A 60,948-nucleotide genomic window follows, 5' to 3' on the forward strand; every position below is an offset into this window, starting at 1 on the left:
CCTTGACTAGCATGGGGCTGATCCGGCGGACGAGCATGACATCCTTCAAGAGTGGACAGTTCAGCAGGGCCAAGCTCTAGGTTAGCACGAGGCTGATCTGGAGGGCGAGTATGGCACGCGACATCAATCCAGATGGAATGAACATGGGTATTAGTCATTGAGATGCTAGCCGAGTATGGACATTCAGTTGGAGGAGACGCGTGCAGGGTGAACGACTGAGAGTTCTGCAAGATCATCCCATCCACGACACATGGTACCCGGGCTGGATGGATATCTTGCACAGTAGAGCTACTGCTGCTGACATTAGCCGGGCAAGGAGGCATAGCGGTTACTGTGGTGCTTGCTCTGGGGCAGTTACTCGCGTCGAAGGGCAATACCGAATCGGCCGATGGTGTAACGGTAACGGACATGCTATTGACACTTCCGGGAGTGTCAAACCTTTGATCAAGAGGCAGCACGGTACCTCCACGGTCAACGACACGGTTGCTACCAATGCAGCGATCCAGTAGCATATCAGGCGACATGTTAGGCAAAGTCAGGTTAGGCAAAAATGTCACATCAGACAAAGAGTGAGAACAATAGTTCCGACTAAGATCCAAATCAAGGGACTCTGTGACACTGTAGATCATGTTGGATTGGCAACAATCCCAAAGTAACAAAGACTGAAAATCATCAGCAGAAAGTGGAGAGCAACTCAATCCACTCGGAGTAGGAGAGGCAACATTGCCATGCCAACAATCAATGCAATGAAAAGAAGAAGTTCTTAAAGTTGAATTAAGAAGACGATTCCAAATATTGAGATATTTATATTAATAGCAACCTTACAACCCCCCAAACACTAATAGGTGATTCGACCCCCCATTTTCTTTTTTCAAAATAGTGAATTTGAACGATTTATCCCTACCCATTTTCCCTGAGTTCGCTCCTGCAATGCCTACCGAGACGGGTGTTCTTTGAGTGTGACGTCACCGGGGGGTATTCGGTCCCGGTTTAGTAAACAAGGCAGTGCCGTTTTGTGTACTATGCACGTACTCCTTCATATGGAATAACTGCAGTTGAAGTTGTATCTGCGAGCCATAGAACTTGCAAAGAGGAAATGATTAAAATATTTGTGGCCGTACTATTATTCCAAATATGTGAATTCCCTCAGAATGATACCATAGACCCTAAAGGAATAATTTCAAGGTGAATAATATGAAATTTGATCGAGATCTTCTCACCAGTCGATAACGTAGCAGACGTGTTATTATGACATATTTATCCGCGTGTGACGCGGCTCTTGCAAAAAAACACAGTTGGTTGCGGAATTGCTTTGTGCCGACCGGCCGCCCGCTCCGGCGCAGCTAGCTGTCGAGCTACCGTACCGTTCTTGTTGTCTTCGGCTTCAACCATAGAGATGTATACTAATTACTATATATCTTTCTGTCTTCAACTCACTTCCGAATTGCGTTTGTATGTGTGACGGTGACCCCTAGCGTAATTAAATATAGAAAACAACTCAGAAGGCCGAGAAAGAATACCGTACGTTTGGTTCAAGATTGTTCTGTGGAATGAGCTATGAGTGGAAATGATCCAGAGGATATAAAAGTGGAGTCAAAGACAAAAGAAAAGAAGAAAAAACGCCAGGGGATCGCTGCACGGCCATGAACTAAGTCGACATACCAGACCATAACAGTACACTCAATGCCTGGGTGTTGTGTGTACTAGTATTATGCGTTCAGCGCGCGCTGAGCTAGCCGCCGGAATTACTTTCCAGCTACTCACTTGATTGAACATCGTGATAAAATAAATGAGAAATAGTGAAAATATCATTCAATAACTCACTGTTTGCTATCTTACATCATGATTGAAGAGTTCATGGTGGTTATTCATACTGTTTTTTATACAGGGAAAGTAAAGATTTGTACATATCAGTCCTATTTGTTTGATTTGAGTTGCTTTGAAAAAAAATTGTAAAATATCTTTCTCTCTCTGCATAGCATTTCTGTATGACATTCAGGCACCTCTTATACTAAATTCCCCCCGGTGACGTCACACTCCGAGTGACTTTTCTGCACACTCGTCTCTCGGGCTCTGACAGGTGGCTAATTTCATAGACTTTCAAAGCAAAATATCGAGAAGGCAGAGGATTATTGTGACATGCTATGTGTTTGAACAACTTATATATACTATATATTGTATGTAGAACCTATATTTATGGAAACTCACCCCCTTCTTAATTCAACTTTAAATCACTCAAACGTAAAACTGGATGGGAACATGAACTGCTTTCATGAGTGTCTGAAACTCTACACTCTTGGAACAATGAAGGCTCACTGACCTTGATATCATGACCAGTAATTACTTCACTGATATTCAACACTATGTCATTTTTCTTTGTTTCATTTGCACCTGTTATGTGATCAATAGGCACATCATTTCCATTAGCTTTATTAACCACACCAACATAGGCTTCATATCCATTTTCCTCATTACATTGTTTTACATCACCTTGGTCACTTTCATAAACCAAACCATCACAAGCTGCATACTCAACCTCCTCATTCCATTCTTTCATGTCAGCACTGTTTGTTGCATTCACCTCATCATCACTAGTCACGTATCCATCATCTGCATTACATTGTTTCACATCAACTATGTTAGAGTCATGACCTCCACCATCACTACTCTTGTATCCATCTACATTGCATGGTTTCATTTCACCTTTGTCAATTTCAAGCACCTCACCATTACTAGTCTCATCTCTTCGATCTTCATTACAAGATTTACCATCATTACATTGAGATTCATTCAACTCGCTATCACTTGTCTCATATCCATCATCTCCTTTGTGTATGTTAGTGTTTACTGGTGTGACTCTGGTCCCTAATGTAACATGATTATCAATCTCATGACTATCATCCATTTCACTCTCATTCATCTCATGCTCCCGATCAATGAGAATGTGATTTGTAATTGAATGTATGCCAGCGAGATCAACATCACGAAAACATGGCGGAGCTGCTCGAGATGACAAACCATAGCAGAAAGCAGTACCGTCTCCAAACCTGATCAACTGCTTGGAGGGGCGAACTGAAATATCGTTCTGCTCCATGAATGGAGCCCCAGCAACAATACTGCGAGAACCACGCAAGTAGTCATCATGGACTACCACACCATCAAACCAAAGCTCACAATCATCATACAATAATGTGAACTGAGTCAAACCGACCACCAGGGTCTGATCAACTAGACTAACAATGGACACACCATCAACAAAATAATCATCAAAACCAAAATTGTCAACAAGAATCTCAACACCAATATCATCCGCTACAGATTCAGTGATTAAATTTAGCTGTGATCCGCTCTTTAATTCAACATTAATCCGCGAATTATCAATTGTGCGGGCACAAAAACAAGGCTTATTCAATATCTGCTTGCTAGCAGAAAACTGGCGCAACCCTGGTTGCGACGACCTGCTAGCCGAACGCCAGCTCGACGCATCGTGAACGGCTGCCGCGGCGGTCAACGCGGCCCTGGCCATGGTATATGTGGGACTACACAAATTTATATTCGGGAAGGGACCCAACCTCTCGTCTACCACCGATAGAACACGGCGTGCCTAGCCCCAATTTATAGGGTTAAATTAACTTGGGAAGGCTTATGTATACTCGATGGGTGGATACAATCCAGCTGCCACCACGCCATGGGTTAATAAGGCACAACTTAATATAAAAGAAGTAAATATACTAGACAACTTTGAGGTTACGTGTAACTGTCTTTAATAACCATGGCCAAGAGACCAACACAAGGTGGCGCGCTTACACTTTGCAATTGCAACATCGAATTATCATTATAATACGAAAACAACATACGGGCGGAGAGTAAGATTTATCATTCGTTTTTAATTATTTTTATGTGTGGAAGTTCACTTAATTATTTCAATCTATTTTAATTGATTAATTAATGTATTTATATTGATTAATTCATGTATTTATATTTATTCATCAATCATTGGTTTTCATTTTTTTTGGTGATATCCAATGCTCTTGTCCCAGCATTCGCACGTGTGTGGGGCTCGGATGACGGCTATTAGTATACTCGTTAACGAGGCCCCTTACACTTGTTATATCATGGAAAATAGCGTGGTCGTGGGTCTTGTTTCCCCGGTGAGTGATATCATGCGCGCGCTGTAGAGGCCCGGGGGGGGCTCCAATTTAATTTTAAAAAAACAAGGGGAATAATAAAGAAGTGAGTATAAAATTTCTGCATGACAATGGAGTAGGATCCATATGGGCGACTTGTTTTAGGCATGATGTTATCCTTCCAGTTTTCAGAGAAAAATCAACCTGACGCCGCCCTCGTGTTGTTAATATTTTGCTTTTAAAGATCTGCTCTCTGAATAACTTTTGATAAATTCGTGAAGGATTCATTCATTTGCTAATTTTTTGGAGTGTTTTCGATGTAACGTTAGGCCTATATATAGTTATTTTTGTTCCATTATCCATCGTAATTTGTATTTGCTAGTTATTTGATAACCTCGTTTTATTCAGCATTTCATTTGAATTATTTTTTGCGGGGAGGGAGGTGTCATTAATAATTAAATTATATAGTTCTTGTATAATTTTCCCCAATCTTTCACTGACGTAATGCTGCGAATGAATTAATTTATTCATTCATGTATCATAATCTATTTATAATCACCTGGATGTAAGAAGTCAATATACATTTTTTTTCAAATCGGCTTTCTTCTCTTATTCAATATTGAATCATTCATCTGGCTTCCTGCGTATTATCAATTTGTATTTTTTTCATTCCTTTCATAAATCCCCCCCCCCCCCCGCTTCCCCACTTTTCATCCATTTAAGTTCAGAAAAGAAAACGAATAGGCATATTCGTTCGGGGAAAATGTATTAATTTTCTTTTGGTCAATTTTATTATTGCTTGAGGGATATCTACGCTATAATTAACTTAATCTATATTTTACTGAGACTCATTCCCCTCCCGGCCCCCACAATTGGGGATAGGCCTATCATTATCTATATTATCTAAGTACGTTAAGTACGTTTTCTCTTTTACCTAAATATCAATTTATTAATCTTTTATTTTTTTAAAAGCTTACTAATACCGTTCATTGATATCCCAGTATTTCTTCAGCTAATTAACCTATCAACTTAAATTATTTTCTCATCCTGCATTCATTTTAATCAATCCACTTGGATATTGTTTGTAACTGTATTTGATGGCATGGTTTTTAAAAATGATAGATTTCGATTGTTTGCTGGTATACATGGTAGTTGGCCTGAAATAACGGCATTCCGCATCAACATATTATTAAAAAAAAACATTTATTGATCGATCGTCATTTCATTAATTCACCATCCAAATATTCCTTTTTTTTTTCTTCGCCTATATGGTATTCATTTATTTACTAATTCATACACCCTCACCCCCCGATTTTATTAAAAGATTTAATAATTTCGGAAAAGTGTCTCAATGTGTTTTTATAATTTATTTTCATGCACGAATTATTCTACTATTTCCTTATCTGTGATATTTTATTTCAGGAGTTTAATGTGTCCCCCAGATCCGAGATTTCGTAGCGGGGGGGGGGGGGGGGGGGGGAGCGCAAATTTTAGAAGACAGTTGGTGGCGCATAGGTCTGTCTGGTTGAATGCGTCAGAAAAAAATATACACACAGGTACGGGTCCAGTATTTTTAAAGGGGCGGGGGTACAGGCCGGTTGGACACATTGCCATTCATGAAATCCCTGTTCGCGGCCACTCAAAGAGTGGGGGGGGGGGCGTTGTGATATGGAAGTTTATGTACATTTTACTTTAATATTTACCAACAAGATAGGCCTACCATGACTATACGGCCGAACTAAACGAGAACGTTAACTGTGAAAAAAAATTAATTATAATCCATGTGTTAAAAGCTATGAATGGAGCACACTAAGCTCTTATTAATCCTAAACAACAAACGTTTATTTTATATTTTAATTTCTGAACTGAAAATCGAATGTAAAATAAGAAAGTTATAACATTTTGAAGTTTAGTTTAATTCAACATAATAGTTATATATGAACAACCAAGGCGGTATGCAAATGAGGAAACTGATGACGCCACCCACTCACTATTTCTTTAGTATTTTATTATATGAAATATATTTTCCAATTTTCTCCTCATTGTCAAGTGAAACAATGATTAATTCCTCCCTGAACATGTGGAATATATGGTTCAGTCACGTTGGCCCTTATTGTAAAATCTGTGAAAATTGAAATATTGTATAATTCAAACAATAAAAAAAAAGAAATATAGCGAGGGACATCATCAACTGTATCATTTGCAAGCAAATGAGTTGTGCATATCACTGTTTTGTGAAAAATAAGCGAAACTTTAAAATATCACAACTTTCTTATTTTACATCCGATTTGATGAAATTTCCAGCGTTATGCTAGTTTGATTTTTCTCTATTTATTCAAATCAACATTTTTCTGGGGTGAACTTGACCTTTAAATAAAATATAAATTCCTTTTATGTAACGAAAAATAAGGTTATAACACCTGCAACTACGACTAATTAAAAAAAGGTAAACGATTATTTTTAAATTTAGATTGTATATCTATACTTTCTTGAAATTGTTAAAGTCATTCATGCCTGAATGATCGAGGAATCTTCTGAGGATACCAGGTGAAAGAGTAGATATTCTGAGCTTTACAATGATTGCCGTCATCATTTTGTATATCCACAAGAACTTCCAGAATGAATAAAATTAAATGAAATGTACGAGCCTGTATCAACATAAGACCTAGGCCTAAGCACGCCTTTTAGATAACAAAAATATATATATATATAATAAATAAATATATAGATAATAAATAAATAAATGAACTTCCACACATAAAAAGAATTAAAAACGAATGATACCTCTGACTCTCTATATCACAAAAGGAAAAATATTAATACAAATAAATTAAATGATTAATGAATAAATATAAATATATTACTCAATCAATTAAAATAGATTGATAAATAAATAAATAAATGAACTTCCACACATAAAAAGAATTAAAAACGAATGATACCTCTGACTCTCTGTATACATCACAGAAGAAAAAAAACTGAAAACAAATAAATTAAATGATTAATGAATAAATATAAATACATTAATTAATCAATTAATTAAAATAGATTGATAAATAAATATGAATACATTAATCAATCAATTAATTAAAATAGATTGATAAATGAATAAATAGATGAACTTCCACACATAAAATTATTAAAAAACGAATAATACCTCTGACTCTTTACATCACAAAAGACAAAACACTGAAAACAAATAAATTAAATGATTAATGTATAAATATAAATACATTAATTAATCAATATAAATACATTAATTAATCAATTAAAATAGATTGAAATGAGTGAACTTCCACACACAGAAATAATTAAAAACGAATGATACCTCTTACTCTCTATATCACAAAAGAAAAAAACCCTGAAAACAAATAAATTAAATGATTAATTAATCAATTAAAATAGATTGAAATAAATGATACCTCTGACTTTCTATATCACAAAAACAAAACTGGAAACAAATAAATTAAATGATGAATAAAATACATTAATTAATCAATAGAAATAGATTCATAAATAAGTTAATAACTATATTAATATATAAGTAAATTGACAAATAAATTTCTGAAGAAGTAAATACATACACATTTGTATTACTCTCTCTCCCCCCCCCCCCTCCAGCGCCGCCCATGATAATTCTCACCGGCCGGGGAAACAAGCCCCACGACCACGTTATTTTCCATGATATAACAGTGCAAGGGGCCTCGATAACGAGTATACTAATAGCCGTCATCCGAGCCCCACACACGTGCGAATGCTGGGAAAAGCGCATTGGACGGGGCCAGTTTCCGACTATCTTAGGATTCAAGCTTAATAATATACTCGTGATATAGGCCCCGCTACTGTGTTGGAGTGCCTGAAGTGCCGTAGTGCGGGGCCTATATAACGATTATAGTATTATACTCGTGAAACAGGCCCCGCGAACGGACATTCTAAGCCATTCAACACAGCAGCGGGGCCTATATCACGAGTATATATAGTGAGCTGAAGTTAGCAACCTAGATATTGAGGTATGATCGATTACAAGTTTTTCTCGAGCGGGGCCTATATCACGATTTTGCCGCGGGTTTGTCGCGCCCTACCCTTAACGAGTGCATGTGCGGCCCGCGTCCAAAACTGAAACTGAAAAAACACCCCTTTAAACATGTTTTTTGGGTCATGCATGTGTACAGCATATTTAATCGGTCCTCCCGGGTGATTTACCTTTTTATGTCAGCTTGTCATTTTATCTGGTACAAATTTCTGTATTTATGTAATCTAGACTATATCTCCTTGTTTGAATCATAGATTTTTATCTTCGTCTTAAATGATTGAGAACTACAACTTCATGTAACTGTAGGGAATTACAGTAAACTTGAAACAGAAATCTTTGTCAAGTGGATCTAATTAAGAGGTTCGGTTTTTGGTTATAAAATAATACAGTAGCAGGATGGACTGAATTTGGAGGGCAAGGGTTGTAACAGAGAGTGTCACAAACTTTCATATATATGAAGAGGACAGGGGGCTATGATTGCGCACCATAATAGGACCTACAGTAAAGATAAAATTTTTCAATTAGTATTATGTTCGTAAGAGTAATTGTGCAAAAATTTCATAAAAATTTGAGCTAACGTGAATTACAAAAAAACAGGGACGTGTCACGTCCCTGCAAAAAAAAGGAAAGAAAAAAAGGGCCTGTCACTATTAGATTGGGAAAAATGATGCCCTATTTCTGCTGCTCTCTTTCATTTAACACACAATTCAGGGATTTTAATTTTAATTAAAAAAAGGCTGCACTTTTCATGTTCCATGAAAAGCCTGAAATTATTTTTAATAGTATTGCACCATTTAGAATTTTGATCTATAGTGGTATTCTAAAAGTTGTTTTAACTTTTCTTGTAATTTTTCTTGTGATCCAGCTCGATAACAGCTTGGTAATATTATCACAAATTGGTATCCTGAAAATGATCTATTAAGGACGTCTCCTAATTTATCTCTGTCATGCTCAATATTTTATCATCAACCAATCGTTAAGGTTTTTATTTGCTTAGGGCAATCGATAAAATCATCTTTTTTATAACTAAAATTAGCTCAGAATTGGTCTCCAGAATTTTTCCACTTGTAAAACAAGATTGATTTTTTGTGGAATCCAGCAAGAGATTATTATTTTTGATGGAGAAATATCACATGCTGGCAGCTTTATGTTACAATAGCCCCCTACCTCCTGTAAATTCTATTGTATTTTCCAAAGTAAACAGAATTTTCAGAATAACTTTATGTCAATATGTTATCTTGCGCACAGAAATTTACGCACCGTTTTTACACATATTTTAGCTCTGTCATCATGCATGCTCTGAAAGTTACAAGAAAAGAGAATACAGATTTTATCAATTTATTGTAACTCTGAATATACTGGAATATCTGTCTTAAAGACAATTTACTGAATATGGCCCCTGGGCTTTAAATGAAGTGGTATCTATCTGTATGGTTAACATTGCTATTCTTGTAATAGAGACTTTGAGTGTGATTGGCTGCTGAGCCATGTCAACTATTTGCCATAATTGCAAAGTTGCTATAGTTGTAACTCTTTATGAAATGGATCCCAGATGTCAAGTTTGTGGTCACTGTTTGCCTTCTTTGATTAAAATCACGCCTTGTTCTTTTGTCTGTTTCATTATTACAGGGATGTCAAATTTTGGTGGATACTGTGCAGTGAGCAACAATTAGTCTTTTCTTCATCAAACCAACCAGTGTTGTATTTGTTTTACAATGTGGCGCGTAAAGCCACTCACTGTTGGTTCTCTACCTTCACTATTGTCTCAAGTGGGACTATGTCGTCACGCAAGTGCAGCAGCAGCAGCAGTAGGGAAAGGGAAGCAGCGAATAATGGCTATCAGACGAGAGGATTATGGATCACAATGGGAAAGAAGAGCACCTCTCAATCCATTACATGTCAAATCATTGGTTGATCAAGGTGTCAAAGTACTTGTGCAACCTTCCAACAGACGTGCATACCCATTACAGGTATTAAGAATATATCCAGGGGTGCTTTCACCATATGTCAAATGTGATATCAACTCATGCTTCAATCTCCAATTGCTGCTTATGCAATGCTGTTTATCCATATTGGAAGTGTGCTACATGTATCACATATTCATCAATGAGTTCATGCCGGGGGGGGGGGGGGGGGGAGGGGGAGAGGGTGTCCACTTCCATTGCAAATTGGAGAGCATCCATGAGAATCATCCTGAAAAAAAGCACCCCAGGCAATGGCAGGCTGGTAGGACACGCTAAACATGGATTTTGTGCAGATGTCCTAGATTTACACCTCCTAAACAATGTGGAGCGTTGTGGCCCAGTGGATTAGTCTTCGGACTTTGAAACAGAGGGTCGTGGGTTCGAATCCCAGCCATGGCGTAATTTCCTTCGGCAAGAAATTTATCCACATTGTGCTGCACTCGACCCAGGTGAGGTGAATGGGTACCCGGTAGGATTTATTCCTTGAACGCTTTAGCGCCTATAATTATGGCCGCTTAGCTACAGCCGGGGTAATAATAATATACCAAGTATAAGTCAGCGCCTTGAGCACATAATCAATGTGGATTTGGCGCTTTATAAATGCTCTTTATTATTATTATTATTTCAGCAGTCTGCAAATTACAATGCTCTTTATATTTGTCTTTTAGGCTATCATGATTTAGGTGGTGTGTTTTTTGTCTCACCTGCATAGCAGAGTGAGACTATAGGCGCCGCTTTTCCGACGGCGGCGTCGGCGTCAACACCAAATCTTAACCGAAGGTTAAGTTTTTGAAATGACAGCATAACTTAGAAAGTATATGGACCTAGTTCATGAAACTTGGCCATAAGGTTAATCAAGTATTACTGAACATCCTGCCTGAGTTTCAGGTCACATGACCAAGGTCAAAGGTCATTTAGGGTCAATGAACTTAGACCATGTTGGGGGAATCGGCATCAAAATCTTAACCTAAGGTTAAGTTTTGAAATGTCATAACTTAGAAAATATATGGACCTAGTTCATGAAACTTGGACATAAGGTTGATCAAGTATTACTGAATATCCTGCCTGAGTTTCAGGTCACATGACCAAGGTCAAAGGTCAAAGTAATCGAGTGTCACTGAACATTCTGTTGCAAATTTCAGGTCACATGAGCAAGATCAAAGGTCAATGAACTTTGGCCAAATTGGGGGTATCTGTTGAATTACCATCATAACTTTGACAGTTTATGGATCTGATTCATGAAACTTGGACATAAGAGTAATCAAGTATCACTGAACATACTTTGCAAGTTTCAGGTCACATGATTAAGGTCAAAGGTCATTTAGGGTCAATGAACTGTGGCCAAATTGGGGGTATTTGTTGAATTACCATCATAACTTTGAAATTGTATTGGTCTAGTTCATAAAACTTGGATATACATGTAAGAGTAATCGAGTGTCACTGAACATTCTGTTGCAAATTTCAGGTCACATGAGCAAGATCAAAGGTCAGTGAACTGTGGCCATGTTGGGGGTATCTGTTGAATTACCATCATAACTTTGAAAGTTTATGGATCTGATTCATGAAACTTGGACATAAGAGTAATCAAGTATCACTGAACATCCTGTGTGAGTTTCAGGTCACATGATCAAGGTCAAAGGTCATGTAAGGTCAATGAACTTTGGCCAAGTTGGGGGTATTTGTTGAATTACCATTGTAACTTTGAAAGTTTATTGGTCTAGTTCATAAAACTTGGGACATAAGAGTAATCAAGTATCTTTGAAGATCCCGTCGAAGTTTCAGGTCACATGACCAATGTCAAAGGTCATTTAAGTTCATTGAACTTTGGCCATTTTAGAGGTAATCATTAGATTGCTGTCATAACTTTCAAAGTTTATAGATATAGTGTATAAAATGTGGACATAGGGGTAATCAAGTATCACTGACAAGTTTTAGGTCACATGATCAAGGTCAAATGTCAATGAATATAGTATTGTGTCATTATATGAATGTTTTTTTTGTGAATAATTATTTTATAGTAGTTTTCAAAGTCAGCACCGCTACTATATTGAATCGCGTGATGCAGGTGAGACCGCCAGAGGCATTCCACTTGTTTTTCTTATTTTTTTGCGTTTTTTACATTTGTTAGCATTCCATACTTACCCGTGAAAAACAACCCCTTTTCCACATTTTTTCATACAGTGCTGTTCACTCGTCAATGACAGTGACCCACATACCCCCCCCCCCCCCTGCGTTAAATATTTGCATTTTGGCTTCGAACACAACTTTAAATTTTTAACACACTTAATTTTTCAGGGAACAGTCTGGCTAAATATAAATTTGAGTATAATTGTTATTTGTTGTGTTTGATCAGGATTATGAGAGAAGTGGTGCAATCATCCAAGAAGATATAAATGAAGCATCTCTTATCATGGGTGTTAAGCAGGTTCCAATCCCTCGTCTAATTCCAAGCAAGACTTATTGCTTCTTCTCACATACCATCAAAGCACAGACAGAAAACATGCCTATGTTAGATCAGCTGCTTGAAAAGGTATGCATCCATTTCATTTCTTCATATTTTTCATAACCATTTTACAGTTTTTGTATCTGGTGAAATAAGGAGATTAAAGAGAGTCCAAGTTTATATGTAATTGCCAAAATTATTTTTGTAAATTAAATTCTGATCAAATCAGTTCTCAGAATTCCATATAGCAGTTTTAGCAATATACCTGTAAGTACTCTATATTTTATTTAGGTAAATAATGAGATAAGTATTTCTGTAAACAATGTGGTTGTAGAATTTGGTAGCTTTTTTAAAAGGGTCCATGAACGTGATTGTGTTTTGCCCATAACATGACAATAAACTAACATGAAAGAAGACTACATGTTGTCTGTTGAGCCTCTGAAACTAATTAGCAGGGTAAATTTATGAATTACTTTGTAATGGAGCACATTACCAATCAATTTGAATTTGTTGCTATGTCAGTAGAGTGGTCATGAAAGACGGCTCTTGATTGGCTTCTACTATATTGATAAAGAAATTGAACGTGATGCAAAGGGCCATCTTACATGACTTCGCAGATAGTCAGTGTAGACTCTGTATTTTGTAGAATTTATAACCTTGAAACAAAATCATCTTGGAAATAATGATAATGAAAGCAAGAGGCCTGGAAAAGTTGCTTTTGATTCATTTTTTATTGAAATGGTAGGTTAGAATGCCAAACTTCAGGATATAGGATCTGCTTTCTCTGTATCTAATTGATAACCAATTATTGCAACATTATTGATGAATTATTTTTTTATTTTTACTGTTCACTAAGACAACAATGCAATCATAGTCAAATGGTGGCATTAAAACAGTGGTGCATAGTAACATAATTAGGACATTAGGAAGATACTGTTTTCATGAAACTCAGTTAAGAGGAAAAAGGGTAACAATATGACACATTATCTAGATTTAAATGAAAATAAACAATGAACAGTGCTTGCTAAGGAAGGCCACAAGATGAAGTTTTGATCCAAATGAAAGATTTTTTTTCATTGAGTGTCAATTTGGAGTTCTTTATCCACAAAGATAAATTGTCCTCATTAATTCCATATAGACAATGTTTCTGAATAGGATTTCTTCTTCTGTCAATATTTCCTTAAAATGCTGATTTCATAATGTACCCCTTCATCCACTATGACGAGTTGATTGTATAGCAGTACAACTTAAACCATTCAAATATATTTTTATCATCCTTGCCACATTATGGGATATTGAAAATAAGTTCAGAATTTTTAGGCAACTTAGCAAAATATTATTTTATACCAAGTTCACATGAAATGTTCTTTCAAATATTTTTTTTTTTGAAGAATATACGGCTTTTGGATTATGAAAAGATTGTAGATGAAAACGGCAAACGAATGGTGGCTTTTGGAAAGTTTGCTGGTATTGCAGGGATGATCAACATTCTACATGGAATAGGACTCAGACTTCTAGCTTTAGGCCACCACACACCATTCATCGTAAGTAAATTCATATTCATTGTAAATATGATGGGAACTCAGAAAATAAGTAATAAAAAGCAAATTTAAGTAGTATGATTGTACGATAATCTGAATAATTGAAAAAAAAAGACTTTGATGAAATCGTATTCTTGAATTACCTTCCTTCATTCTGACATCAGTTTTTGGTCAAACACCAGTGTGATTATTGGAACTACACAAGAGTTAAAAGGATAGGATACGTGATTAGATTTTTTGGGGGGAAGCAATTTGATAATGTACCTGAGATGAAATTCTGCAGTAAATAGTTTTCATTTCATAGAGACTATTTTTTCTTTTTACATTGGGGCAATTGTTTTTTTGGGGGAGTTATTTCATTCATTAGAAGGGATACCTTTTTTACCCAACAAGTTAATATGCAGTACATGCAAATATTCTGCTTTTGTAGAATATTAATTTTCTAAAGGTAGATTTAGGTAAATTTTAGGAATGATTTGGGCTGTGTTGAGGGAGATATCACCAATTGCACTTGTATATTTCCTGTCCTGTTTGTAATGTACCATTGTAACTGAAGTTTTAGTAAAAGGCCACCACACATCTTTCAGTTATTCTAATGCCTGAATTTGGAATAAAATGTTATACGGTACATTAGTTGTGAAGATCAAAACCTGGAACATACTACTCTCCAAAGTTATTATTCGTAATATGAACTCTAAGTAAAAGTCTGTTCCTTTTACCCCATCATTGATATGAAAGTAAAATTGCGTCCTACTGGTAATGACATCATAGCAATCATATGATAACCCAATGTGGTCATTACTTCAAATGAAAGGCTTGTCAAGTATCTAACTTTGATATTAGTATTTTTGATAGTTTTCCTCGTATCAGATCATCCTAATTGTTTATATGATTAGGAAATATGCAAAATGCCATTTAATCTAATATCAGATTATATAAGAGTCATCTGGTATTCTGAGGCATTTAGAATGACAGAGTTTTAAGATGTTTTGATGATATTGTTCTCCAGCATATAGCAGCTGCACATAATTACAGGAATAGTAGCATGGCAAGACAAGCAATCAGAGATGCAGGATATGAGATCTCATTAGGTTTGATGCCAAAGTCAGTTGGTCCTCTTACATTTGTCTTCATGGGATCAGGAAATGTATCACAAGTAAGTTTTTATTGCACTCTATGGTCACCACCAAGTTACTATATCAGTTATTCCCTTTTTTCAAAAGATTACATTTAATCTTACATTTTGCAGTTGTGGTATATTAAAGAGTTCCATTATTGTCTCACCTGCATAGCACAGTGAGACTTCAGCTGCCGCTTTTCTGACATCAGCAGAGTGAACATCGAAATCTTAACCAAGGATAAGTTTTGAAATGTCATCGTAACTTGGAAAGTGTATGGACCTAGTTCATGAAACTTGGACAAGGGTACTAATGAAGTATCATTGATCGTCTTGCATGAGTTTCGGGTCACATGAACAAGGTCAAAGGTAATTTATGGTCAATGAACTTTGACCATGTTTTGGGTATCAATATTGAAATCTTAATCAAGGTTAAAGTTGATATAAGAAGGAAATAAATATCTATAAATTTGGTGTCTACGCAAGCCTACATCCTTCATAACCTTTTCATTGACATACTAAATCACAAGATCTTCTGGCTTCTTGAAATCCTCAATTGAAATGCCCCAAACTAGCCTCTTCCATGAGCGTGAAAACTCCACATGGTACAGTGTAAATGGACCAGTTCATGTGATGCCACATCATGGCATTAGAATATTGATGTCCCCGAATGTACACAGAAAACAACGCAAGAAATATGGAGAAACTTTGTAATGAGTTTTTAAAAAGGTTGAAAGTTATATAACCTGAAACCCTATGTACAATTGTTCATATCGTGTATATAAACTCCTCAAAAAAAGTTTGGAAATCTGACTCTGATTGATAATCCCTCCTCAGTTTTAGGGAATATTAATAAGTGATTGATACCAATGAATACATGTAGATCATTTAATTCTCTTTCCACTTGTAATCAACTTCACACTATAAAATGATTAATACTTAAATCATGTAATAAAAAATGAGCAAAAATTTAAAGAGAAGGGATTTAATAGTATGGTTATTATTTTGCCATTTCATCAAAGATATAGATTTATAAGTTATTAATACTAAAAATCATTCTTTTGCTTTTGAATAAGAGAATCTAGACTAAGCCCAACTAATGACTTGTGTTTATTATGTATTTCTTTTTATACGCCCGTCCTAGACGGGGACGTATTATGGTATCACGCTCGGTGTCCGTCCGTCTGTCTGTCCGTTAAATTTTTCTTGTAAACGCAATAACTTTATTTTGATGTAACCTAGGCTCATATAATTTGGTGTGTATGATACTAGCATAGATCCCAGCAAGCCTATTGATTTGAGGTCCAAAGGTCAAGGTCACAGTGACATATTTTCATCTTACCCTTCTGAAGTCCTTGTAAACACAATAACTTTAGTTTAACTTAACTTAGGCTCATACAATTTGGTGTGTATGATACTAGCATGGATCCCAGGAAGTCAATCAATTTTTAGGTCATAAGGTCAAAGGTCAAGGTCACAGTGACATATTTTCATCCGACCCTTCTGCAGTCCTTGTAAACATGATAACTTCAATTTAACTTAACCTAGGCTCATATAATTTGGTCTGTAGGATACTAGCATAGATTCCAGGAAGCCTAATGATTTTGAGGTCAAAGGTCAAGGTCCCACTGACATGTTTTCATCTTACCCTTCTGAAGTCATTGTAAACGCGATAAGTTTAGTTTAACATAACCAAGGCTCATATAATTTGGTGTGTATGATACTAGCATGGATCCCAGGAAGCCCATTGATTTTGAGGCCAGAAGGTCAAAGGTGAAGTCACCACCTTCCACTTTTCTTGCTTGACCAATAACTCCATTTTCTGCGTTATGTGCTCGCCTTAGCGATACTCTTGTTGACTGATACACTTGATTTCTTTCATTATAATTTGGTAGGGAGCAAAGGAGATGATTGATGAGCTACCTGTTGAATATGTTGAGCCACAGGACTTGAAAGAAGTTGCACAACATGGAGGTAAAGGATTAATAATCATTTTACATTATTCATTTTTTTACAGGGATTTCTGAGTGAATATGGTATACTATAAAGCAATTTTTTCTCTACCAAACTAACATTTAAAAAAATATACACATACCAGGTATTTAAAACATTAATGTTCTAGATCAAATGTTGTTAATTTGAGAGATATGCAATATTGATGTGTCTATCTAACAACCATGACTGATATTGCATTTTTGTAGTGCATGACATCTGGTGATAAAGCACTTTATTTTGAAAAAAAAAAAACAATATGGTCAGGAGGATTGAAAAACTTGGCTGTCATAAGTGAGTATTGATTGAGATATTCTTATTTATGACTTATGGCTACAATAAAGATCTGGATTCAGACAGGATTTCAGATGATAGATTATATGGTCGTTAAAAATGAAAAATTAAATTATCAAAGTAAGATACTATTTGTATTGATTTTGGTAATAGCAATATGTGTTACATACTCTACTTAATGACATTGCATGACAGGAATTCTTGGCTATGCAGAAGGACAAGGAACATAAATGCATATGTGAGGTAACAAAATAATGCACTTTATTGATGATGTTGTGATACTGCCAATACCCTAAACAGATACAAGGAAGATCTATGCGACTGTAGTGAACAGAAAACATCATTTAGTGAGGAAGGATGGAGGAGAGTTTGAAGCAGCTGAATATGATGCATATCCAGATAGATATAAATCAGTCTTCAATGAAGAGGTGAGCCTAATATGCCACTTTATTAGCTCTTATGGTGAAGAAATATGGGTTTGGCTAAAGCCCAGTGTACACTATGCGATGTAATTGCACTAAGATCTGATTGCAACAAAATTGCAGACTGTGAGCCAACCTACAATGCTGTGCAGCTTCGATCTGACCTGTTGCAGAAAAATCGCAGACCAAGCGTCAGACATTTGACGTGTCAAATTTTCCTTGCAATTTTTCTCTGATTTTGATAATTTTAGCCAATTAGAATTGTCCTAAACGATGATGTCATGACCAATTTCCTGCGCCACTAAAAACGCATAGACAAGGACTAATGGCCAAAATCACAGTTGTTGTTCAGGCCTGGCTTCACCGAGTCTGACCCGGTCGCATGATTAGGTTGGTGCGCTGGATCTCCATGCGACTCAACATTGTAAATTGGAAAATGACGTCTTATTTGACTAAATTTTAAATTCATTTGACATTTAAATCTAAAAGTCTGAAGTTAGGCCATTTCCAGAATGTATGCCCAATGGTTCAAACCAATGATTAGAATAAAACAGTCCCAGAAAAGTGCCAACCATACAGCATTATCTTGTTACTTTTGACATTATATGGACATAATTAACATGGAGAATATGTATGTAAGTCATTTGCTAGTCTACTACTTTTAAGATAGATATTGTGATTTTTATCTTACTTCATCATATACTAGGTTGCACTTGGCTTGTCATATTTGTCTTGCATTTCTTACACAGCATTCATTATACTTTAGTTTACAACCAATCAGCTTTATTGATATATTTGTTATGGAAATATAATATGTAAAATATGATATTCCTTTTGTAGATTGGTCCATGGGCATCATGTATCATTAATGGTATCTTCTGGGATGTAAAGCATCCTCGTTTCTTGACCAACATGGACACCCAGACCCTCTTAGGTCCAGTGGCTGTTCCACCAACCTCCAATGAGCCAGGTTGTCCTACTCTCCCTCATCGTCTTCTGGCTATCTGTGACATCACAGCAGATCCAGGTGGTTCTATTGAGTTTATGACAGAGTGTACTACCATTGAGTCACCATTTTGCCTGTATGATGCTGATCATCGCCACCAACACTTCAAATCTTTACGGTTCTCTGGTGATGGAGTCTTGGTGTGTTCTATCGATAACATGCCAGCTCAGTTGCCTCGTGAAGCAACAGACTTCTTTGGTGGTCTCTTGTTTCCTCTTGTTCCTGAACTGGTAAGATATTGTGACATTCATTTTAAATGCTTTATTAAAATCGCCACTCCAGGGCCCCATAACCAAGGCTCGTCATTTGCAGTGGCTTGGTGGCCGGAGGTGGCCACCAAAAATTTACGTAGGGCAACCATTATTGCAAAATGTTAAGATTTGGTGGCCCAAATCGGGCTACCAATTATTTTTAAAGTAGTGCATTTTTTCTCCCAATTTTGCACAAATTTTATCAAATTTCTGCTGCTCAAATTGCAAGCCAGCCAGCTATAATGTGCCTTTTTCTTTGATTTACACACATACACACACACAGAACATACAGTCAAGACAGTACCATAATCAAGCCATGTGCAGCCACTGCCTACGGCCTACATATATAGCCCACAGCAGCCACCACATACGCAGTACAAACTCTGTGATGTAAAGTGTGGATAAATCTTCCAATAAGCAGGCATGATATTTTCCCAACTAAAGTCGGAAATCGTCACTTGGTCTAATTTTCATTTGGTCTAATTCACACTTGGTCTAATGTCCATTTATTCTAACAAAACATCATTCATTATTTATTTGATCTAGAATTAACAAATATGGTATGTAGTGGATAAATACCATGCATCAGTTAATACATGTCGCCAACTAGTATCTGGAAGCTAGGGTAGAGCCGGGGTAGGGCTGGTGGGCGCTAAAACCTGCACCGTGAAAGACTATCGATGACGAGATAGTCGCTCATCAAATGAATTATTCTAATCAAATATAATTCTTATAATTAAGCCTACATATCGATTATATAGATGAGGATGAAAATTATATCATACTCATAATCATTACATCACCGCATGCACGGACGATACTTGAACTTGATGGAAAATAAGCAATAGTTATGCAGTTTGGGGGATTCCAAAAGTTACAAAGCCATTAGATCATGTAATTTTGTTATGAATATTTTGTTAAGTTATTCCAATAGTTAGTTTGGAGACAAATAACAGACCACTTACATATAGTTTGATTACACTATACAGGTTTATTGGGTTAGCTGCGACAACATCACGGCGACCATCTTGGTAGCAGCGATATAGACGTTTTAATAACATAGTATAGTCTACGTTTGCAGACCTTTATCAGTTATCACCACAGTAGTCATTCATTTTATACATCTCCTCGTTCTGTTTTTGTTCTACCTCTTCGCCTCCTCCTTAAAATGGATGGGCATGGTTCCCAGCCCATCAAGGAAATCAGGGATTTTTTAAACGTTTTTTCCAGTCATGGTAAAATCAGGGAATTTTGATCGGCCCAAAAGTCGAACGCATGACAGTCAGACTCTGTTATATTTTGTTGTATATTACAGGCCTGTGAATTCTCTGATTTTTGTCGGAATTCCGACTTTTTCAAAATCTCCCAAAAATGAATTTCTGATTTTTAAGATGACGCAAATTTCTGATCAACTCAACGCGAGTTTCTCGCGGTTTACCCGCCGAATTGGGCTATTTTGAAACCTCTGCCGCGGCCGAGCGATAGCCCTCCCGCATGCATGCACAGAGCCTTCTAGAGATTTTCGCAGCGTGCACTGCACATGCAGCTACTGCAAGCACGGGCGGCCGCGCAGCTGCACTGTTTACATACGTAGCCAAAGACAATTAGCCACTGCGCTGAACAACGTGCATGCAGGTGTGCACAATTAATTGTCACGACAACATGTACACTTGCGAGGGATTTTTAATGAACGTGATCGTCCTCATTGCGACGAGATTGACAACGCTTCCGACGGAGTTTTACCCTTTTTAACGAACGTGATCGTCCTCTTTTCATTAAAACTTTATGGACATGACAATTATCGATCAAGATGTCAATACAGCAAGATTGACGACACTCACGAGGGATTTTCAACGAATGTGATCATCTTTTTTCTTCAAGTTTTCAAGATGTCAATACAGCACAAATGTATCTTAGTGACGCGTGGATCGGAATATGACACGGACGCTGATAAACGCAATCCAAAGGTTACTTGTGTTTCATATATATATATTTATATATTATCTGTGTATTCTTTTACATTGTACATTGTGAACATGCATGAATAAATAAAAAAATAAATAAGAATCCATGGAATTGGTCGTGGACAGAATATGTCCATAATGCATTATTTGTCAGAAGGAACTGAATTATGCTAAACATGGACGTCTGGCACTTGTGGCTCATGTCGATAATCGTTCTCATCAGGAAGTCGTAAAGCTGAGGAAGTCAAACTATTTTCTTCCAGGTAAGCTAAAACATACTCCAACTCTGAGCAGACATTTTTTGTAAAAAAGTTAAGCTTATTGTTATCTAAATTATCGTTTTATGAGTAGATGGCCAGCACCTGATTGGGGCATGCTGCCCGATTTTTCTTTTCTTGAATTGTTTAATTTAAATTGAAATTGTCAATTTATGATTGTGTGTGTGTAGATCTAACAATAGTTTAGTCTGTACAGATTTAGTTGTGGTTGTGTCGGCCCTAGGCCTAGGCCACCTAGCCTGTTTTATGCAGTTAGTGTGTATGAAATCTGTGTGTAATCCCAGGCCAAGAGTTAATGAATTTATACACACAAATTTCATTACAGGCAAGCGTGAAGTCTTAGCCTTTGTCTTTGAACGGATACATTAAAATACATGTTTTGCATGTCATTTTTAATGTCATTCGTGAATTCTGGCCTGCGCCGAGAGGGGGGCCATGCTGCCCAAATTTCATTTGGTATGTGTGTGTGTGTGTGTGTGACTGGGTACTGATTTTATTTCAAATTTTATTTCAGGCCAGAAACCACCAGTCATCCGAAGATTCAAGTTACGGCATTCATCCAATGTTTAAAAAGACCGCGGAAAAACCCGAAGAAAGCATCCCTGAACCAACAGTGTCTCTATCTGACAGAGTGGCAACCGCTGAGGCTACAGTTCTAGGTTTTGTTGCTAAGAAATCAATGGATTTTTCAGATGTTCCTGATATGATTGCGCTCAGTAAAACCCTTGCCAAGGATCCGCAAGCTTTAGATGCTCTCTCGATGGACCGCACCACGGCCTCGTATAAAATGACTCACGGGCTTGGAACAACATTCGAAGAGCAGTGTGTCGATGAGTACATTCTTTTCCCTGAACATTGACGAGGCTACGTCTAAAACAAACATGCGTTTGGTATCAGTGCTTGTGTCATACTTCTCAAAAAGGGAGAATAAAGTGGTAGTGAAGCATTTATCATCATTTACTGTTATCAAAGTCGACAGTGCAACGCTCTACCAAGAGCTAGTGAAATTATTTGATCGTCTGAATCTTCCCTGGAAGAATCTCATTTCGATACTAATGGACAGTTGTAATGTTATGCGTGGATCTAAGGGAGGACTACAAAAATTAATTAGAAAACACAAGGCCCTTTATTTAGTTGACATCGACGGGATTCTTGTCATCATGCACAAAATGCAGCTAAAAAATTCTGTGAGCCATGTGAGAGCCATGTTGAATCTTTGTTGAATTCTATATTCAATGATTTCAAATGGTCTGCAGATAAGAAAGAAGCTGTGTTCTTGATATGTGATGCCCTTGGTATCAAAGCCACAACCCCAGAGAGATATGTTAACCATAGATGGTTATCTGTGTACGATGTGCATGTTGGATGCCTACACAATATTCTACTATTCTTTCCTTTCTGATGCTGATCGGGTCACATATCTAGCACCAGTTCTTCAGATATACAAGGAGCGTAATGTTCCAAAGTCAGCGCAGGAAGCCATCAAGAAAATTCAGGATAACTTCAAGAAGAGGAAGATGACTAAAGAAGGCCATGAAAGAACCAACAGAATCCTGAACAAAGTGTTCTATGCAGGTCCAAAAACAAAGGTCATTCTTCACATCTTCATTTCTGTTCTCCCACTCCTGAAAAAAATATGTCATGCTGTTTCAGAAGGAGACAACAATGGTCCACCTACTCAATGATCAACAATCAGAGTTGTTAAAAAACTTTCTTGTGTGTTTCATCAAACCAGAGAAACTGAAAGACACATCACAATGGAGACTACAGAAATCTAGAAATCTATTGATCTAGATGATGTGTCAAATCATTTGCCACATCCTGAAGTGCATCTTTGTGAAGTACATCCGTAAGAACTTGCCCAAGACCATGGCAGATGACTTGACAAAGAAGCTCATGGCTGGATATGTAAAATGCGGAGCTTGTCTACAAAGAAAAATGCCTTTTGAACAATGAACTGCTGAAGAGCATCTCAGCAGTTGATCCCAAATGTAGAGGCCACACTCTCACCTTAAAGTACTTGTCATGGCTCCCTGAATTGGTCAGTAATGTATTCGAAAGTGAAGAGGAAAAGCAAAGTATGACATGGAGATACGTCAATATCAGTTGAATGATAACCCTACAGATGATAACTTGGACATAGTGGACTTCTGGAATAGCCAAGCAGCTAAATTCCCATATCTATGCAGGATGGTATTTGCATTACTGTCATGCTTCCATGCCCCAATGGTAGAATCTTCATTCAGTATCATGCAAGAAACTGTCAACAGCCGCAAATCAAGTATTTTAATTGAGAACTTTTCGGCTATACAAACTGTAAAATATGAGCTTATGTCCAACAAGAGGTCAAAGGTCATTTAGGGTCAATGAACTTAGACCATGTTGGGGGAATCAACATCAAAATCTTAACCTAAGGTTAAGTTTTTGAAATGTCATCATAACTTAGAAAATATATGAACCTAGTTCATGAAACTTATACATAAGGTTAATCAAGTATCACTGAACATCCTGCATGAGTTTCACATCACATGACCAAGGTCAAAGGTCATTTAGGGTCAATGAACTTTGGCCGAATTGGGGGTATCTGTTGAATTACCATCATAACTTTGAAAGTTTATGGATCTGATTCATGAAACTTGGACATAATAGTAATCAAGTATTACTGAACATCCTGTGCAAGTTTCAGGTCACATGATCAAGGTCAAAGGTCATTTAGGGTCAATGAACTTTGGCCAAATTGGGGTATTTGTTGAATTACAGCCATAAATTTGAAAGTGTGTTGGTCTAGTTCATAAAACTTGGACATAATAGTAATCAAGTATCACTGAACATCCTGTGCGAGTTTCAGGTCACATGATCAAGGTCAAAGGTCATGTAAGGTCAAAGAACTTTGGCCACGTTGGGGGTATTTGTTGAATTGCCATCATATCTCTATAAGTGTATTGGTCTAGTTCATAAAACGTGGAAATAAGAGTAACCAAGTATCACTGAACATCTTGTGCGAGTTATAGTAGTTTTCAAAATCAGCACTGCTGCTATATTGAATCGCGTGATGCAGGTGAGACGGCCAGAGGCATTCCACTTGTTCTTTAAAACCTCTACTCACAGGCCTGATATTAAAACAGCATTCATTGAACGACATGTTATGGTCCTTTTTTTTAGTGTAGCCTCTTTTACTACCGTACAAGTAGGCGTATACTGGTACATATAATTAAAAACAATAATAGGCCTACACGTAAAATAAAAAAAATAATAATACACGTAATTCACTGCAACAATTTAGAGGCATGAGAATCTGGGAATGGGTTTAAATATTAATCAGGGAATTTTTAAACTTCTTCAGAGAAAAATTAGGGATTTTTGTTTTCTTGAAAAGCTGGGAACCCTGATTGGGTTAAGCCAGCCGTTAACTATATACAGTAGATCATATGCATAGAGGTGGATGGACATACCGAGGTTTTGTTACCTGACTGCTAAGAAAGCACGAATGCCTGTGAGCAAGCAACCAGAAGACCAACAACGGCTTAAGGTCCTCTCCGAGGGACCTGGTAAATAAACATCATATTTTTTCCACCTCAATGATCGTTAACAGCGTTATTTTACAGAAAAATAGCAAAATTTATTGTTTTTCCCCAAATAAAAACCTTCAAAAATCCCCAAAGTTTGTCTAATCTCCAAACGTGTTTTTTTTCCACCTCCACAGGCTTTGAAAATTCCCATATTTTTCCAAATTTGGGAATGGAAATGTAGTCACTCTAACTGTACTCCAATATCGAGGGGCGCACATGTGAAGATTCGAGGCCCGCACACGGAAAGTTACTTTAAAATTTCACCAGAAAATTGAAAACAAATCACCATGCAAACTTTACAAATTAGACCAAGTGGCATGTAGACGAAATGAATGTTAGACTATCTGGAAATTAGACCAAGTGGAAATTAGCCGAAGTGGAAATTAGACCAAGTGGAAATTAGCCGAAATGGAAATTAGACCAACTGCACATTAGACCAACTGAATAATGGACCAAGTGAGGATTAGACCAACTGCAATATAGACCAAATGAATGATGGACCAAGTGAGAATTAGACCAACTGGTATTAGACCAACTAGTATTAGACCAACCGACTATTAGACGAACTGGTATCAGACCAAATGCAATTAGACCAAGTGACAATAAAACACATTAGACGAAATGGCAATTAGACCAAATGAAAGTTAGACCAAGTGATGATTAGCCCAACTTGGCATTAGACCAGGTAGCTAGTATTAGACCAAGTCATCATTAGACCAATTGGCTATTAGACCAAGTGGTCATTAGACCAAGTGGTCATTAGACTAATTGGCTATTAGACCAAGTGGTCATTAGACCAAAAGAGAATTGGACTAAGTGGGTTTAGGCCGAATGTTGTTAGCCCATCTGATGATTAGACCAAGTGATATTAGACCATCCGTCAGTAAACCGAGGAGTACATGACATTCTCACATATGCGCTTGTGTTTTTTTTTTTACATGGTTTCTTTCTGTCTGAGCCAAAAAGTTGATGATGATTTCTTTCTATATTGCTTATAAATAAATTGGTAAACTACTTTTTAGATTACATGTACACACTGTAGGGAGGACATTTTCATTGATATGAAATGTGGATTTTCCTGATATTTTTGGTGGTTGTAATGAAGGATTTTTCCATCTTAAAGTAACATTTCACCTGAATGTTTCAAAATCACTGCACCAATCACATTTTTTACATACACCCTTTCCTGTTGAATTTGCCTGTTTCGAAAATATGTTGCTACTGACAAGAATTAATTTGATAAAATTAGATTGATATAAAAAAAGATGCACCCGACCCCATGCAAATTGCTACAATATTTTTTTCCCCCAATGAAATATGACAAGTGAATATTCTTTTTTTAATCTAGGGTGATTTGTGCATAATTTATTTACTCTGGCATTACTTGAAGTTGTTGATTCCTTTGTCATGAAACTCCATATCGCTAGTCACAGAAAATGCCAGGGTACTTTCAGAGTGGGAGAGGCAAATGGCCTGGTATCTATTTTTTTTTTAATGGACCTGGGCCCGTATTCCATAAACGAGATAAGCTTTTTGTTTAAAGTTTGGGCAATTTGTCTTAGCATTTTGCTTGTCTAAGAAATCTTCCCTAACTATATTCTATAACTTTTAGACATTTGTCTCAAGTCACACAATATGGCTAATCCAAAGTCTCAAATTCATGAGAAAATTGCGTCACGCAACTTTTGTTGCAAACGTAACAGCTACTCCGCGGTAAAAAGTCTATGCGTTTTATGTGTTAAAGCAGAAATCGCATCATAACAAATATCAAGATGGAGGCTGAGAAAAAAAAGGAAGGCCAATTTCACTGAAGGGGTGAAAATTATGCTAATAGCAGAGATAAGAGAAAGGAAGAGATCTTGAGACCCACGTTTAATTCATGTATCACGTTTGAGGATAAAGAAAAGGCATGGGCCGAAATTGCCTTGAAACTTAAACAATTATCTGTATCAATCAAATTGTATCTGTCCGTTGACGTACAATCACCAGCATCTGGTTGTCGTGTACGTTTGGGTTAAGGGGTCAAGCGCTAAACACGTAGTGTGCTTTTGAGACGAGGGTGTTTATGTCCAAACTTTCAAGTTTGAGTTTGAATACTCCTACGTCTTTAGAATTTCTGATATCCTCACCAAGAAGGTTCCATTCTGGGATGGTCTTGGGATACAGGGAGTGTCGGTAGCATTCTTCATTTGATCTTATAATGTTGTATTTGAGAGTTCCCTTTTGTCTGGTTCGATATCTACAACTGGTTGGGTTTTGAGATTGAAGGTGGGCTGATATGTTGGAGGGTACAAATCCATGTGTCTCTTTGTACAAGGTTGTCATTCTAGCCTTACTTCTGCGGACTTTCAGTGTGTCCCACTTTAGTTTTTGTAGCATCTTGGTGACACTAGATTCCCTGCTGTAATCCTTTAAAGTGAATCTAGCTGCTCTATGTTGAACCCATTCTAACTTGTCCTGGTCTGATTTGTGTTGTGGATCCCAAACTGCTGCGCAGTATTCCAACCTTGGTCGTATTAGAGATTTGTATGCAATGTCCTTTGTACGAGTGCTGCAAGAGTGCAGATTTCTCTTTAAGAGTTTCAACATCTTATTGGCTTTTGATGAGATTTGGTCAATATGAGTTGACCAACATAGGTCCCTTGATAACTCCACACTGAGATAGGGATAATGTTGCACTTCTTCTAATGTGACATTACCGAGCCTATAGTTGACTTGGATTGGTTTTCTCTTATGTGTGATTCTCATTTGAAAACATTTAGAGGCATTGAATGACATCTGCCAATCCTTTTCCCATGTAGTTTGTTTGTTTAGATCCCCTCGCAAGATTTCTGTGTCCCTAGTATCATGTATGTCTCGGTATACAATACAGTCATCTACAAAAAGCCGATCATTGGAGTACATCCCAGAAGGAAGATTGTTGATATATGCGAGGAACAGGAGGGGTCCGAGGACCGTCCCTTGCGGGACGCCTGATGTTACATCACACTTTTCTGAGGTTTCACCCTGTACGACTACTTGCTGGTGACGATTTGTTAAGAACGAATCAATCCACTGGAGGGTGTTATTGCGAACTCTGGTGCTATGAAGTTTTTATGAAGGCCTTACTAAAGTCCATGATGTTTAAGTCTACCTGACCTCTATTATCCAGAGCCTTGGCTAGGTCATCTGCAAGAGATGCTAACTGTGTCTCACATGATCGACCCTTGCGGAAATCATGTTGTACATCCGCAAGTACACCATGCTTGTCGTAGTGAGCCATGATATGATGATGAATAATGTGCTCCAGGATCTTACAAGGTATGGAAGTCAGGGATACTGGTCGATAGTTACTGGCCTCACTCCTGTCACCTTTCTTGTAGAGTGGGGTTACATTGGCTTCTCTCCAGACTGAAGGTACGCGTCCAGAGTCCAGGGATTTTTGATAGATTTTTGTTAGTACCGGAGCCAATGACGTTGCACACTCCTTTAAGATCTTTGCCGGAATGGCATCAGGTCCAGAAGCTTTGTTGGGTTGGATTTTTTTCAAGCGCTTTTCGACCCCCGTCTGTGTAACTATGATGTCAGGCAGGTCCGGAACATCAGAATCCTGAATATCTGGAAGATTTGCCAGGTTTTCTTGTGTGAACACTGAACTAAATTGCTTATTCAAAGCATGTGCTTTATCTTTAGGTAATGTGACCTTGACATTATCTACTGACAATGTAGGAACCCCAAGTACTTCCCTCTTGATTGACTTTATGTAGTTCCAGAAGGGCTTTTGTGTTATTGGTTTGAAGTGAGCCACCAATAATGTCCTCCATGTAATTATTCCTAGCTCTTCTTATCTCTCTGTCCGTGCTCCTCTGTAGGAGTGTAAACTCTTTCCAATCCGCTGCGGAACCACTCTTCTTAGCTTTCTTGTAGAGCCTCTTTTTTTTGTTGAGGTTTTGCTTAATGGTATAACTGATCCATGGTAATTTCCATCTTGACGAAGTCATTTTAGAAGGAATGCAACTTGTCATCGCCTCTCCGATCACTTGGTTGAACTCCCAAACCAGTTCATCGATGTCTTTGTCCCGGATGTACTCTGGAGATAACTTAGCGTTGAAACTGTCTTAAAGTTAGGGCAAAATTCTTAGCCATGTTGTATTTATGGCATACAGACTCTGCAGTTTGAAGAAAAGTTGCTTGACCATTCATCCTATATCTGTCTTAGTCGCGCAAAAACTCTTAGCCAAATTCTAAGACAAAATTCTTAGCCAATTCTTTATGGAATACTCGTTTTGGCTAAGAATTTTGTCATAAGACAGAAAATAAGACAAAATGCTTAGATTTTTTACTAAGGCATGCTTATCTCGTTTATGAAATACAGGCCCTGGGCTCCGTAACACAAAGATAAGTGATCAATCGCTAAATGAACTGACCAATCAATATCAATGTTACACGCGCATTAGATTAAATATACTAACCAGGGACCAATCAGTGCGGTTCTTTCATATTTGCAATTCATCTCAAACATTTGTGATACGTGCCCTGGTGATTTTTATTTTTTAAATGCCAGAAAATAATGTAAAGTTTAACAATAGTGATGGCAGGCTCATTGCCAGAAATGTTGTGGTTTGCTAATGAGTATAAATGTATAGTATACAAATGATGCATGCACATGATTTCATTACGCGATCTATCCTCACACGAGTTGAGGCTCTGTTCAATCTATTGCACGAAGCTGTTAGACTGAGTGCAATGGATTGAACGCAGCCTCAACGAAATTGGTTAGGTCGCATAATGGACGAATGAAGACGTGCAACATTTGAGTTATACAAGGGGGGAAAAACAAAAGAAAATGGAATTCAGATGTATTTGCCTTGTCTGGCAACTCATTTTCTCTGACAACATGATTATTTTCCCAATGTATAAAAGCAGTTAATTGTTTTCATTCTTTTGTGACGCTCTTTGATTCATGAAACTGAGTGTGCACAGTCAGCCTTTTTTGTAATATCAATAATTTTTTATACTTTTTGGACCACCAAATTTTAATGTTGGGCCACCAAAAAATAAAATGTGGTTTTGGTGGCCCAAATGGGCCACCACCAAAAAAGTTAATGTGGAGCCTTGCCAAAATACAAAGGTTTGCAATTGGATTTCAAATATGAGAGGATAATTGTGATTGGCTCCTTAACAGTGTTTTGAGAAAATTATACATGCAGCAATGATCTTGATTGGACATTACCATTTAGCAGTTGTGGGAACCTTTGTGCTACGGAACCCAGTAGTTGTGTGAACAAGAAAACAGATCCTTTGAATTAAAAAAGACCATAGAAGACTATGAAAGGAATTGTATGTTACATCGCAAGTCATGTACTATCATCACATTGATCGTTCATATTATCATAAGATTACACATTAGTTGGGCTATTCTATTTCCTGTACAGTGTATATTAACAGATGGATGTTATTTTCAGTGAGTGATTACAGTGATTTTGAATATTTACTGTCAAGTATCATTAGTATATTCAAGATTTGTTGTCTTTTTCTATGTTTGTTTTTTGCTCTGGATCTGATGAGTCATATTTCAACAAATATTTCTCTTTTAAGTATCAAATTTGTTTTGTATTTTTTCAGTTGACATCAGATGCCACCAAACCTGTCAAAGAAGAAAACTTCTCCAGGGTTATAAATGATGTAAGTTTGATTTCTTCTGAATTATTTATTATTTATTAGCCATCAAACAGTGAAAGAAAATTTATTACAATCGGGGGGGGGGGGGGGTAGTAATCAACCACCCTTGATGTATTCTGCGACCATTCTGCCCTTTCAATATTTTTTCAACTACGCTGCTCCCTGAATTTTTGCTTTCAAGTCTTGCACATCTTTTGAGACAAAATTTTTGAAGCCTTGGTTTGCTTTGGGGAAATTAAGCAACATTATGTAAGTTCATGTCTGACCCAAAATTGCTCCAAAACATATTAAAAAAGTTATTAATTCCGAAAAAAATTGACCATACAGCCTTGTGGATTGTATTGCATGTTATTATTTCACTTTTTGCAGCGCTAGTGCGATCGGTGGCAAAAGTGTGAAATGCACCACTGTTGGAATGTGTATTCAAAACCGCTTAAAGGAGAAATATATTGATTATGAATATGGCCTTATTATATATCAGTGGAAAGGTCATGATGTGGGGATTATCATTTGGTCATTCAAAAATAACGAAAGTGATACATAAGGTGGAAATCGCCAATTAAAAAGCGCTAAAATGCCTCTCCGAAATACCCCTCCTATCGGTCTCTGAATTGACTTGAATTTTATGACGTGTATGAGTGTACGAGAGACCTGATTGGCTCTCCCACGTCAAGCTCCATTGCATGCAAAACCTGTTGCGAGGGTACGTTTTCTCCACACTGTCACTGAATACTTCGATCACAAAATGAAAGAAAACCCAGAAGTTTATCTAGATTTTGGATTTTCAAATTGATGATTTTGAAGATGAAGAGAATGATGATGAAGTTTCTAGCTCTAGTGACGTGGATGGAGGTAAATTAGGGGAATTACGCCTATGATGATGAGTCGGACAATTCAACTTGCATGCCGATTCGCTACCAACTCATGCAGCTGCTAGTGCTAGCTGCACGTACCACGGGCCAAAATAAATCCATGAAAATGAATTCCAGCCTGACCATCCAGACAGAGTCTTGTCCCTCGGTCAATAAAATTTACTCTAAAGAAGGAAAATAATGATATTACTGTACTTACAAACAAGTGAATATATCCGAATCTGAAGGCAAATCAACTCAACGAATAGCAGCAGACGATATGCAGCGACGATAAACTTCACGTGGATGGGATAAATTGTCACTCGTTCTGTTAGGTATAATTTCTAGCTCATTATTTTGACAAAATTACGAAACTTGGGGAATTATCTATATAAAAATATAGTAACACCTCGTACTATTTTTTAATTACGATAAAACCTTTTTTGAAGCAAAAAGTTGAGGTAAATTAAAATTAGATGTACATGTAAAAGATCATCCCCAACATGCATAGCTCGTATGTGATTGTAAACAAAACCATCCAAAATGCAGATTGATAGCTGTGCAACACGTGCATATCTACTCTCTCAGCCAAGGCGAGCAAGCAATGTGTGTTTGTGATGGTTTGTTTATAATCACATACGAGCTACGCATGTTGGGGATGATCTTTTACATCTAATTTTAATTTACCTCAACTTTTTGCTTCAAAAAAGGTTTTATCGTAATTTAAAAATAGTACGAGGTGTTACTATATTTTTATATAGATAATTCCCAGAGTTTCGTAATTTTGTCAAAATAATGAGGTAGAAATTATACCTAACAGAACGAGTGACAATTAATCCCAGCCACGTGAAGTTTATCGTAGCTGCATATCGTCTGCTGCTATTCGTTGAGTTGATTTGCCTTCAGATTTGGATATATTTACTTGTTTGTAAGTACAGTTATATCATTATTTTCCTTCTTTAGAGCCTTGACAGAGGGAAGAGACTCTGTATGGCTGGTCAGGCTGGAATTTTCATTGATTTATTTTGGCCCGCGGTAGGCCTACGTGCAGCTAGCACTAGCAGCTGCATGAGTTGGTAGCGAATCGGCATGCAAGCTGAATTGTCCGACTTATCATCATAGGCGTAATTCCCCTAATTTACCTCCATCCAGCTCGTCACTATAGAGCTATAGAAACTTCATCAATTTTCTCTTCATCTTCAAAATCATCAATTTGAAAATCCAAAATCTAGATAAACTTCTGGGTTTTCTTTCAGTTCGTGATCGAAGTATTCAGTGACAGTGTGGAGAAAACACACCCTCGCAACAGGTTTTGCATGCAAGTGGAGCTTGACGTGGGAGAGCCAATCACGTCTCTCGTACACTTATACACGTCATAAAAAACCCCAATTTCGCGGACGTAATTGTGCGTGTTTGAAGCATTCAGAGAAAGAACTTTAAACTATCAAGTAAGTGAGTTTCATCGGTCTCCATGATAAATGATGTACACCATCGTGTTCTTCTTATTTTCCCCTTTAATTTGATATATAATTCTTCATTTTTATGATTTTCAATATATTTCTACTTTAAGTGAGACGAATTGAACTTTTATATGTAGAAGTTAGAAAATGCGCTTTTTAGTTACGTACATTTTTGTATTTGCTTTGAATTGAAAATAACATTGATGATTTTCACTATTATCTTGATGATGATAATGATGATGAAGGTAGATGATTTCTGAACGGGACTTTTATAAAACTATGTTACTAGCAAGACTGAATAATCAATAGCCTACTAAATGATGATAAGGACACATTTTCTTGTCATCTGAAAACCATAAAGTCACTATTGTTATGATGTTTTCTATTATTATTATTTGAGATCTTATACTCTGTTAATACATTTGAGTATTTCTATTATAATATCTATTTTGTCAGGCTATCATATGCTCTAATGGCAGATTAACAGAAGGTTATCAATACATACAAGATCTAAGGGACAAGAGGGATCCGTACGTATACAACCACCTTACCTATGCTGATGTATTTCACTCCTTTTGAAATGTTATTCCTTAGATGTTTGATTTGTCATAAAACTCCTATCTGCAGCTTACAGTAAGATGATGTGAATACCAATTTCTACTAAGAAAATTAGAATATAAATTCAATATGAAAAATAAAGAAAATTCCTGGAGCCAGCAGGATTTGAACCTGTTTTCTACTGATAGCTGGTCAGCGGCTCTACCATCAGGCCATCAGTGGTCCATGGCACAGTAACGATGAAATAAAGTACATATCCTCAGTACCTCTGATTTAGTCTGACTTTCATTCATAGTCTGCCATGGACAATGGAATGTTAAAGGCTTGCTGGGGGAAGTTTACTGATGTTAATAGATTTCTGGATTGCACCCAGTAAATTAGATTTTTTTCCTAGCAACCTTAACATTCCATATAGCAATAACTCAAGTCCACTCAAAAAAAAAATTACTACACATGCATGATTTGGTAGAGGAGACCTGTATTTTATCAGTGAAGTTATACTTTGGACAGTAAAACAAAATAAAAGAACCTGTACAAGATTGACACCAATAAGTTTAGAAAATGGCAAAAGCCTTTATCCTCATCTTAGAAGAACCATGGACAATAGACTTCCCCAGCAAGTTTTTAACATTGTATGGACAAAAAATGTCAAACAGTTCATACAATTTGAGTCAGGATATACACCTAGAGGCTGTTCTCACTACGTTCCTAAAACTAGTTTACTGGGAACCGGTTCAGAAAGCCAGTTTGGAAGATCGTTTTGCTAGCGTTCTCACTTGATCACACGAAAGTGGTTTTCAAAATCACTTCACGTAAAGCGATCTTGTTGCTATGGAAACGCTCTCAGTGGGGTGACACGTTTCGCGCGAAATTCGAAACCGCAGCATAGGCATTCTACACCTGTCGTGTGGAGTAGCGCGCTCAAAATGTGCGAAGATCGCTTCCCGAAGAACGGTTGTGTCCTCACTTACGCTAAAACCAGTTTAACGAGGCAAAGCGATCTTGAAAACTACATCGCGAGGTGGTTTTCCAAACTGGTTTGGAAGATCGCTTCCAAGACCGCTTTGACCGTTCTCACTACGCGTTAAACTAGTTTCCACTAAACTAGTTTCCAGTAAACTAGTTTTAGGAACGTAGTGAGAACAGCCTCCTAGACATTCCACACAAAGTAATCATTTGCCCAAGCTATGACATCTTCAGTGCTAAAATTATAGATTATGCATCAATCTAAAGAACTCTTAATTTTGTTTAAAGAATCCTCTCTTACTAAGGCAGAAGTGTGTGTCAGTATGACTTTTTATGTCTAAAAACTATTTTTAGCAGAAATTCATGTTAAGGATGTTCCACAGTTAAAATGAAGTCCATGTCATTTTCACCAAATTATGCAGAGAGTTATTTTGGTATCTATGCATTACGAAAATGCAAAAAATAACATAGGTTCGTGTGCTTATTTTTTTTCTATGGGTCTTCAAAGTCGCAGTATTTGAATGATATGCAATCTTGCGCAATCAAGAGAATTATGCCTCTCTTAGACCTCAGGAATTCACCAAATGAGTTTAAATCATCTTTATTCAGTGGATACCGCATCAAACTTCATCAAATTTTCAAGATCTATAACAAAGTGTATACCAAAGTAAGAGAAAGTCTTGTAATTGGTAAAACTGTATATATTTGGAGTCAGCAGAGCCCTCATTTGGCAAGAACGGTGCAAAAACTCGGAAAAAAATAAATCTTCAAAGACGTGAATCTACTCAAAAATTAAAAAAGTATTTTGTAAGCTGCAATTTTTTCAAAATCCATGTCATTTTCATCAAATTTGGCTAAATTGTAGAGGAATGCATATCGAAGGTGTAGGGAAGTTAAAAATATGGGGTCCATGTGCTCGTTTTTTAACTATGAGTATCCAAAATGATGCGAGTTGGCATGAAAATCGCCCAAAATGCGCCCAAAACGTGCAAAAGTCTAATAATGCCGTCTAAAATGCGAATGGTTCCGTAGTTTTGCCCCCAAACATTCAAAATCCTTGTCATTTTCATCATACTCCCTAAATTGGTAGAAGAATATATTCTGAAGACATTAAAATCTTAAAAATATGGGGTCCATGTGCTCGTTTTTAAACTGTCGGTGTCCCAAGTGTTGCAAGTTGGCTTGAAAATATTGAAATCCACCTAAAATGCGCCGAAAACATGCAAAAGTCTAATAATACCGTCTAAAATGCGAATAGTTCCGTAGTTTTGCTCCCAAACATTCAAAATCCATGTCATTTTCATCATACTCTCTAGATTTACAGAGGAATATATTCTGATGACGTTAAAATATTAAAAACATGGGGTCCATGTGTTCGTTTATTAAGCTATCAGTGTCTAAACTTTTGCGAGTTGGCTTGAAACAGCCCAAAATGCGCCGAAAATGGGCAAAAGTCTGATAATACCGTCTAAAATGCGAGTGGTTCCGTAGTTCTGCTCCCAAACATTCAAAATCCATGTCATTTTCATCGTACTCTCTAGATTTGTAGAGGAATATATTCTGAAGAAGTTAAAATATTAAAAATATGGGGTCCATGTGCTCGTTTTTAAACTATCAGTGTCCAAAGTGTTACGAGTTGGCTTGAAACAGTCTATAATGCGCCTAAAATGGGCAAAAGTCTAATACCGTCCAAAATGTCTAAAATACGAATGGTTCCTTAGTCCTGCTCCCTAGCATTCAAAATCCATGTCATATTCTGAAGACGTTAAAATGATAAAAATATGGGGTCTATGTGCTCGTTTTTAAACTATCAGTGTCCAAAGTGTTGCGAGTTGACTTGAAACAGTCTATAATGCGCCTAAAACGGGCAAGTCTAATACCGTCCAGAATGTCTAAAATACGAATAGTCCTGCTCCCAAACATTCAAAATCCATGTCATTTTCATCATACTCTCTAGATTTGTAGAGGAATATATTCTGAAAAAGTTAAGACATTTAAACTATGAGGTCCATGTGCTCGTTTTCAAATTATCAGTGTCCAAAGTTTTGCGAGTCGGCTTGAAACAGCCCAAAATGCGCCGAAAACAGGCAAAAGTCTGTTAATACCGTCTAAAATGCGAGTGGTTCCGTAGTCTTGCTCCCAAACATGCCAAACTTTGCACATATATACTTTAGCACCTGAATATTCCAAATATGCAAAAATTAACATGGGTCTTTGATTTTTTGCTATGGAGCTTAAAAGTTAACCCAAAATGGATGATGTTCTTAAGAATTGCGCATCCAAAAGAATTTGGCATTTTTAGACCTCACGAGATAATAATAGTAATAATAATAATAGCTGGATTTATAAAGCGCTTTTTGCCAGAGGATACAAAGCGCTGCTATTATTACCCCGGCTTTAGCCCGAGCTACCATCACCGGCGCTCAGTGCATGCAAGGAATTACTCCTGCCGGGTACCCATTCACCTCACCTGGGTCGAGTGCAGCACAGTGTGGATAAATTTCTTGCTAAAGGAAAATACGCCATGGCTACGATTCGAACACCCGACCCTCTGTTTCAAAGGCAAGAGTCAGAACCACTAGACCATGACGCACCCACAACATTAAGATCACAACATTAATTTTAAATCCCTAAATCATACAGTCAAAATCCATGAAATTTCATCAAATTTTGCAATATGATTAATAATTGTATCCGTAAGATGGATAATCTATCTATATTGCTTTCAATTGTTTGCTCATTTAAGTCTAACAGCACTCTTAGTTCTTGAAAGATACACCTCAAAAATCCACATTTCAATAACAAACTTGAGAAGTAAAAGAAATGCTGCACTTTATTCAAAACCCATGTCATTTTCACCAAACTTGTAGAGGAAGGTATACCTAAGAGGTGCAAACATAAAAAAATATGGGTTCATGTGCTTGTTTTCAAACTATCAGCACTCTTATTACAGCAAATTTGCTTCTTAAAACACCCGAAAACACGCCAAAAGCAGTATCTATGTGAGGAAAAATTCCGAACCACTTTTCCATTTATTTATACTCGGGGTCATCTTCATCATACTTTGCAGCACTACAGAGAAACTATTTCGAAATTGTAGAGGAAAAAAAAAATGGTCCATGGAATAATTCCAGTTTATTAGCTTCTTTAAATAACACATCAGATCTGCAGTTAATGCGGATAAGGAGAAAAATCAGCTCACATTACCTACAGCTGATTAAATCACAAGTTCATCCTTTGTGACGTCAGCGCGCAGTGTGTAAAATATGGGCAGATCATGATGCGCACAAACATAACTGTGGAACGTCCTTAAATCTCATAGAATCATTGTTTGCCCACTTTCCTCACCAAAGATATAAATAATTGGTTTTTTGTGGCTATATCTTTTAATTTAAATTGAACTGAGTGATTTCCAACAAGTTAGTTTGCTATTAAAGAGTGTTTTTTTTTAATTAATTATTTGATTGATTGTTTGTTTGAATAATTGATTGAGTGGTTGATTGATTTTTTGCATATTTCAACACCAAATGTATTATGGTTTTGCTTTTCTTTTGCTGTATGATTGATGTACTAATAGGAAGATGCCAGTGGATATGGCTACAGCAGAGAAGAAGGTTCTTATATTAGGGTCTGGTATGATGGTACCTCCAGTAATTGATTATCTAACCAGAGATAAGAGTCTAGCTTGTACTGTAGGTAAGTTATACTTATCTCTAAATCCCTTTCACTATTTTCTTTTCAATTGTCTTCCTGCTTGATTTAGCACCATGGTGACAGTGACAATGATATAATGCAGGGCTGGACAAATAGGGGACTAAAAGGAGAACTTTGTCATTATTATTTCTCAATTTTATTTTTTTGCTTGTCAGATTCCCTGTAGGGAAAATTGTGACAGCTTTTGGAGTAACATTTTTTTAAAACAAAGTGAACTAAAAATTGCAGGCCTACTGGGGTGATATATAATTGAAGTCACTAACTCTATTGTTCTATATGATATTCTTTTAGCATCTGACAAAAAAGAAGTTGCTGAAGGTCTTGCCAGTCGGTATCCCAACACTGGAGCCATTTATCTCAATGTTGACATGCATCCAGATCTACTTAGCAAATGCATCAAAGAACATGACCTGGTTATAAGGTGAGATATCAAAGGTTGATTTTATAATTGAACAGTCAAGTCTGATATTGGTCTCATGTTTGGCGACAATGATTTGCTGCACTTTTCTAAGACATAGATTGTAAGTACAGGTCTATATTGTAAAAGTTATTTTAAATGTGTATCTTCATTTTTCCTTAAGACTTTCACTTTTCAATTATGACTTGTACTCTTTGTCTATAAGTAGTGTAATTGTATTTGGAATTCTTGTATGTATTAGAACAATGGAGCAAGAAAAAAACCTTGTTCCTATCCTTACACCAATCTTGCTTTCAGAAGTTCTTACATTGTATTTGTTGCCATGGTGTAACAGAAATGGCCTCTGTTTCTAAATCATCATATTAAGGAATATAAAAACCAATTCAATAATATATATTTTTGAGCTTATCAAGTAAAAGTATTCCAATCCAGCAAAAAACTAACTTTTAAAGATGTGATTGGTTATAGTAATGACTTCACATGCAAAGATCATTCCTTATCAGTGTTACTTTTAAAAAGTGAATTTCACATGTGTAATGAATATAATGCCTTTCTTTTGTTGTTACACATAGCATGTTACCTCTACATCTTCACACAAGGGTAGCTAAGAAGTGTATAGAGCATAAACGTCACTTGGCTACAACTAGCTACACATCACCAACACTCAGAGCATTACAACAGAGGTTAGTATGTCACAGCAAGCAATCAATTCAATTCAATTCATTTATTTTCCATTAAAAACTCAATCAAAATAAATACATACAAAATTCATAAATAAAAATCGGAAGGACCCCAAGAAAAGCATAGCTTGCGAGGATGGGGCCCTGTACAATAATTTACAAAACAAAACAGATCTCACGTTGTTAAAGTGTAAAGATAAAAAGAAAAGAAAAAAAGAAAACAAGCCTCATACACACACACAATCACACCAGCATACCAACACACACCCATATGCAGAACATTGAGAAGTTAACAAAGTCAAAGAGTAAGAAAGAAAGGAAGCGATAGCGGGAGAGAAAAAGTAAAGGAGAGATAGGGAAGATAGAGATCGAGAGGGAGAAAGAATGCCCTCTACTCAGTGCACATCAAACGTTTAAACAATAATTGTTTACATAAGCATTTGAATCTCGTTAAAGTTGAAGAATTTTTCACAACATAAGGTAACAAATTCCAATCATGAACACCCTGAAATCGTATTGTATGTTGGTTTATCATGGTTTATCATATCATTTCATGAGAAACTATTTCAATTGTAGGTTTATTGTCACCATCTAAATCTGGTAAACCTACCTTTGTGAAATCAAAGTGTAATGCTTCTGGCAGTCTCACCTGCATTATGCAATATAGTGAGACTGTTGCCTGTGATACTGAAATTATCATTATTATTTTTTCATTTATCCTTTCAATGCAAAATTCAATAAACCAAGGCCATCAGGGGGCAATGATGTGGATGCTCCACTTCAAGGAATAAAGAAATCAATGAATATAACAATTTATTTACATTTAAAATTATGAAAAAAATATCAATTGTTTCCAGGTTTCTGACTTGAAATGATCTTGACCATGATTCCATTTTCTAACATTTTATTCACATCTTGGCTGATACTTGATACTCCTTATTTACAATCTTGATGGAGTATGAAAACAAATTCAGAGTAATCATTCAAAATTAGGAATAAAATCACTTATTTTATTAAAAAAAAAACAATGTTCAGTTTCCTTAAATTATTTTTGAGCTTGACATGGAAGCATGTTTAACATTTTTTAAAGGGGAATCCAGCCTTGGCCATAAAATGTTGTGTTGGGAAGGAGAAAAATAAATTAAACAGAATGGTGAAAGTTTGAAAGAAATCGGACAAGCAATAAAAAAGTTATAGTTGCTTTAAAATTGATATCACTAATACTATGTAGATTTCAAATTGGCAACTGGGTAAGTAAATTATGACAAGGGGAAGGACAACTTTCTCATTGGCCATGTACTTTATTATCAGGGATTTGTGGTTTTCTCTTAAGTACCCATTCCCCCGGGGAAGTAATCTAAATATAACCCAGGTAGAATATTGTTTTTATGTCCTCATGAAAGAAATATATAATTTGAAATAAAACTTTTGGGAAAAATGACATTTTAGCCAAAATATGTATTGGAGTATATGGAAGAGTAGTCCTTGCCTTACATCACTATGACACCCCATATGCGGCCAATTTGAAGTCTCCATGGGTAAAGTGATTACCAATATTTACAACTTTAAAAAAATCATAACTTTATTGTTTGTCCAATATTGTTCAAACTTTCACCTATCAACTTGTCTGATTTTTATTTTCCTTATAAAAACAAGTTTTTATTTGGGTTGGATTCCCCTTTAAATATCATTTGTGATATCCAATAATCTTCTCACACAAGCATTTTTACAAATAATGAATGAATATTGATTTTTATTAAAGTAAATTGATCTGAAATGACATTGGCCTTGACCAAGTTACCTACTCTGTAATTGGGGATATCTGATAACATTATATCAAAGTCCATCAGAACAAAGACTTGTGATTTCAAAATTGTTTTGAAATAAAAAATCTTAACCCTATCTAGGCCGGGGTAATTTGGGAGTTCATATGGCAGGGGGGGGGGGCCTCCCAGGCCCCCCCTTGAGATCTCGACCGTCGACCGCGCGATCGTGCCGCAAATTGGCACGCGGGTTGCCTGGGACATAATCTACACAATTGCATAGTAATTTTTTTCATGCGAATTGCTATTAAGTAATTATGCTAATTTATGCGTAATTAGTATGCAAAATCATACTTTTTCCTCTAACTCCCTAAATAAAGCTCCAAATGTTCTAATTTGTGGTATAGAAACTCTTTGTGGTATTCTTAGCAAGTGTTCTTGAACAAAATTGCGATATCAAATCATTTTCTTATGTATTATATTGTTTTTTGCAATTTCTTATGTATTTGTTTTTCATTGTTTTTTCAATGAAATTTGTTGGGGACTCTTCTGAGATCATAAAAAGCATAAAATAAATACATTTAGACCAGCAAAACTAAAAATAATCATACATTTATGATTTTTGGTTGAAAACACAATTTGCATTGACTTTGTACACAAAGTCATGTTTTTGAGCAATTTTTTGTCTGACATGCACTTACATAATGTTGCATATTTTCGGAACCACATACCCGGGTGACGCAAAATTGGTCTCAAAAGTTGCGCAAGATTTGAAAGTAAAAAGTCAGCAAGCGGCGCGGTCAAAACATTTCGCGCGGCGAAAATATTGCGCGACTCGTTGAGGGTGGGGCCTCCGAGGCCCCTTCCCCGGCCTGGATAGGGTAAGTTGATACAAGTTTATTGACCAAAATGAACTTTGACCTTAGTTTACTGACCTGAAATTACATTCATCTATTTGCTGATTGATACTTGATAATTCATATGTGTTAGTTTATGGAATAGGCTTTTATACATTCAAAATTATCTTAAAAATTCAAAATCTGAATCTTGGTTACGTTTTTGATGTTGATAATACGGTCAAAGTTCATTTTTCCTTAATAACCCCTGACTGAGATCGAGTGACCTGAATCTTATTCCAGATGGTTAGTGATCCTAATTACCCCTTTGTCCAAGTTTCGTGAAAATGGTCCTTATACTCTGAGAATTATGACATTTCAAAAACCTAACCTAAAGATTTGATGTTGGCAATGTCAACACCTCCACCGTTGGAAAAGTAGTGCCTACATCTCGCTTCTGCTATGCAGTCAAAACACTTTTTGGGATGATGATATTATCTGGTTCTGTCCAGACTCTTTTTGAGAATGCTACTATCAGGCTACCATTTATGTTTAAATATGAGACTTTATTATTATTATTATTTTATTCGGCAATTAAAAAATACATAAATTATAGTACAATACAAATCACACAAACAATAGGACATATGTGACATAGTACAAAGGACCTGGAATAGAGATGAAGGGGCTGCCTGGGTTTGGAAAAGGTAAACTGAATTACCATGGCCCACAGGCCTTCCTTCCCACACCCCTTCACCTCAATCCAGGTCAGTTAAAGGGGAATCCAGCCCTGGCCATTAAATGTTGTGTTGGGAAGGAGAAAAATAAGTTAAAGAGAATGGTGAAAGTTTGAAAGTAATCGGACAAGCAATAAGAAAATTATAGCTGTTTTAAAATTGAGATCACTAATACTATGTAGATTTCAAATTGGCAATTGGGTAAGTAAATTATGACAAGGGGCAAGGACAACTTTCCCATAGGCCATGTACTTTATTATCAGGGATTTGTGGTTTTCTCCTAAGTACCCATTCCCCTGGGGCAGTAATCTAAATATAACCCAGGTAGTATATTGTTTTATGTCCTCATGAAAGAAAAATATAATTTAAAATAAAACTTTTGGGGAAAATGACATTTTAGCCATAATATGCACTGGAGTACATGGAAGAGTAGTCCTTGCCTTACATCACTATATGACATCTCATATGCGGCCAATTGAAGTCTCCATGGGTATTTTCTTGTTGTTTGTCCAATATTGTTCAAACTTCTACCTATCAACTTGTCTGATTTTTCTTCTCCTTTTAAAAACAAGTTTTTATTTGGGTTGGATTCCCCTTTAAGAATATAAAAAAGGAAACATATAAACTGAAACTGGCAACAATTAATTTGAGGGAAACAAGTGTACCATGGATCAATCAGCAATCATCATTTCAATTGATTCATTGCAATATAAATAATTAAAAAAAAGAAAAGATATAATAATGCAGTAATTTGACTTGACTATGTACATAAAAAATTATCTAAACAGTTTCGAAATTTATGAGTCAACAATGTTCAGAATATCATATTTATAAATGTACATTATTAAAATTCAGAGTGACGCCAACAGCAAGAACCGAATGTCATAGTCCACTTAATGATCAATAATTGTATAATACATGTAACTGCAACTGTTGCATTATATATAAATTTATCTTGTTAGCTTGTTTCAGTACAGGAATTTAGTCTAAAGAACAGTTAGAATTTCATGACGAAGAAGCGTGAGGAGCTTCATGATATTACCAGATATAATTTCATCTTTGATGTGAGAAGGAAAATTCTCCCAAATAATAGGAAATCTGTGCACTGCCGTTTGATGGAGACGTTCGGTTCTTGCTCTGAGGTGTTGAAATAGTATTGTATGTTCACTCTGCCTTGGTCTTATAACTAAGTTATCCTTAACTGCCTCACACAACAGGATACCATATAGGGTTTTTACAGCAAAAGAGATCATAAGATATTTCCTTCTCGATTCTAAAGTGGCCCATGAAAGGTTTTGCAAACGCTGAGAATAAGGCATTTCTTGACGCCTCTGTTTTAAGATCACTCGAGTTGCCCTCCTCTGAACTCGTTCTAGGGCGTCTACATGCTTTCTTGTGTATACATACCAAGCTGGAATTCCATATTCCAAGATGGGCAACACGAGAGATTTATACAAACACAGCAATGCTTGTTGAGACACACCCCTGCCTAACCTAGAAATCATACCAAGCATTCTGTTAGCCTTCTTGATGGTAATATCAACTTGATCATCCCATGTCAAATTTGAGTTAAGCGTTATTCCGAGATACTTGATAGAATTTACCTGATCAATTGGTTTGCCATTTATTGTGTAATTTGACTTTTCAATATTTTTCTTACGGGGTGCAATTCTTAGTACTTTTGTCTTTTTAGCATTCAGTTGCATTTTATTTGTGCTGCACCAGTTTACGACTTCGTTGATGTCAGCTTGGAGGATAGGAACATCAGTCTCACTGCGAATAATACGATACAACAGTGTGTCATCCGCAAACAACACACTTAAAGTCTAAAATTTTACTAAATGTGAAAGAGACTAAAGAGGAACAAGAATATTAATCAACACTTTTATAGAGGAAGAAATCAATATTAGGGATAAAGTGGCACATTCACTTGTATATTTGTTGCAGTGCCGTGGATGCAGGTATAACCATTTTGACAGAAGTTGGTTTGGATCCTGGAATTGATCACATGCTAGCTATGGAAAGCTTTGAGAACGTCAAGCAACAAGGGGGAAAGGTAATTACATTAGTCTCTATTATATTTGCCAAACACATTAATTGAAACAGTTTTAATGATTTGTTCAGCTAATTCATATCACTTATAATTTATTTAACTTAAGTACTATGAATTTTGTACATTCAAGAGAAAATATTCACATTCAGTTTTGAATTGACACATGTATCAATGAATTTTCTGTTTGATTCAGGTCATTTAGTTTACTGAAGACATTTCCTTTTATTTCATGAGTAATGTAGTCATATGTATCAAAATATATTTAGAATTAAATTATACCTCTTTTAGAATGTAATAGTAGAATTAATGATTATTAGTACTGTTGGTCCTAGTATCTTGAATCAGTTTGTGATAGAATTGATGATAACCATTGTGCTTTATTTGTCCTCTGCTGTTCTCTGCTAACTTAGGTTGGATCATCCATTCTTCCCCCCCCCCCTTCAGGTGTCCACTAAAGAGCTAGATTTCTAATCCACTGACATAAATACAAATGTTTTGTTTAGTTTTACTGTGAAACCTTTTTTTACAGGTGAAATTGTTTGAGTCATGGTGTGGTGGTCTACCAGCTCCAGAGTTTTCAGCTAATCCTCTCAAGTACAAGTTCAGGTAAGCTAAGTTACTTTTAATATTAGAAACAATCTTCCTGCTAATCTTTGCTTCATCTATCATAACCATTATTGCACTTAGAAGATAAGGAAGGAGAAAAAGATTTGAACAAAAAAAAGAGATAAATGATGATGCACAGCATTTGTATAGCGCCATATATCTGTCAAAGACATTCAAAGGCGCATTGGAGGAGCCAGCCAATCTGGGTCGCCTAGAAGGGCGCGCAAACAGAACTGTGACCCGCAGGTCTCTCCCGATAAAACTGATTGGGGAATGCAGGTGGACCACTACACCAGGGTTTCCCCCTACTCTTTGAATAGTTCAGTGGGTTCTTAACATGCAAAGGTGGTGATTCTCCTCTACACGGGGCCTCCATTTAACGTCCTATCGGAGGGATGGAGTGTTTTCCACTGTAACATAGCCTGCATCTATGAAACAGGGGAGAGACGTTTACACACAACGCACTGGCTTCAGTCGTCTGCCCTGGGTGGACTCGAACCCACGATCTTTGGTTCGACGGGCAGACGCTTTACCGACTGAGCCAACTTCGCTCAGAATATATGTATGAAAATGAATAATGTACAAAGTGAGGTCTTTTGCCTTGTTTGATAATAGGCGTAGTCAAAACGTTTAAACGCCATTCAAACAACTGTTAAAAACAAACGTTTACCTATTCTGACATCCGCTAAACTGTATAGATCTATGGCCTAGGGGGAAAAAAAACCTTCCCAAAAAGTTTCACATTTTATATCTTTATATTCACGTAATGGCTATCTGTTTTCCATATTTCCTTGAAATTGTCTTGATTTAGTTGGAAATTACAGAAAAAATGAAGAATATTCACTTCTTCCTTGACTTTGAAAAATTGTTTTTGTCTCGCCTGCATAGCAGAGCGAGACTATAGGCGCCACTTTTCCGACGGCGGCGGCAGCGTCGTCAACATTGAAATCTTAACCAAGGTTAAGTTTTTGAAATGTCATCATAACTTAAAAAGTATATTGATCTAGTTCATGAAACTTATACATAAGAGTAATCATGTATTATTGAACATCATGCCTGAGTTTCAGGTCATATTACCAAGGTCAAAGGTCATTTAGGATCAATGAACTTAGACCATGTTGGGGGGATCAATATCGAAATCTTAACCAAGGTTAAGTTTTTGAAATGTTGTCATAACTTCGAAAATATATGGACCTAGTTCATAAAACTTATACATAAGGGTAATATTGTGTCATTGAAGATCCTGCCTGAGTTTCAGATCACATGATTAAGGTTAAAGGTCACTTAGGGTCAATGAACATTGGCCATGTTGGGGTTATTTGAGGAATTGTCATCATAACTTTAAAACTTTATGGATCTAGTCCATGAAACTGGGACATAAGAGCAATCAAATATCCTTGAACATCCTGTATGAGTTTCAGGTCACATGACCAAGGTCAAAGGTCATTTAGAGTCAACAAACTTTGGAAATGTTGGGGGTATTTGTGGAATTGTCTTCATAACTTTAAAGTTAATGGATCTAGTTCATGAAACTTGGACATAAGAGCAGCAATGTATCCCTGAATACCCTGTGCGTGTTTCAGGAACATGGCCAAGGTCAAAGGTCATTTAAAGGTCAATGAACTGGCATCATAACAAAGTTTATCGATCTAGCATCTAACATCAACATAAGGGTAATCAAGTATGAATGGTTGTTTTGCACATGTCTTAGGTCACATGATCATGGTAAAAGGTCATTTTGATTCAATGGACATGATATTTTATCACATTAGTGTTTGCTATATCGAATTGCGTGCAAGACTGCCAGAGACGTTCCACTTGTTTTTGATGTTACACTTGGTAAGTAATTTAGTCCCACTTGTGGACTTCCATGGTGTTGATGGAGTGTAAAACTTTAAAAAATGATCAAAACTATCAAACGATATCAGTTACTGTTTCAACGCCATGAAAGTCTACACATGACGAAATACCTCCGTTTGAGAAGGCTATACCCCAGATCGTTTTCACCAATTCTCTTCTCCAACCACTATAATCCCGAACTGCCCCCAAGCAAGAAATTTAAGTATCAAAACACCTGTTTCTTGACCTCGGTCTGAAGATAACGCGACAGCCCAGCACAGCAGGGGGTCACACACGATGGATTGCAACGTGTCTAAGAGCCTGCTATGGAGTTCTGTGTATACACGCGGTGAATGCATCGTGTGCGCAGCGCTTTAAGGGCAGTCCCTGCATGCAAAGCATAACCTAATTTTTATTCGCTTATTTTCCTTATTTCGAGGTCGATTTTCTTCGTTCGAAATTGAAAAAGGACTAATATTGGATGTCTGAATACAATATGCCTTTGAAAACGTGATTAAATATCGAAGACAATAATTTAATTCCGAAGTTCCTTCTTCAGGCAGAGAAGTCTTACGTAATAGCACAGCTGTTGTTTATCATTTCGTCCTTGGCTTTACTGGCCAGTGGAGGTGAAATTGAGACAACTGGGATTACCTGGCCAAGATGGGTTTATCGGGGCTTGGAAATGTTCAAATGAGAAATGAGAGTTTCAAACGAAAAATGGGGTCTATTACCGCAGTTTGCGACCCCAACAGCGGTGAAACCCCAAACGGTGTATTTTCGTAATGATGTGGGACTACAATATTAACCGAGTGTAACATCATAAAACAATTTTTCAAAGTCAAGAAAGAGGTGAATATTCTTCATTTTCTTGATATTTTCCAAGTAAATCAAAACAATTTAAAGGAAATATCGAAAGTAGATGGCCATTTCATTAATTTTAAGATGCAAATATGAAATTTTAGCAACTTTCGGTGAAGGTTTTTTTTATTATTTTTTTTACCCCTGTTGGTTAACCGTAAATGGCCATTTATTAATTGCGTTTAATCGTTTCTAAAAAATAAATGTAATGACTCAGGCATATTTAATAAATACCCGGAGCTATCTTGCAACCAGTAAAGTTTGAATTTGATTTTACTCAATTACAACAATTATTAAGATGGGTGTATGTAATAATGACTAAGATTGATTATATACAGTAGGCCATTCCTTTCAATTTTTGTCTCACCTGCATAGCAGAGTGAGACTATAGGCGCCGCTTTTCCGGCGGCGGCGGCGTCAACACCAAATCTTAACCTGAGGTTAAGTTTTTGAAATGACAGCATAACTTAGAAAGTATATGGACCTAGTTCATGAAACTTGGCCATAAGGTTAATCAAGTATTACTGAACATCCTGCCTGAGTTTCATGTCACATGACCAAGGTCAAAGGTCATTTAGGGTCAATGAACTTAGACCATGTTGGGGGAATCAACATCAAAATCTTAACCTAAGGTTAAGTTTTTGAAATGTCATCATAACTTAGAAAATATATGGACCTAGTTCATGAAACTTATACATAAGGTTAATCAAGTATCACTGAATATCCTGCATGAGTTTCACATCACATGACCAAGGTCAAAGGTCATTTAGGGTCAATGAACTTTGGCCGAATTGGGGGTATCTGTTGAATTACCATCATAACTTTGAAAGTTTATGGATCTGATTCATGAAACTTGGACATAATAGTAATCAAGTATTACTGAACATCCTGTGCAAGTTTCAGGTCACATGATCAAGGTCAAAGGTCATTTAGGGTCAATGAACTTTGGCCAAATTGGGGTATTTGTTGAATTACAGCCATAAATTTGAAAGTGTGTTGGTCTAGTTCATAAAACTTGGACATAATAGTAATCAAGTATCACTGAACATCCTGTGCAAGTTTCAGGTCACATGATCAAGGTCAAAGGTCATGTAAGGTCAAAGAACTTTGGCCACGTTGGGGGTATTTGTTGAATTGCCATCATATCTCTATAAGTGTATTGGTCTAGTTCATAAAACGTGGAAATAAGAGTAACCAAGTATCACTGAACATCTTGTGCGAGTTATAGTAGTTTTCAAAATCAGCACTGCTGCTATATTGAATCGCGTGATGCAGGTGAGACGGCCAGAGGCATTCCACTTGTTTTATTAAAAAGTTACTCTTTATCTTTGTTTGTCAACAGCAATAAACGTCTGATTGATAATAACCACTTTTGCCTTCTATTTGAGTAGCCAGTTGTAGGAATGGTGAGAGTAGCGAATTGCTTTAATGTCCTTCCATTATGATCAAAGATTGACATCTTTATGGACAAAAAATCCTTATTGTTTTAACAATACGTCTTTAGAGAGCTGTGTAGTTTTTTACCTGCAAGATGTTTGCCCTTATCATCATCTTTAGTTGGAGTCCTGCGACTGCTCTGTTGGCGATGACCAGAGATGCCAAATACTTGAAGGATCAGCAAGAGATCTACCTTCCTCCTGGAATGCATATGGATGCTGCTAATGTCAACAGCTTTAACTTCTTACCAGGGTTCAACCTTGAAGGTTACTGCAATCGTGATGCAATGCAATATGTCTTCCTCTATGGAATCCCTACAGCAGATAATATCATCAGGGGCACCCTTAGATACAAGGTAGGAACTCAAGATACTCAGGGTTAGGCAATTATCATTCCAGCGCCAGCACTATAATTATTCTGAGAGGACTTGAGAGGAATATACAATGCTGGGAGCCAGGCTGGGCTTGAACTTGGAACCCGGCGAGTTGGGGGGATTTCCGCCGGGTTAAGAGCTAAAACAACAGAGATTGGAAGCTGTGATAAGTCTTGGAAAAATACCAAATAAACAGCAAGATACCGTAAGTATTTACCTCCATGCGTTAATTGAGCTCATATTTACTCCCAGATAATCTAACTTAATTGATCCTTACCATGAATTTCAGCCCCAATCATGACATCTTTGTTTGATTTCTTAGTCAAATTTTGCTAAACCTTCCGGTTCGGGTTCAATCCAGGTTTTCCTTCCACGCCCCAACAATATGAACATAGTTAGGTCCATGCAAATGTACATTGATAAGTTTTTAAATGCTTTAAAACTTGGCTAATTATATTAAGTGTAATCAGTAGGTACTGGAATTATATGAATGCATATAGAGTAATTGATATCGCCCATGCATTTTGAAGAAGAAAAAACACTTGAAAAAAGATGCACTATATTGTAATTACTTTGAGTGTGTAGAGCTTCCCAATTGATAGATGTGACTGAGGCATACTCTGTTTATTACTCTTGTTTGTTCAGGGCTTTTGTAAAATTGTTACTGGCTTGAGAATGCTTGGTATAGCAGATGAGAACCCACATCCTGCTCTAGATGAAGATGCCCCTGAAATCACATGGGTAAGTAGCCATCTATCCCTTGTCCATCTTCACATTTTCCATGAGTGCTGTGGAATAGTAAATAAATCTCTGGACCATGAGGTCAAGGATTCAAAACTCATTGCAGTACTTATGTCCTTTGGCAAGATGTCAATCTTCTACTTTTCCATGCTCCACCCAGATGTTTAATATGTCTATATTAGGATGCACAAGTCAATATACCTTGTCCAAAGACTTGCAAGGATTTTCACTTCCCAGGGTGTGGAGAATGTGTATATTTTATGTGTTCAAAATTCTGATTGAATCTGGTGACCAAAGCCGATATTCTGAAAGGTATATGATCTTACTGTCATACTAAATAGAAATAAGGTGCACCAATAAATGAACACTTACATGCTGGTCCTATGGCGATTGTTCCAGCTGGTCCATGGCAGCAATTTTATGCACTTCAATCAATCACAAAGGCACCTTCAAACTTTGTTAACACTTACAATGATGTTAGGAGGAAAATGAATTATTCGAGAATATCGGCCCATGTTGCTGATATATATGTTAAGCTTTATAAGTAAATTGTTGTTATCCTCAGGGATGAATTGAAATAAAACATTGTTTGAAAATGCAGTACCGGGTATATTAATTTAAAAATACATTACTTGTACATTACATTCGTAGATGATGATAATTTTGGATCTATGTTGAAATTATAAACACAACATTAAAATTAAGTTTTCCTTAAAGAACCCCAAATATAACAAATTATTCAAGTTTAAACCAAGCATGGATATATAGCTAGTGTTGTTAGGAAGCGCTTTTTCGAAACTTAGCGACATCTGTAGCTTAATGGCGGAATGAGCACAATATGAAAAAAAATTATGCTTTTTCAAAAACTTCAAATGTGTTATGTTTTTTTTTTAATTACAGAAATTCTCATTTTAAGGGTTAAGAAGCACAAATTAAAGACAATATTGGTAACACAGGTCTACATTTCAATTTTATTTTACCACAATTTTGTAACTGTTGTTATCCTCGGTGATGTGGATGCATTTCTGTCATTTTCACAAAACAAGTCAATACAGCACAGATTTTGCAATTTTTTAACAAGTGTTATTTTTTGTTCATCTTGTGCTTATTCAGCCATTAAGTCACAAAATACACTAATTTTTAAGAATTTGCTTTCTAACAGCCCTAGATATATCCCATACTTGGTTTAATTTGAATGATTTGTTACACTCAAACATTTGATGATGTTTTTTAAGGGGACTCAGTTTTGATGTGTTTATCTTGAGAGTACACTATGTGATTTGTTTGCAGAGAGAGCTGTTATGTGTAACCATGGGAGCTAGTATGAGCAAAGAGTTCACAGAGGAGGAAGCTAACAATATGGCATATGAAGCAGTAGGAAAGGATGAACAGAGACTGCAAGCAATCAGAGAGTATGTTCCATCTTAAAACAATTCATACAAAGTTTTCATTCTTTTTGTCTCGCCTGCATAGCAGAGCGAGACTATAGGCGTCGCTTTTCCGACGGCGGCGTCGTCAACATTGAAATCTTAACCAAGGTTAAGTTTTTGAAATGTCATCATAACTTAGAGAGTATATTGGCCTAGTTCATGAAACTTGAACATAAGGGTAATCAAGTATTACTGAACATCCTGCCTGAGTTTCAGGTCACATGACTGAGGTCAAAGGTCATTTAGGGTCAAGAGCAACCATGTATCCCTGAATATCATGTGTGAGTTTCAGGTCACATGACCAAGATCAAAGGTCACTTAGGGTCAACGAACTTTGGCCATATTAGGGGTATAGGAGGAATTGTCATAATTTTATGGATCTAGTTCATGAAACGTGGACATAAGAGCAATCAAGTATCCTTGAATATCCTGTGAGCACTAGTGTCAGGTCACATGACTAAGGTCAAAGGTTATCTAGGGTCAACAAACTTTGGTAATATTGGGGGTATTTGTCGGATTGTCATCTTAATTTTAAGTCTATGGATCTACATGTAGTTCATGAAACTTTGACATAAGAGCAGCAATGTATCCCTGAATACCCTGTGTGCGTTCCAGGAACATGGCCAAGATCAAAGGTCATTTAAAGGTCAATGAACTCTGGCCATGTTGGGAGTATGTGTTGAATTGGCATCATAACTTAGGAAGTTTATGGATCTAGCTCATGAAACATCGAGAGAAGGGTAATCAAGTATGAATGATTGTTTTGCACATGTCTTAGGTCACATGATCATGGTCAAATGTCATTTTGGGTCAATGGACATAGTATTTTATTATCATATTAGTGTTTTCTTCTGTGAATAATTATTCATTAGCTGTTTTCAATGGAAGCACTGCTGCTATATCGAATTGCGTAATGCAGGCGAGACTGCCAGAGGCGTTCCACTTTTTATATAATTGGGTCCATTTTGACACCTGATTTAGGTTTAGCAGTGCAGATGGTTATCCTTGATTACGTTGCTTATAAAAAAAAGAATATTAGTCTTCTAACAAGGGGAATTGTTTGTTTCTACTTAAATATTGAAAAAAATATTAGATTTTAGATAGTAAACAGCATGTCATAGCTGTATAGTTTTAGGAAGTTTATTTCATATTCTTGTGACATAGGTTTTTATATTTTATTTTACAGTGGTCTTCCAGTGTACATTGAATAATTTTATGAAGTGATATGATGTGAGATTTGGATAATGTGAAGGATAATATTTGATTGATTCGCTTCTCTAAAAACAAAATTACTCATTCAAATTAATGCCAATTTTAAAAATGTTTAGTTGTTTTGAAATATTCTTATGAGAAATTGTAATCTCAGAAGTAATAAGAGAAGTAGTGATGATCTGTTAGTACCATTGTTATATTTTTTTCAACAGTTTGGGACTTCTATCAGATACTGTTGTAACAAAACAAGGTTCTCCTCTGATGACCCTATCCCATCATTTGGCTCAGAAGCTTTCATACGGTAATTAAACACTCACTTATTCTTGATAAATAATCACATGAATGAGTGAAAACAAACACATTCAAGTGATTTCATCAAAGTTGTTTGCACTGTTAAGATGTCATACCTTGATTCTAGTTGACTGAAAAGTGCTGATCTTTGGGTGTACCGTTAATGAATGACCACCCCCATAACCTGGTATGCAATTTTATAATTTCTGACGAAGGTATGTTTCTTCTCTAAACTTTGAATTGGTTATTCTATTAAATCCGCAAATTACTTTGGATAATAATATGTTTTTCTTCTAGAGCATTTTTTCAAATGAATAGCTAAAACTCATTGGTCTCCTACTTTTGCTATTCTGGAACAAGTCTACATCTCCTATCAGAGAGATAAAAAAAACCTTAAGCTGGTGAATTAAAAGGTTCTTGGTGACAAATTAAACAACATAATTTTAACCCTAACCAGGCCGGGCTTTTTTGGGTGTTCTATGGCCAGGGGGGGGGGGGGAATGTCACACCATCGATCACACAAATGTCATGAAAATTGGCATGATGATCAGATTTTTTTAAATATGAATTAATTACGCTAATTTATGGGTAAATCATACTTTTGGCTCTAATTTACTATAAAAAGCTCATAGAATTCTAATATTTGGTGTAAATATTCTTTTTACCATTGCCAACAATTACACATGAAAAAATCCTGGTTTGAAAATGAATTTCTTGTGTATTTCATTGTTTTATGAATTTCTTATGTATTTCTTTGTTTTTGGCCTTTTGTTTTTCCTTTTTTTTTCACCAAATTTCTAGCATAACCTTTTTTAAGCATAATTATACTAAAATCAATTAATTTCAGTTGATAAAAGTAAAAATCATATCTTTATGAAAAAGGTGAGAAAACTCAATTTACATTGAGCAGTGTGGAGCGTTGTGGGCCAGTGGATTAGTCTTCTGACTTTGAAACAGGGTCGTAGGTTCAAATCCCAGCCATGGCGCAATTTCCTTCAGCAAGAAATTTATCCACATTGTGCTGCACTCAACCCAGGTGAGGTGAATGGGTACCTGGCAGGATTAATTCCTTGAATGCACTGAGCGCTGAAAGGCAGCTCAAACTAAAGCTGGGGTAATAACAATTCACCTCGGAGTGGATTATTTCTAGATAGAGCAATATAAATGCCTATTATTATTACATTGACTTTTACACAAAATCACGTTTTGGGTCTGACATGCACTTATGTAATGTTGCGTAATTATTGAATCGCATACCCGAGCATTGTAAATTTGGTCTCAGAAGATGCGCAAGACTTCAAAGTAAAAAGTCAGCGAGTGGCATGGTCAACAAATTTCGCGAAGTGGAATGGTCGCAGAAAATGTCGAGGGGGGGGGGTTTGATTCAACCCCCCTCCCCCTGCTGGATTAGGGTTAAAGGTCTCTTATCATTAAACATCCAGAATTGTTTTATAAAGTTATATTATCATTAATTCTTGAATAGTCAAGGTTGCATTTGTAGCAAGTGAGTTCTTACATTAGTACATCATTATCCTGTGCAATGCAGACTTTTAGAAAGTTCACTAAAATTTTGTCAGAATTTTAAACTGGCTATCAAAAAGCATGAAGAATGTATTAACGATGTAATAGATTGGATGTGCTCACACTCTCTTAAAGTAAATAATGCTAAGTCTGATTTCATGTTGCTTGGTTCTAGGGCTCAGTTATTTAAGTCTAATGTTTGCTCCATAAAAATAGGATGTTCTGTAATTAGCGTTTCAGATAAGTGCAGAAATCTTGGGGTTATGTTTGATGTTAATATGTCCATGTCTACCCAGGTCTCTAGTACATGTCAATCAGTACAGTATCATTATTACGGAATTTAGGGTTCATCAGGAAGTACATGTATCTCACTAAGTCTTGTACAGAGAAGATTATACATGCACTTATTACCTCCCGTCTTGATTTTTGCAATGCTTTAGTATATAACGTTTTACAATCTCAGATCGCCTTAGGAAACTCCAACATAATGCTGCCCGTATCGTCACCATGTCCCCCAAGAGGAATCACACAACCCCTCTACTCAAATCTCTTCACTGGTTACCTGTTGTACAGCGCATAACTTTTAAAATGCTCCTACTTGTTTTCCATTCAATACACGGAACTGCACCACAATACAACTCTTCCTTGATTACTCCATACAATCCCTCTCGCAACCTTAGGTCTTCTAGTTCATCCTTACTTGCTGCACCACAATCTCATAATTCATGGGGGGATCGATCATTTCAACATGCTGGGCCATTCCTATGGAATAAACTTCCAAAAGAAATCTGCAATGTTTCTTGTCTCACCACTTTCAATAGTTCTCTGAAAACCTGGTTATTCACACAAGCTTTTAGGTAATTGTTATTCCCCCCTCTTTTTAGTAGGTTTCTATCTTCCTTTCTTTTTCCTTTTCTTTTCTTTATTGCGCCATGAGCATCTTTTTATGATGGATACCGGCGCATTACAAATGTTCATATTATTATTAATTCTTCTCCTATTACTCGATCTCATTTTTTCTTCCCATTCCAGGTGAAGGAGAACGTGATCTTGTGATCATGCGTAATGTTATTGGTGTGGATTGGTCAGATGGTAGTCAGACCCATGAGGAGGTAGGATTAACCGTCTACGGAGATCCCTATGGTCTGTCAGCTATGGCTATAACTGTAGGATACCCAGTAGCCATTGCAACTAAGATGGTCCTAGAAGGTATATTACAACTCTCTTCTGTTCTATAAAGATAATATCTGACCCTCCTATAATTATTTGTCTCCACTTTGTGCTTCATATGAAAAGGTGAAGTGTTATCTAAATATCATGGTTTGAGTGGTGAAAGTGAGGTTCTAAAAACGATGGTCAGCATACAAACAAAGGATGATTACTTTATGGACTAGCCCAATTGATTCAGTTGTCAATCAGTTTATTTCTACTTTATTATAATCTTGTATGTTAGAGCTGAAATAAATATCAAATTAAGATGTTTGGATTAGATCAGTCACAATATCTTACACGGCAGTATCCAAGTCCTTTGATATCTGCTTCCTGTGTGAATGTCGATTAATATTTATTTTATTCTGATTATAATTTTAACCACCATCAAAATACTTTTAAACCCTTAGTTAACAATGCCAAAAGTTACAACGGATACATAATGGTCATTTCTGATAAGAGAAAGTCAATAAAAAAAGAAATAGCAGCTTTAAACCTACATGAATATTAATCTTTGATATTTGATGGTCTATCTTTGTCCCACCCAGGTGAGATTCAACAGAAGGGTGTAGTTCTACCATTATCAAAGGATATTTACAAACCAATCTTAAACCGTCTCCAGGCTGAAGGCATCCGTGCATCTTCTCGTTCTATCAAAATTTAAATTCTTTCCCAAAGCCTCAATCACAGCTATAAATACATATATGTATTTTGTACGTATTTTATCTGTGAGAAGTAAAAATCTTGGACTTATTGTTAATACTTGTACTTAAAGGATGGTCCGGGCTGAAAATATTTATATCTAAATACATAGAGTAGAATTCACTGAGCAAAATGCCGAAAATTTCATCGAAATCGGATAACAAATGATAAAGTTATTGCAGTTTAAAGTTTTGCAATATTTTGTGAAAACAGTCGTCATGAATATTCATTAGGTGGGCTGATGATGTCATATCTCCACTTTCCGTTTTCTTATGTTATTAACATAAAATCATATTTTTTTCATTATTTCATACAGGGTTGGCACGTTTTAAACGACATGTTTTAAAACATGTTTTAAAACGCGTTTTAAAACACCCGTTTTTTAAACCAAAAAAACGTGTTTTAAAACACCTCATAGACTTGTGTGTTGTAAATTTGGATGGGTGTGATTTTAGATGATTATTTTTTTAAATACTTTTATTTCTTAAGTGGTGTATTATTTTCTTCCAACTTACTAAAAAACTTTCTCAACACCACTCTTTTTCTCCCCCTCATTATTCTCCCTTTCTCTATCGCTTTGTCATGTTCCTTTCCTCCCTGTTCAATTGTGCACATCAATCCATATTAAGAATTTTCACATTTTAACAAACATATCTGAGTGTTGTGCTAATTTGTTTGGACAGGGAAAGAAACACTATTTAAAATAAGCTCAAATACATGTGATTGTAGTACTTGAATGAAATGAAAGCGTTGCACAAGCATAATAATATAGACTGTAAAACCGACATCGTACTGAGGTACACACGAAAGCCGGTAAAACTTTGCGCTTAGTATTGATGAAGAAAAGTACTATAAAGTATAAGATAATCAGTGAGCAAAACTTAAAGGACAAGTCCACCCCAAGAAAAGTTAGATTGAGTAAAAAGAGAAAAATCCAGCCAGGAAAATTTCATCAAAATCGGACTTAAAATAAGAAACTTATGATATTTAAAGTTTCGCTTAATTTCGCAAAACGGTCAATATGCACATCCTGGTCAGTATGCAGATAAGGGGACTGATGACATCACTCACTCACTATTTCTTTGTATTTCATTATTTTCTCATTGTCATGTGAAATAAAGTTGGTCATTATTTTCAAATCTGTAAAAAATTTAACTATTGTATTTTTTAATAAAAAAAAATAAAAAAACAAAATAGTGAGTGAGGGACATCATCGACACTCTCATTTGCATATCACTGAGTTGTGCATACAATTGTTATAGAAAAATAAGCAAAACTTTAAATTCGATTTCAATAAAATTTTCAGCATTATGATTGTTTGATTTTTCTATATTGATTCAATCAACATTTTTCTTGGGTGGACTTAACCTTTAATCCTAACATTGTAATCCCAGGGGACCTTAATGGCCCCCTCAAAACTTTATATGATAAATCCATAAACATGACAGGGCCATGCCATATCATTCAAGACTACTTTTGGGATGCATGCATGGGTATTCGGTTATGATATTACATAACAAGTGCATGTCACACCCCGAATTGCTCAAAAACATGATTTCATGTATAAAGCAAATGCAAATTCACGCCAAAATTTGTATCTGTATCATTATTTGTATTTTTGATATTGGAAAATTTCCATTAAAAAAAACAAAAAAGTAAAAAAATATAAGTATTTTAAAAAACAGTTAAAACAAACAAAAACAATACTGATTCTAATATGCATTTGATCAGAATTCCTTAATAAAAAAAAACAGTTCAGGGGCTTTATTTACAGATTTAAACCCAAATATGTATTTCATTCATGCACTAAAATTGGCATAATTGATTCAAATAAAATAAAGCGTATTGATTTAATTAAATTACAGGTAAGCTTCGAAACCCCATGTCATTTTCTTCCATTGTGCAAATTCTTCTGCCCCCTCCCCCTAGATTGACAAGACTCAAAATACCCCGGGACTACTTGTATGTGTACATGTACGAGTAATAAACTTACAAAATGTCAACTTTTGTGGGGTCTTTTTGGCATTCCATTTCCATGATTAATTTTTGGGGAAATATGAACTTTTCTGTTAGAAATTCAGTACAAAAAATTGTAGTCATCTCTTTACTTACTCCAAAAAAGTATTTCAAACATCAAGAGCTTAAATCATACTGTATTAAGGGTATGGTTTAATTGATTTACAGAAAGTTGCATCACTTGTCGGGAAAAAAAACATTTTAAAACGATATAAAACGTTTAAAAACAATAAAAAACGTTTTATTTGTTTGTTTTTTATAAAAAACGTTTTTTATCACAATCCTGTGTGAATAATATGTCTCCCTTATAATGAAATAAGTTGCAGCAATAAATATCTAATGCACTAAATCAGTTGTCAATCCAATTTTTCTAGTTCTTGGAGGAAAAAATTTGAATAAACCTAATTTCATATAATAAAATACAAAAGAACAAGTGGGGATGTGACATTATCAGTCCACCTAATGAATATTCATGACGACTGTTTTCACAAAATATTGCTAAAATTTAAAATTCAATAACTTTGTTATTTGTTATCCGATTTTGATGAAATTTTTTCGGCATTTTGCTCAGTGAATTCTACTCTATTTATCAAGCTATAAATACTTTCAGCCTGGAACATCCCTTTAAGTGTAGTCTCTATGATGTCTGTGACATCTCCAAGTGCACAACTTATATTGAAATGGCTCCACACTGCTGAAATAGAAAGAAGATATCTAGCAGAGATACTCAGACCAACAAAGATAAAAGGGTTCGATTTCTTACAGATGGACAGCTGATGATTATGATGACAATGATCCATGTTTTTATTTCATTTTATTGTGAGGGAGTTTATTTTTGTGACCATTTCCCCTCAGGGTTGCTTAGATTAATATGACCCTTTGTGTGTATGCTTTAAGCATTGTGTTCATGGGATTCATGAAATGTTACCATAGACATTTCTGATTAGTGAGTGTGATATAATATAGTAAAAATGTTCATGATATTATGCAGCATTCAGAAACAAATCTATGTAAACTTCACATATTTTTATCATTATTATTATGAAATCTCCATGATGAAGTGAGCTAATAACTGCATTTTATACAATACAGATCTCTGTGTTAAAGGGATGGTCCGGGCTGAAAGTATTTATATCTAAATAGAGTAAAATTCACAAAGAAATATGCTGAAAATTTCATCAAAATCGGATAATAAATAACGAAGTTATTGAATTTTAAATTTATCAATATTTTGTGAAAACAGTTATATGCACATCGTCATGAATATTCATTAGGTGGGCTGATGATGTCATATCCTCACTTTCCTTATGATATTACAGGAAATCATAATTTATTTCATTTTATCATATATATGTAATTGATGTGTCTCCATTATGATGAAATAAGTTGCTGCAATTAGGTAATAAATAATGCACTTAATCAGTTGTCAATCCAATTGTTTTAGTTTTTGGTATAAAAATTTGAATAAACTTAATTTCATGTAATAAAATACAAAAGAACAAGTGGGGATATGACATCAACCCACCTAATAAATATTCATGAAGACATGCCTAGAACTGTTTCACGGGAATAATGCAAATCTTTAAAATTCAATAACTTCATTATTTGTTATCCAATTTGAACAAATTTTCAGCATTTTTGCTCTGTGAATTTTACTCTATTTATCAAGATATAAATATCTCCAGCCTGGACCATTCCCTTAAGTTCAAAGGACATTTTGAGGCTATATACATGTATGCCTCAATATGAGTAGAAGTGGGTAATGGATTTGACATTGTATTTATTTGTTCTTACATTCACTGTAAACCCACTGAGCAGAGTACATATTGAATACTTTTGTACTTTCGACTGGTAATTGGCTGAAATAATTTCATTGCTTTATTTTGTATGTGTTTGCATCATTATTTATCATTGGCTTATATAGTTAACCCTAAGAAGACTGGGGGGGCTGATTCAGCCCCCTCTCAACTTTTTTCACGATAAATCCGGCGCAACTTTTGAGACCAAAATTG

General features: G+C 36.1%; 3 protein-coding genes across 3 annotated transcripts in view; 2 read left to right on the forward strand and 1 right to left on the reverse strand.

Moving 5' to 3' along the window:
* The window catches only part of LOC135153680 (uncharacterized), a 5,439-nt gene extending 1,656 nt beyond the window's left edge, over positions 1–3,783 (reverse strand). Inside the window, exons 1-2 of the mRNA XM_064097702.1 lie at positions 2,226–3,783; positions 1–762 (exon numbers count right to left, since the gene is read on the reverse strand). The exon at positions 1–762 is cut by the window's left edge and continues 1,656 nt beyond it. Of these exons, the coding sequence (XP_063953772.1) occupies positions 1–762; positions 2,226–3,526 (2,063 nt within the window). The 5' untranslated portion in view covers positions 3,527–3,783. The remainder of the gene's footprint in view (positions 763–2,225) is intronic.
* A 6,004-nt stretch (positions 3,784–9,787) lies between these two features.
* LOC129256726 (alpha-aminoadipic semialdehyde synthase, mitochondrial-like) lies at positions 9,788–22,291 on the forward strand. The gene is made up of 8 exons (XM_054894892.2): positions 9,788–10,130; positions 12,478–12,654; positions 13,959–14,111; positions 15,118–15,264; positions 17,121–17,199; positions 17,812–17,939; positions 18,774–19,268; positions 21,947–22,291. The coding sequence occupies exons 1-8, from the start codon at positions 9,876–9,878 to the stop codon at positions 22,289–22,291; spliced, it is 1,779 nt and encodes a 592-aa protein (XP_054750867.2). The 5' UTR covers positions 9,788–9,875.
* Positions 22,292–23,229: 938 nt separating this feature from the next.
* Positions 23,230–57,657, forward strand: LOC129256724 (alpha-aminoadipic semialdehyde synthase, mitochondrial-like). The gene is made up of 14 exons (XM_054894890.2): positions 23,230–23,340; positions 30,606–30,665; positions 33,430–33,503; positions 38,075–38,193; positions 38,503–38,632; positions 39,202–39,312; positions 44,593–44,701; positions 45,228–45,304; positions 49,562–49,796; positions 50,460–50,555; positions 51,846–51,967; positions 53,410–53,498; positions 56,042–56,218; positions 56,767–57,657. Exons 1-14 carry the CDS (start codon positions 23,230–23,232, stop codon positions 56,880–56,882), a joined length of 1,626 nt encoding a protein of 541 aa, XP_054750865.2. The 3' UTR covers positions 56,883–57,657.
* The last annotated feature ends 3,291 nt before the right edge of the window (positions 57,658–60,948 follow it).

Source organism: Lytechinus pictus, chromosome 3 (assembly GCF_037042905.1).
Source record: "Lytechinus pictus isolate F3 Inbred chromosome 3, Lp3.0, whole genome shotgun sequence".
NCBI classification, from domain to species: Eukaryota; Metazoa; Echinodermata; class Echinoidea; order Temnopleuroida; family Toxopneustidae; genus Lytechinus; species Lytechinus pictus.

Excerpts from the sequence above, each read along its gene's own strand:
- LOC129256726 (XM_054894892.2), top strand. The coding sequence starts at position 9,876 with ATGTGGCGCGTAAAGCCACTCACTGTTGGTTCTCTACCTTCACTATTG. Across the intron at positions 17,200-17,811 it reads AGAAGTTGCACAACATGGAG|ATACAAGGAAGATCTATGCG; the intron begins GTAAAGGATTAA and ends TACCCTAAACAG. Across the intron at positions 17,940-18,773 it reads AATCAGTCTTCAATGAAGAG|ATTGGTCCATGGGCATCATG; the intron begins GTGAGCCTAATA and ends TTCCTTTTGTAG.
- LOC129256724 (XM_054894890.2), top strand. The coding sequence starts at position 23,230 with ATGTGTCAAATCATTTGCCACATCCTGAAGTGCATCTTTGTGAAGTAC. Across the intron at positions 38,194-38,502 it reads GAGTCTAGCTTGTACTGTAG|CATCTGACAAAAAAGAAGTT; the intron begins GTAAGTTATACT and ends ATATTCTTTTAG. Across the intron at positions 39,313-44,592 it reads CTCAGAGCATTACAACAGAG|TGCCGTGGATGCAGGTATAA; the intron begins GTTAGTATGTCA and ends TATTTGTTGCAG.